Raw genomic sequence first — 72,089 nt, 5'->3', positions numbered from 1 at the left:
CTAAGCTTTCGGCCAAGGCTACACGATTGGCCTCGTCTCCATATGCCTGTACCCTGTGGGACTCAACTCGCACCTCAACCGGGAGCACGGCCTCGCACCCATAGGCCAAGGAGAATGGGGACTCCCCAGTAGTTGTGCGTGGGGTGGTTCTGTAAGCCCACAGCACATTTGGTAGCTCATCTACCCAGGCTCCCTTCATTTTCTCTAACTTTGTCTTCAAGTTCTTCTTAAGGACCCTGTTTATGGCCTCCACTTGTCCATTGGCCTGGGGGTGCACAACTGCGGAGAAACTCCTCCTTATGCCCCTTTCCCTACAATATTCATCGAAAGCTCCCCCCTCGAACTGGGTACCATTGTCAGAAATAATTTTGTAGGGAACTCCATATCTACAAACAATGGATTTGTTGATGAAAGAGGTGATGTGCTTGGCGGTTATCTTCACAAGGGGTTCTGCTTCTACCCACTTAGCGAAATAGTCCACTGCCACCACCGCGTATTTCGCTCCACCCCTGCCTGTAGGAAGAGCGCCGATCAAGTCTATCCCCCAGATAGCGAAGGGCCAGGGGCTGGTCATGCTGGTCAGTTCATTTGGGGGTCTCCGAGGGTAGTTGGCGTGCCTCTGGCATTTTTCACATTTCGTGGCAAAGTCATGCGCATCTCTCTCCATGGAGGGCTAGTAGTATCCTTGTCTCATGGCCTTCCTGGCTGTGGAGGGTCCGCTCTCGTGGTTGCCGCACTCTCCCTCATGTATCTCTTGTAACACTTTCAGCGCTTCCTCTTCTTCTACACACCGCAGGAGTGGCAATGAGAATCCTCTTTTGTAAAGGACCTCATCTACCAGGGTGTATCTTGTGGCTCTGTACACCAATCTCCGGGACTCGTTTTTGTCTGCAGGCAAGGTTCCTTCTTCCAGGTACCTCTTGATTGGCTCGGTCCATGACTCCCTTGGGACACTAATCATGTGCACGTCGGCACCTTCGATGCTGGGCTTGGGTAAGTACTCCACGGGTATTGACTCCAAGATATCACCATCCTTGGTAGACGCCAGCTTTGCGAGTGCATCGGCATGGGTATTATTTTCTCTGGGGATTTGCTCTATGTTATATGCCACCAACCGTCCCAGATAGCCCTTCACCTTCTCCAAGTAGGCTTCCATCTTGGGTCCCCTCGCCTGGTACTCCCCCTTTACTTGGCATACTACCAATTGAGAGTCACTGAAGATATGAAGGCGCGTCACTCTCAGTTCCTGGGCTAAACGCAGGCCAGCTAGGAGCACTTCGTACTCTGCCTCATTATTGGAGGCCTCAAACCCAAATCGGATTGCGCAATACATTCTGTGTCCCTCGGGCCCAGTCATCATGATGCCCGCTCCTGATCCTCCTTCATTCGACACCCCATCAACATGCAAACTCCACTCCTCTAAACCTCATAGCTCTTCCTCCATAATAGGTTGCTCCCTTTCTTCATTCCTTCCTTCATTCGGCTGATGGGTGAGCTCTACTATAAAATCTGCCAGCACCTGTCCATTGATGGAAGCCCTTGGGGTGTATACAATGTCAAATTGACTCAGCTCGATCGACCATTTCATCAACCTCCCTGACGTCTCAGGTTTATGCAAGACCTGCCTCAAAGGACTATCTGCCAGGACTTCAATTGTATGTGCATGAAAGTAAGGCCTCAACTTCCTCGAAGCCACTACTAATGCATAGGCCAATTTTTCGATCTCCGGATACCGGTTCTCTGCGTCTACCAAACGCTTGCTGATATAGTATATAGGTTGTTGCTGCTTCTTCTCTCCTTTAACCAAGGCTGCGCTGATGGCATGCTCAGACACTGCCAAGTACAGGTACAGCTTCTCGCCCTTCTCTGGATTTGCCAACAGGGGTGGCTTCCCCAGATGCTCTTTCAGCTTGACAAATGCTTCCTCACATTTTTCATCCCAAGGCGAACTTTTTGTTCCCTTTGAGGATGTCAAAGAATGGGAGGCACTTGTCGGTGGACCTTGAGATAAACCTATTAAGGGCCGCCACCCTTCCCGTTAGGCACTGCACCTCCTTCTTATTCTTTGGCGGGCTCATCTCTATTAGTGCATTTATCTTGTCAGGATTGGCCTTGATGCCTCTGGAATTGACCATGAACCCAAGAATTTTCCTGAGGATACCCCGAAGGTGCACTTGACTGGATTCAACTTCATTCGGTATTTCCTGAGTGTGTCAAACATCTCACCAAGGTCTTTGTTGAGCTCTGCTGCTTCTTTGGTCTTCACTAACATGTCATCCACATACACCTCCATATTCCTTCCTATCTGGTTGGCGAACATTTTATTCACCAACCTCTGATAGGTGGCTCCCGCGTTTTTGAGCCCGAAGGGCATCACCTTGTAACAGTAGAGCCCTTTGTCTGTGATGAATGACGTGTGCTCTTCATTTGCCAGGTTCATTGGGATTTGGTTGTATCCTGAGTAGGCGTCCATGAAACTCAGTAACTCATGTCCTGCCGTCGCATCTACTAGCTGATCTATCCTGGGAAGTGGGAAGCTGTCCTTAGGACAAGCTTTATTCAAGTTCATGAAATCGACGCAAGTTCTCCATTTCCCATTCGGCTTCGGCACGAGTACTGGGTTCGATACCCACACAGGGTAGAAAGACTCACGGATGAACCCGTTGGCCTTCAGCTTGTCAACCTCCTCCTTTAATGCTGCGTATCTTGTTGGGTCTAGCGCCCGCCTCTTTTGCCTGATGGACCTTGCTTCTGGGGAGATATTTAGGTGGTGGCACATCACACTGGGATCTATGCCCACCATGTCCTCATGACTCCATGCAAACACGTCTAGATTATCTTTCAAAAATTTCATCAACTCCTCATTCACGTCACCTTGCAGGCTTCTCCCTATCTTCAATTTCCTTAGGGGTTCCTCCATCACCGTAACCTCCTCTACTTCTTCTACTGGTTCTGCTCTTTACTCATCCACGACCCGAGGGTCCAGCTCCTGCGGACCCCCCGTGGGCATACATAGCGCCTCATGTATCACCATGGCCATTGGCTCCCGCGGTTTCGCAGGCGCGCAAAGTGAGGTGTTGTAGCACTCCCTCACCTCCTTCTGTTCCCCCTTCATACTAGCGACCCCTCCTAGAGTCGAGAACTTGACAACCAAGTGATATATTGAAGTTATGGCTTTCAATTCTCTTAGGGAGGGTCTACCCAATACCGCGTTGAAAGCTGATGCACAATCTACTACAACAAAGTTAGACATAACTGTGATCTGTCGGGGTTGCTCCCCCATGGTAAGTGTCAATTCGATCATTCCAAGGGGTTGCACTAAGTCCCATGTGAATCCGTATAGGGACGACTGGCAGGGCTTCAGATGACGAATGCCCAGTCCCATCTTTTCCAAAGCAGGGCGATATAGGATGTCTACCGAGCTCCCGTGACTTCCCTCTTCAACACGTTGTCCCACAACTTGCTTCCTGGGAGCACTCCGGCGGTAATGGCCATTTTTAACTCTCGGCGCGTTAGGCTCCCCACTTTTGCGGCCTCCATATTGAACCAGTGAATGTAGCTCTTCAGGCTCTCATTCTCCCCTTGCTTCACGTTGGCCAGGCTGGTACCTGGCATCGTGTAGTCCCGCACGGCATGGTGCTGTTGGAGGAATTCGTCAGAAAACTGTTGCCAGGACCTGATGGACCCCGGCCTTAGTCTTTTGAACCATTTGTAGGCGGGTCCTTTCTGAGTAACAACGAAGCAATGGCACCTGGCACCACTTACGATCCCCCTCAGTTTCATAAGATCATTAAACGCATCCAGGTGGTATTTCGGATCCGTGTTCCCTTCGTAAGGGGTCATATTGGGCTCCTTAAAATTGGCAGGGAGTCGGATTACCTAAATTTCTCTCACAGGCCTGGCCGCCTGACGCGGTGACGATCTTGCTCCGCAGGCTCCTCATCTCTGTGTCTAGGTCTTGCCTCCTCTTGCTGAGAGTGTCCCTCAAAGCGGACGGGCTAAGATCCGCCTTTCCCTTGCCTTCTCGAGGCGCCACAAGGGGCGTGGTCCCTTTTCCCGCCCTCTTATTATTGAGATCCTCCCGCAAGTCAGAGGGTGCTCTTTTAGAGGTGACCCCGTCCTCATTGCGAGGGGCAGCGTTGGTCCTCGGCGCTGGCTTCTGGGCCTGCTTAGGTGGTTCGGGGTGATCACGTTGCTTCGTTCGGGGGGTGTTACTGGTTGAATGTTGGGTTCTCCCATCATCTACCGGTACAGTGGTCTCCACCCCATCCTTGCCCTTCTCCTTCCTCTTAGGCAAGGTTACGCTTGACTTGCCCTGCAGCAGGCCGTTCAGGACCTCTTGCATGTTTTCCAAGGTGGTTTCCAACCTTTGGTTCTTACGGTGGAGCTCACGTATTTCCTCTTCGTAAAACTGAGATTTCAAACTCGAGCTCACGGAGTGGACCCGGGGGTGCTTATCATGCCTACGGGCAGAAGGGCCCGGGTTTTGCCGGCCGGAGTTCGGTGCCTGTGGTGGTTTTGGAGGAGGGAACTCGTCAGTGTTTACTGGTGGTGCTCTTGGAGGAATTCCTCCAGGTGGAGCGGCTGGTGACGAGGCCACCCTATCACCTCCGTGAACCTCAGGGTCTTTCGGGGGCTCCACGTCTCTGGGTGGAGGAGCGTCCTTCATGGAGGCCTTCAGCTGGACTCCGTTCAGGTGAACCTCTACCTCCTGTGGCTCCCTCAGTCGCTTTGAGTGTCTTGGAATCTTCGTCTTGCGGAAACAATGGTGGAACAGTAGCTTGAAACTAACGTTCCCACAAACGGCGCCAAACTGTTGACGGTGAGAACTCGTCAACTAAGTTGAGTTGGAAAAATTATCAAATCAAGATCACTAATTGGGAAGCTGTAAAAACCTAAACAATAACTCAAAAACACTGATAGAACAATAATGGAGAATTCAGTCTTTCATTCACACTCAAGCCTCTCCTACAGTAAAATTTCCAACCCCCTTTCAGGTGGTCTTAGAGTCCATTTTATAGTAGGCTCTAATGGCCTTAGGTACATAGTGGTCTAGGAGACCATAGGGTACATAAGTACTATGTCAGGGGAGTGGCTTCAGAGGTTATGGTCGTACATCCAGTACAGGAGCAGGTGTCAGGAGAATGCCTCCACTACTTGTTTGTACCCATGTCTGATGAGTGGTGGCAGGCGTAGTGGCGCAGGAGGTAGTGGTGTCGGCTCTGACCTATGGTCTTAGACGTACGAACCATGACTCTTACCCTAGCAGTCTCACTGGCACTGGTATCCGTACTCAGTACTAGGTGGTACAAGTATGTCCCATTCGACTCGTACTGGATCTCCTAAGCATAGGGGTCTCAAGGTGTAAGGAATGGGACACTTGGTGTGAGGTGGAGATCTTGGGTCCTTGGCATGAGATGCCTGAAGCCTCCCGAGGTCACTCACGAGTCTGGGCAATAGGCATATGGCCCTGGAAAACATCTAAGGATGCGTGACGAGATGCCCTCCTTGTGACCCCCTTAATGGCGTGGCTCCCTAGCTGTTCAGGAGGCCCTCCTCCTCTTGAGTGGCCATGTGATGGTGTGCGCAAGCCTCCTCGGAAGCTCTCACAAAGCATGCTTTCAATATAGTGCTCTGCCTCGTTATATGAGGCTCTCAATATGTCGCGTCCTCGGAGGAGCCCACCCCTCGCATGGCCCCTCGCCCGAGTGTTGGCCTCGCGAGATGGTGGCCTCGCCCCTGGTCTGATGCGCGCGGATGAAGGCCTCGCGAGAGGGGTGGCCTCGCGAGATGGGTGGCCTCGCCCATGTGTTGGCCTCGTGAGATGGTGGCCTCGCCCCTGGTCTGATGCGCGCGGATGAAGGCCTCGCGAGATGGGTGGCCTCGCCCATGTGTTGGCCTCGCGAGATGGTGGCCTCGCCCCTGGTCTGATGCGTGCGGATGGAGGCCTCGCGAGAGGGGCCTCGCGTATGGCCGAGGTGAGGTGCGGATGGAGGCCTCGCGAGACGAGGGCCTCGCGTATGGTCGAGGTGAGGTGCGGATGGAGGCCTCGCGAGACGAGGGCCTCGCGAGACGAGGGCCTCGCGAGATGGGCCTCGCGTATGGCCGAGGTGAGGTGCGTGGGCGAGATGGGCCTCGCGAGGCTACTAAGCCTTGGCACCTATGCCTTTCCAATGTGGGCCACCTGGAATCGACTCCACGAGGAACGAACCCAGACTCGTGTCGTGATGGTGCGATGGCTTCCCGAGACGACGGTGGCCCAAGGGTCTTGCCTCGGCCTCATATTTTCTCTTGATGAAATTATGAGCATCAACAATTATTTATTTAATTAAATCAATAAAAAATAATATAGGCCTTGATTTTAAGTCCAATGAGCTTATAATTAAATGAGAAATTTCACAGACCTAAAGCCGATGATAATTTTAACCTAGGGCTGATTATTGGCTATTATTTTATTGATTTTTTTAATTAAATAAATGACCTAATTGAGTCTATAAAAGGAATGTTAAGTGGGAGATGAAATCATAAGTTCAGAGAAGTCAAAACACAAGTTTCTGATAGGTTTTAGATTCTCTCTAAACATAAGTCATTTTCTAAGCCTCATTGTGCTTTTCTCTTCTTTTCTCTGTTTCTATCTCATGTGTTGAGAATTGTCCACTCTAGTCTAGGTGTTTCTTAGGATACTTTGGTAGACTGTGAAGAAAATTGAAGATCGATTCAGTTTCTTGGTAATACTCTGCGACAGAAAGGAAAAAAGGGTTAGAGAAATTGAAGGAATGACTCATTCATTCCACTGTGTATAATGTAAGTATTCTTATCATTATTTCTCTTTGAATTCAATTTTAGAAACATGTTCTAGGTTGTCTCATATTAACTTGTTTAATATTAGATCTACATGAAAATAAATAAAGATCTTGTATAAGTTTTCCCAACAACTGGCCTCAAAGCCTTTAGTAATCTTTATTTTCATGCAAGAGCATGTTAAAAATTGAATTATTTGATGTGTTTGAGTAATTGGATGGATTTTATGTTTATATGAAGCATATTGAATTCTATGTGATTATTAGCAATTTTTAGGTTATTTTGTTGTGTTTTCTATGCCATTAATTTTTACATATGCTTTATTTTGTGTAAAACATGGTAAAAATTAGTTAGAAAATGGATTTGGTTTGAAAAATTGCACAAAAAAATTTTCGGCCTGGCTGCCCATGCGTGCGCGCACCAACGCGCGCATTGCCCGACAGCTGCACGTGCACCCCTCGACAGCCACACCTCTCCATGCACACACCTCGGCCACGGTGAACAGTACCCGTCACGGGTACTGTTCACCCATATTTTTTTTAATTTAATTTTTTTTATATTAAAGAAAATAAAAATGTGGAAATTGATTATTTATAACAAAGTCAAAAATATCAGATTTATTTTTGCATTTAAAAATATTTTTTAAAATAAGATATTCTTGTTGTTTGATATTTAAATAATTAGATATTTTCTACAAAGATTCAAATTCAAATTTAAAAATAGACTAACAACTTAATTTTAACTCTTTTAATATATTAAAATATTATAATTAAGATATCAGATTTTTAAGATATTTTCTTTTAAATACTTGTTATTTTTATCTTTATTTAAAAATATAAATATCTGTTTATTCTATAGCTTTTAATATTTAAATTATTTGAAATTTGTTAATTAGATGTTATCCAAAAAAAAACAGGCACGAATGATGTGGCAAGTGATTTCTGGACACATGGCTGACACCTGGCGGAATTCCGCTAAGGTATCGACCAGTAGAGATATTGCAAGCAAAAGGAAGTCGAAGTTTACCTGTGACCAGTATGGTCGCAGGTTCCGCATGTCTCATGATAATTTTATAAAGATCTTAGTCAATCTCGAGATTGACTCCCATGATTTCCTGAGTATCCGATTATTTAGGAAAGAATATCTGTAACAAATTAATGTAATCCCCCTTGAGCCTATAAATAGAGAAAGATAGCTCAAGGAAGGGACTTTTGGCTTTCGAATTATCTGAGATTAGAGTTATTCTATTTGAGATATTGTCTTGTTCTTCAGAGGTTGGTGAAACTCATTGAACCCTAGTTCTTTGATCACTCCTTTGAATTATATATCAATAACAGTTCAAGTGGACGTAGGTTGTTACCAGATTCTGGGGCCGAACCACTATAAACTCTTGTGTTCTTTATTGTATTTGTCATCACATTCATTTCAACGTATTTTTCCACATTAAGCAAATTTGACTCCGTGTCAGTTAGCCAAAATCAGGGTCAACATTCTGGTGCTTTCATTGAGAGCTTGATACATTATCGTTGAAAGATCAATGGCGAAAACTACCAAGAAAACTGGACAGGCGGCCGGCGTTGCACCATCTCACCCGCCTCCTCCTCCTCCAAATGTGGCTGAGGATGAGCCACATTTGGAATTAGATGAGGAAGAGATGGACTCCAAGACGCTGAAGAATACCCTAGGGGTATTGCAAGATGAACTGGCCAATTTGAGGGCCAGCCAGGAAAGTGATGCCGAAATCATGGCGCAGTAGCAACAGGAAATTGAACGGCAGCGCCTAGAGCTGAGTGAAAGACAGGCGGAGATGGACCGTCGCCAAAGGGAGGCCATGGCAGCCCTCGAAGCAGCCCTACAACTGGCTAGGAACTAGGCTGCACCTGCCTCGCAGCCTGATCAACCTACAAATGGACCTCCACAGAGGGGTCCTAATCCTAGCCCGCCTATCCAACCCTCGAGCCCACAAAGGCCCGAGCAGCCACCGATTCCTCAGGACGATGTCCCACTAAGGGACCCTGAAGCACAACCTCTATCCCAAGCTGGTCGCGGAAATCCCCCGCAAAAGAGGCAGAATTGGGCAGGGCAGCCGCCTTGCAGTCCTAGACGCCAAGGGGCGACGAGCCAAACCCTCCAAGCAGAGGACAGCGTCCTCCTGGTAACAGGAGAAACTCAGAGTTAGGCTCTGCGGTCCGAGGCCCCCCACGGCATGATAATGCACGGGGACCTACCGACCAACACAGGCCACCCTCTAACGCTAAGGAGGTTCTAGCCTGGGAAGGCAACCGAGGGAACAGTCGATCCCACCATAGCCAATCAAGATTCAGAGATGGCCATAGTTATAACGAGGTCGACTCAGGCAGAGGAAACGCCGGTCGAAGGAATGAAGAAAGAGGTGGGGGCCGAAGCCTGCCACCTAGGGATGACCAACCCGAAAGACGGGACTCTGGGGGGCAACCCAGACAAAATAACGTCTTCAACCGACTCGGAGCTAGCGAGCAGCAGAGGAGAGACGAGGATTTGAGAGACGTACTCAACGATCGTGTGGAGCGGCACGACGAGTACGTCCCCCCAACACCAGAGGCCCCGGCGATTCCTGGCGCCGTGCAGGCCCAGATAGATGCCCTCAACCAGGCGGTACAGCAGCTAGTCTGGGGAAGAACATCTTATATTGACCACGATAGGAGAAAGGGCACTCCTTTCGTCCAAAGGATAGCTATGGCAGAAACTCCTAGCAACTTTAAGATGCCTACACTTCCAAACTTTGACGGGTATGATGACCCGGTATCTCACGTCAACAAGTTTGAGATACAAATGGACATTCAGAAAGTGTCCGAAGATGCTCGGTGCAGGATCTTCCCTGCAACACTTTCTAATGCCGCATAGGAGTGGTTTTTCAAATTCCCTCCTGCAAGTATAGTTTCCTGGGAAATGTTCGTGAAAGAATTTTACGGACAATTTTATGCGGGTCGTGTGCACCCGACTGAGGCAAATCAGCTGGTCAAAATACGCCAGCAAGATGGAGAGCCACTGAAGGACTACGTCCAGCGCTTTATGCGAGCAGCTGCTGGGGCGAAAACAATGGGAGACGAAGGCAAGATGATGGCCATAACCGCAGGAGTTAAGTGCCTCACGCCTCTCTGGGACAGCCTCAGAAAACATGGGGTCAGAACTACCCAGGAATTTTTGGATCGAGCTGATCTATATATCAAGCTCGAGGATGCCATCGCCAATGAAGGGAAGCCCCCATCTAAGGACAAGGGGACTGCCGAGCCCGCCAAAGCTGCCAATGGGTCCAAACCCAATGGCAACGGCAACGGCAATGGCAAGAATGGGGGGAAACGGCCGCACAATGAGCCTTCCACCTCTGACAAAAAATGAGCCAAGGGTAATCGTTATGAACCACGGTTCACTAACTACACTACCCTTATTGAGTCAAGGCGTACAATGTCGTCATTGGGAGGCCTATACTAGTTGATCTACGGGTCGTCACCTCTATATGGCACTTAGCCATGAAATTCCCGACAGACGCAAGGGTAGGACGCGTGTTGGGAAACCAGAGGGAGGCTAGGGAGTGCTACAACGCCTCATTCACGAAGGCGAAGAAGGGAACGTCAAAGAGCACTCCCCCAGATAGGTTGCAGATGGCAATTGATACACAAGCCCAATCCGGTGATGAAGACACCAAATAGGGTGTTGCCCAAAGGAGGATAGAGATTTAGATCCTCGCTTTGGGGATTTTGAGGAAAATGTTGGACCTGGAAGAGGTCCAACTTGACAAAAAAGACCTGACCAGAGTCGTGAAAGTCGGGAAAAACTTATAACCAACCACGAAGCATGCACTGGTGGAGTTTTTGCAGAAGAACCAGGAAGTCTTTGCCTGGTCGTACAAAGACATGGCTGGAATAGATCCCGCAATTATCAGCCATGTCTTGAACATAAACAAGAGTTTTCCACCCGTGCAACAGAAAAGAAGGCTGCTCGATAAGGATCGGTCGAGAGCCTTAAAAGAAGAAGTTGAAAGATTAAAGGAGAATGGGTTCATCAGGGTGGCGTTTTATCCATCGTGGGTCTCTAATCCAGTGCTGGTTCCCAAGCCTAACGGCAAATGGCGAACCTGTGTGGATTTCACAGACCTCAATAAAGCCTGCCCGAAGGATTGCTTCCCACTCCCAAGGATCGACCAGTTGGTCGATGCTACTGCAGGACATGAGATCCTCTCCTTCATGGATGCATACTCAGGCTACAATCAGATCAGCATGCATCCTCCTGACGAGGATCACACTAGCTTTCGGACCGATACGAGATTATACTATTATAAAGTAATGCCCTTCGGACTGAAAAACGCAGGTGTGACTTACCAGTGATTGGTTAACCACATGTTTAAAGAGTTGATTGGAGTAAACATGGCATATGTACGTGGATGACATGCTGGTAAAGTCGAAAAAAGCAGAAGGACATGTGAAGGATTTACAAGAGTGTTTCGATGTATTGAACAAGTACCAGATGAAACTAAACCCTCTCAAATGTTCCTTCGGAGTTGGATCAGGGAAATTTTTGGGGTTCATTGTTAATTCAAGAGGAATCGAGGCTAACCCCGACAACATAAAATCCCTGATCGACATGAAATCACCAGAGAAGATCAAGGATGTACAAAGTTTAACTGGGAGAATTGCCGCCCTAAGTAGATTCATTTCCAAATTAATAGATAAATGCGTCCCTTTCTTCAATCTACTTAGGGGCAACAAGAAGTTTGAATGGACAAGAGACTGCGAGCAGGGTTTTCAAGCCTTAAAATCCCATATGGCACATCCTCCTATTTTTTCAAAGCCTATCGAAGGAGAAACTTTGTTCATTTACCTAGCGATCACTGAAGTTGTTGCTAGTGCGGTACTAGTACGAGAGGAAGAAGGCGTACAAAAGGCGGTTTACTATGTAAGCAAGAGGCTAATCGGAGCAGAACTAAGGTATCCTCCCATCGAGAGGTTAGCTTATTGTTTAATCTTGGCCTCAAGGAAGCTACGTCCTTACTTCCAAGCCCATCCCATTACAGTTTTAACTTATCAGCCCCTTCGGCAAGTCCTCCAAAAACCGGAGACGGCTGGGCGTTTATTAAAATGGGCAGTCGAACTAGGGCAGTTCAATATTACATATTCACCGCAAGTAGCAGTAAGAGGACACGTCTTGGCTGATCTTATTGCAGAGTTCACCAAGCTCCCAAACAACGAGCAGTGCGAAAAGCCTAGTGCGCCTGAGCCCCAAGATGAAGCTCCTTCGTGGAAGTTATTCACGGATGGGTCGTCCAACGAATCTCACGCGAGAGCAAGAGTGATTTTGATAATGCCAGAGGGGCATCGATTTCACTGCGCCATCAGGTTCGACTTCACAACGTCGAATAATGAAGTCGAATACGAAGCACTCCTCGCTGGATTAAGAATGGCAAAAGACATGAGTATAAAGGTGCTGGATATTTACAGTGATTCACAACTGGTAGTGAATCAGGTTCTAGGGGAATATCAAGCACGAGGCCTCAAAATGGTGGCCTACTTGAACAAAACTAAAGATCTGTTGGCCCAATTCAAGAAGTATACCCTCCAGCAAATACCTCGGGATCAGAATTCGAACACAGATGCCTTAGCCAAACTCGCAAGCACAAAAGATGCTGACACTTTGAATATTGTGCCAGTAGAAAGATTGAGCAAGCCGAGCATACAAACAACTGAAACGAGTATGGAAATCTGGATGGGAAACACATGGATGGCGCCTTACTTGGAGTATCTTACAAATGGTGTACTACTGGCAAATAGGAACAAAGCCAGAACTCTTCAAAGGCAGGCTGCTAGGTATATACTGGTCGATGGTGTTCTGTACTAAAGGGGATATTCCATGCCACTGCTTAGATGTATTACACCAGAGAAAGCTAAGGAGCTGATGAGGGAAGTACATGAAGGCTTCTGCGGGGATCACGCTGGGGGGAAAAGTTTGGCAAAAAAGATTCTGAGGCAGGGCTATTTCTAGCTGACTATGAACGAAGACTCAATGGAGTTTGTGCGAAAATGCGACAAGTGTCAGAGATTTTCCAAGATCCCACGCGTAGCTCCCAACGAGTTAAAACAGATGCAGAGTCCTTGGCCTTTCGCAGTATGGGGTATAGACTTGATTGGATCCTGCCAACGAGAAAAGGAGGAGTAAAGTACGCAGTTGTAGTCGTTGACTACTTCACCAAATGGGCCGAAGCTGAGCCACTCGCTACCATAACGACCAAGAAAGTTCTTGACTTTGTCATCAAAAACATTGTTTGCCGATACGATTTGCCTCAAAAAATTGTCTCAGACAACGGCACCCAGTTTGACAGTGACTTATTCACAGACTTCTGCGAAAGACACGGGATCATTAAAAGTTTTTCTTCAGTTGCACATCCATAAGCAAATGGGCAAGTTGAAGCAGTGAATAAGACGCTTAAGGACACCCTAAACAAAAGGCTCGAAGATGCTAAAGAAGCATGGCCAGAACAGTTGCCCGAAGTCCTCTGGTCATATAGAACTTCTCATCGAACAGCGACAGGTCATACCCCGTTTTCATTAGCATACGGATATGAAGCTATGTTACCTGTCGAGTTAGATCCTGCCTCACATCGATGCATCACATACGACCAGAGCCAAAATAGCCAACTGATGATGGAGTCCCTAGACTCAATTGAGGAGATACGAGAAAAAGCCCAACTCCGAGTTGCTGCGTACCAGCAAAAGGTCGCTCGGTATTTTAACTCAAAGGTGAAAGAAAGGAAATCCAACGTCGGTGACCTAGTGCTACGATGAGTTTTCTTGAATACCCGCGACCCCACTACTGGAGTGCTCGGACCAAACTAGGAAGGACCTTACCAGATTGAAGAAGTCCTTCATCCGGGCACCTACAAACTTACACGCTTAAATAGAGAACTCGTTCCACGCTATTGGAACTGTGAACACCTGTGCAAGTACTACCAATAAACAGTCTTTTTTAAAGGACTGGCTTGTATTAATTTTTACTTTTTACAAGTTTCGAAAAAGGGTTAGCCACGTTGTATGGCTAATCGCTTATAAGTGTAAGATCTTTTTAAGATCACTCGTAAAGACATGTTTAGTCCATTATTAATACGAGATTATAAGGGACTGTGCGCAGCCAGTCATTCTTGCATACCTTTGTAAATTTATTTTTACAAGTATTTATTCATTACATGTGTTGTTTTGCTGTATTATAAATCCTACGTTTCCTATCGAGCAGTAATGTTCGCATAGGTCGTGGTCAAGGCAAGTGACCAAGGACCTAGAAGCTCCTCGATCACTTAGGGGGCATATAAGGTACATCGATAGCAAAGCATACCAATAAGTATGTAAACACATGAACAAAATAAGTGAAAGCATGCTACAGTACTTAGAGTATTTTTCAAAATTTATATTTTGTTAAGTCAAGCCAAAGTACTAGGCTAAGTTCGGTCATGCGAACAGATGTTATAATAAAAAGAAAAATATTATAATATCATAAAGCATTCCTTTACACCGCAAGCATCACTTCTTGGATGTAATTGTTTAAAGTGAAAGGAAAAGTTTGCTGCCCGAGCAACAAATTTAAAAGTAAAAATTGTCTTTACACCACGACCCGTGGGTCGTGTAATTGAAGAAAAATAAAAAAAGAGAGAAATAAGTTTAAGGAGCAGGAGGGTCTTGCTCAGCAGTCTGATTGGCCGCATTATCAACAACTCCTCCCTCCTCTACGTCAGCGGCCGGCTAGATGCTTAGGGAAGCAGGAACCCTTGCTCTTTCTTCTTCTTCTTCAGCCAATCGAGCAGTGCAGCGGGCCAACTCAGCGTTCCTGGCATCTTCTGGAAGGTAGTTAAAATTGGCACCCCGGTTGTGTTTCCAAAAGTCGTAGAAACACCGAAGTGTCGCATTCTTGTACCTCTCCAGATTATTAGCATTGGTAAGCTTCAGCTGCTCCACCTGGCTCTCAAGAACAACTATGGCCTTGTCCTTAGCTAGGAGCTCCTCCTTGAGCCTCTTGACTTCACGATATTGGGTTCGGCTGGAATCCTGGTATTCATCCCTCTACTTCTTCATAGCTTCCTGAGAAGCTTCAGCCTCCGCCAGCTTTGCCACCGTAGCATCCTTCTGATGAGTAACCACCTCCAACTCCCCAGCGTGCCTGGCTTCTGCAGCCTGAAGCTCCTCGATGGCTCTCACCTGGAACTCCTCGACGGCCTTTGCCCGAGCCTGGTCGATGGTAGCCAGGGCACGGGTGCGAGCGGCAGTTATTGTCAGCATGGCCTGCAGTCAGGGAAATAAAAGTTAGACTATACTACAAAAAGGAGAAGTAAAATTCAAGAGGAAAAATACTTACACTGGCCACTTCACTAAGAGCCCTGTTGAGGATCTGGTCAACCCCCATGCTCTCAGCTTCAACCATTGCCTCCTTGCAACGGTCGTGCTTCAAGATATGGGCAAGGCGATCTTTGGCTGATCGTAGGGAGCGGTTCGAGAGCTTGGTCCCAGGAAGCTCTGCTTGCAGGGTGTGCTCCCTTCGGGCCACAGGCGGAGGGTTGGCAGCAGAGGCAACCTCCTTCTCAGCAGGAGCAGAAGGCTGAGTAGAAGCTTGTCCAGTTGGCGCATCCTTGGAAGGATCTTCTGTTCGACCCTTCTTGGCTGGGGGTCCTTGGCTTGATTCGCCATTATGCCTCCTGGATGTCTTTCGACGAACCAGGGGGACTTCTGCCTCCTCTTGATCCTGGTACAGATCGAAAACGTTGGGAGTAGTCATCTCTACGTACAAAGAAAAATATGCAGATGATAAGACAAAGGCGGATGAAAATTCTTGGTAAAATGGAAAAGAGGTCACAAAGTTTAATACCCGAGCTACAACTACTGGTCGCTATACTACTGACTCTATTAGTCATACACTCACTATCTGGCACGAAGAAATTTGGCCCTAGATTTGGAGTATATGTAAAATTGTCGTCCCCGTCAAACAAGTGACAGGGAATTGGCAAGCTATTTAAAAGCAAGATAACAATACCATTTTCATCTGAGAATTCATCCTGGTCTATGACAGACTCTGTTGCCTTTTGTTTCCCCTTGCCTTGGGATGCAGAAAGCCTCTTTGCTGAAAGGACGCCAGTGGGTTCCCTGATCGTAACCCCCGTTGGCCTTCTTCGGGGAGGAGACGCCGGGGGTTGTTGCTCGGGATCCCCCTTGGCTGTGGCATCTGCTACCACAGGTCCTCTTGTTTCATGGAAAGGAGCCAGGAGACCAGATAGCCTCAGATTTTCATCGGTGACTAGGGACTTGACGCTTTTTTCTGCGTCTGCCATCCTGGCCAGAGCGTTGGACCTCAACACCATGTCTGGTGTTGGGCTCGGACGTAACCATGGTCCTGAAAGGCATAGTATACTTTAGGAAGGTTCAGGAGAATTTATTAAGGAAAAGTAGCAACCAATGGAAAAAGCATTTACCTCCGCGAGCGAAGGCCAGGTTGTTCGTAGTCATGTCCGGCGTGAGGAAGTACTCCCTACTGTACTGCCCCACGTTGGAAATGTGGGTAGTGTCACTCAGGAAAGTTCGGCTAGTCTCCTGGTGACAGAGATGGAAGAAGCCCATCCCGTATTTTTGGGGGTTGGACTTAAGGTCGAAGAGGAAATTGACCTCATGAGGAGTGGTTTCTGGCCATTTTTTAAGCTTACAGAGGATATAGAGTGCAGCCAGCAATCTATACCCGTTTAGAGTAATTTGAAAGGGGGCGACACCGAAATAGTTGGCCACCCCCTGATAGAAAGGATGTAGAGGGAGGATAGCCCCCGCCTCTATGTGATATCTGGACCAAGCACTATAGACACCCCCGGGAAGGTTAGCTCTTTGTTCAGCAGTTGGGATTGTGAGATTGACTCCTGTAAGAAGATACTTCCTGCGATAATTGGCAAGCATCTGAGGAGTCACTTGGCTGGTGGGGGAGAGATACCACTTGACATCAGGAAGGTTTTGATGCCAAGGGCGGGCCCTGACTTGGATACGAGGGTCTGGGGCGGCATTTTCTCGACCACTGGTCGAGGGAACCCTAGCCTGTGAATCAGGTTTGGACTGTTTTCAGAGTCAAGTCTTTTCTTGCCTAGAGATTTAGAGCGGGCCATTTGAGGTGGTGATGGATGAGGTCTAGAGGAAGGTCGTGAAAATGGAATCTCGTGAACTTGGTCGATCGATTGTTCTTCGCCTTCGAGCAGTTGGGCAAGAAGATTGTCGTCGATGGGCCGCTCACCTCCCCACAAATCTAGCATTAAAGTCTGCAAACAGAAGAATGGGGAGGTGAGGATGAAGAATTTTGAAAGTTTTTTAGAATAACGCTGGTCGAGTATAAAAGTTAAGCTTTTATAAAAAAGCATTCTAACAAAAAACTAAAAATTTTCACACGAACAGTTTGAGAAACAGATCAAAAGTGAAAGAAAAAAGTTTTTTTTTTTTTTTTTAAAAGCTTTTTCAACTCCTTTTATGGTGGGAAAAACCTAGTTTTTCAGCTAGCATAAAAATCGAATTTTTACTTCGGTTTTACGTCCTAAAGTCATGATCTTAACTATCAAACTAACTCGTAACTCCTTAGTAACAGAGAAATATCACACAACATTCTGTATCACTTATTAAACCCCCCTACTGACATGCATTTCAACCCAGAAACAAGTGAACCCAACAGTCGGTCTACAGAAGCATGCACGACAAAAATATAAAGCGTAAGAGTCCAGAAACTTACCAGGATGAAGATCGTGGAGAGTTGAGAAATTTTTCGGGCGTAAAAGGGCTCACGGACTGAATCTTGAAACGACGAAGGACGGTTTCTAGAGGAAGACAGGGGCTCTGGTGTTAGGGTTTCTTGAAAGAGTGATGGCTTGCGTAAAAAGAAGAGGCTATATATTTTTTTTTTTGTCCGTAAGCATTAAAAGGAAGTAATCATCAGCTTCCCTTTTTTCGAAGCATGGGGAAGGGTGATAGCCGTCGAAAGGTTACTTGTGAAGCAAAAAGCCATGATTAGACAAGGGTAGGTTTCTTTTTCCAATATTGCACGAAGTGTTCTAACAAGTATAGTGGGGTAACCGAAGGGTCGTTTCCTCAAAAGTTTATTTATTGCTCGTAATAAATAAACTTGGGGGGCAAATGTTATCCAAAAAAACAGGCACGAATGACGTGGCAAGTGATTTCTGGACACGTGGCTGACACTTGGCGGAATTCCGCTAAGGTATCGACCAGTAGAGATATTGCAAGCAAAAGGCAGTCGAAGTTTACCTACGACCAGTATGGTCGCAGGTTCCGCGTGTCTCATGATAATTTTATAAAGATCTTAGTCAATTCCGAGATTGACTCCCATGATTTCCTGAGTATCTGATTATTTAGGAAAGAATATCTGTAACAAATTAATGTAATCCCCCTTGAGCCTATAAATAGAGAAAGATAGCTCAAGGAAGGGACTTTTGGCTTTCGAATTATCTGAGATTAGAGTTATTCTATTTGAGATATTGTCTTGTTCTTCAGAGGTTGGTGAAACTCATTGAACCCTAGTTCTTTGATCACTCCTTTGAATTATATATCAATAACAGATCAAGTGGACGTAGGTTGTTACCAGATTCTGGGGCCGAACCACTATAAACTCTTGTGTTCTTTATTGTTTTTGTCATCACATTCATTTCAACGTATTTGTCCACATCAAGCAAATTTGACTCCGTGTCAGTTGGCCAAAATCAGGGTCAACATTAGATATTTTCATGAATATTTGAATTTGTTTAACTGTTTTGAGAGATTTTAGGGTTGTTATAACTGTTAATATTTTATTGTTTTTAAATGGTTAAAATATTAGCTTATTGTTGTAACAACACAAGATATTTTTTAAAAACAGTTAAGATATTGTTTTAAAATTTAAATTTGGTTAAATTTTGAAAAATATCATTTTTTCCAACCAATTAATAAAATATATATTTTAAATGAGATTTAAATTAACTTTGATTAATTTTTGATAAATCCTATTTAAATTAAATTAATTTTTTTTTTCAAATTAACCTAAACCAAGTTGATTGTTGATAAATCAAATTTAAATTAACTTTTGTTAATTCTTGATAAATTTCATTTAAATTGACTTATTTTTTTGTAAAAATTTAATTAATTCAAATTTTTGATAAATTCTTGATAATTAATGTTGGTATTTTTGCAAATAAAATAAATTGTGGTATTTTTGCATAAATTCATAGACTTGCTCATATAGTAACATGATTAGGCACATCCAATTATAACATGTCTATTTGCACTATATGTGATATTTTTGCAATTGGGCTTAGATGCATATAGTGTCTTATATGTTTGCTAGATATATGATTTTGCCAAATAAAATATTCATAAAAAGATAAGTTTTATTTGGGCCCATTAGAAAATGTAAAGTTTAAATTCATTTCTTGTGGGTGGTTCCACTTGTGAAGACCCATTTGTTTTGCATGACTATAGTGAGCCTAATCAATTAATAACAATTAATAAAATGAAAGTTTAAGTTCGTGTCTTTTGGATCTTGTATGAAAGTATGAGATCCATTATAGTGGAAACGACATACTAGACTCAACCCTCCTCCATACAAGCCCAATATTGATTTATTATATTAGTTAACTGAGTTTGACCTAATTGTATAGATTTATTATATTAGTTAAACCTAAATATTGATTAGCAACAAATTAATTCTAAATTAATTGAATTTGTTTAAATGTGACACTTTAGAATTAATAGGAAATTATAGGACTTTGGTTTAAAAATTTAATCTTTTTCAATTTTTTGGAGAACCATAGTCATTGATTTTCTAAAATTAAATAATAAAATGTTATTTTTAATTTTATAATGAGCTTATTTTAAGAATTATATTCGATTTCCATCGTTGGTTTAACAAAGTTAATAGCTTAATGAGGCCTCGAGTCACTTTGATTCGTCCCCGTACGGAAGGTATTCATTAGTTATTTTGACAAGGTTAAATTTCGAAAGATAGATAATTCTAGGTCAAATTCTACTAGACTCACCCCTACGGTGACTACTAGGACTAAATCTATAGATTATTGAATCTGTAGGTCTAGCTCATAAAATAAGAGATTTTGTTTTCTTATTTTGATCGAATAGTAGGTTGTTAATAATTTTGTCCATTATTAAATAAGTTTACAACTTTATTTAACTAGTGGTATTTTATACTCTCGCCAACCAGGAAAAGGATATCATAGATTAGTTAAAATCCTAAAGAAATAGAGTTATGATTGTTTTTGGTATTTTTTCTCATATCTTACATATTCTTGGTATATGTTGTGCTATTTCTTGAAATTTGTGTGAATAGGAGTTTTATTGAGAAAAAGTGATTGATTTATATTTTATTGATAATTAGTAGTTCTTAAGTATGGATGTGTCTACTCCCATCATTTCTCAACTTTCGATGGAGAAACTCACTAGAGAAAACTTCTTTTAGTGGAAGCATTACATCAACATAGTGTTGATTGGTGACAACTCCGAGTTTGTCATGATTGAGGAATCCCCAGAACGAGCACCCTCTTCGTACATTCTTGATGACACCGTAAATGCTTGGATAGCACCATCTCCGCACATTATTGATGGCACCGTATATGCTCGGATGGCACCGTGTCAGCACGTTCGTGATCAACTCAACTATGGCCTGATGCAGCTCATGAACGAGCTTCTGATTTTTGAGCCTATCATGGGTGGACCTAGTAAGGGAGGAGAAAATAAGACTACTATTGTTGCTGCTGATCCAGCTAAGGCTGAAGCTAACCAAGCTTCGTCTTCGAAAGATGGAAACAAGAGGAAAGGTGGACAAAACAACAACCCCAAGCCTACAAAGGCTGCAAAGACGAGTGCACAACCAAATGCACAGACGCCTAAGGGGAAGAACAAGAAAAGTAAAGATAAGCGCTTTCACTACAAAGAGAAGGGGCATTGGAAACGAGATTGCCCCAAGTTTCTAGCAAGGAAAAACAAAGGTAATGATTATAGTTTATTTATCTTAGAAACATGTGTTTTAGAGAATGATAAATCCATTTGGATTATTGATTCTGGATCTACCAACCATGTTTGCAACTCTTTACAGCTTCTTAAATCGTGGGAGGAAGTGGACGAAGGCAGCTTAAATCTTAGAGTTGGGAACGAAGCGTTCGTTGCGGTCCAAGCTAGAGGAAGAGCTCGTCTGAAGTTCAGAAATAAATTTTTAATTTTAAATGATGTATTTTTTATTATGAATTTTAGTATAAATTTAATTTCAGTTTCCATGTTGCAATTATAACAATTTGTTATGACTTTCACAAGTTCTAATATATCTATTTCTTTCAATGGATCACAATTGTGTATTGCATGTTTGGAAAATGGGCCTTATATTCAGCGACCTAACAAACCCCTCGCTCTTAATAATGATTTATTCAAAATAGTTAAACCTAGGACCAATAAACGTCAAAAGACCGATAACGATAATATGACATATTTATGGCACTTGAGACTAGGTCACATTGGATATGATAAGATTCAAAGACTTACAAAGGATGGGCCTTTGAGGGAACTCACCTTAGGTGAATTACCTGTCTGTGAATCTTGTCTAGAAGGAAAACTGACCAAGCATCCATTATCTGCAAAGAGTGATAGGGCCAAAGAACCACTTGGACTTGTGCATTCAGATGTTTGTGGACCTTTGAATGTACAAGTTGGGGGTGGTTTTCAGTATTTTGTCACTTCCATTGACTATTACTCTAGATACTCATGTCTTTACCTAATGCATAGGAAATCAATTTTTTTTTCAAAGTTTCAGGAATTCTTAGCTATGGCTCAGAACCAGTTAGGTAAAACATCAAAGATCTTGCGATTTGATAAGGGTGGAGAATATTTGGATATGCAGTTCCAAGATCATTTAACTGAACTTGGGATTTTATGTAATGACCCACTACTCTAGACTTTTGGACCATTAACGAAACTATACATACAAAACCTTAATAGAACTTACATTTGCAAAAATACCATAATTTTATTAAGTAACTTGTAAAAATAAGAGTTACTCACAAAATATCAAGGATATGGGATCCCATTGTCTTTAAAACAAAACATGATTTAAAATGAAAGGAATTACATAAGAAGTGCGGAAAATACATGTAAAACCATAAAAAAAGTAAAACAAGACTACATCCTCGAGAAACCGAACTCTCAACTCCTTGACTCCATTCACCATCGATACACATTCTCTAAGCGTCCACGAATCTTACCGCCTCTAAAGCTATTTTCTTGCACATAAAACAAAAAGGAATGAGCCTAATGCCCAGCAAGGAAAAATCTAACACATAGTCATAAACATAAATTTCATAATAAACATAAAGACATATTATAACACTTATTACATACACTTATTATAATGGCCATTATTACTTGGGGTCCCATAGACTAAACAAGTCATATGCACATGAGATTAGTGGGGTCCTACTAGCTAAGTAGGTCATATGCCCATAATCTATTTGGGGTCTTGCTATTCTTATGGGTCATATGCCCAAGCCTACAAACACACATATTCATAACATATTTTATAACATATTTCATAACATAACACATAAGATAACACAAGCATAAAACATATAGATTCTATCCTATTTTCCTTACCAAAGTTACCGGGATATGTGGACAGCGTTGGGACTTTGGAACACTCCTAATAACCATTATGAGAAAGAGTGAGTCTAATGAAGAAAAAGAGATGAAAAGGAATGGGAAGACTAAACCATTGAAAAACATGCTTACTGAAACTTATGTGCTCAAGAACTTAGATTTCCTAACCAAAATAAGAATGAGGTTAGGAGACTGAGTAGAAGGCTATGAGAAAGAAAATAACATAAAAAAAATGAACTAGAGTTTTGGTTTACCTCAAAGACTTGTAAGACCAATCTACACCACAACCGAAATACTATAGAACCTTACTTCCCAAATTGTTTGATAAGCTTATGATGTTTAAGCTTATGATTTCCCCAAACCAGGTGTTTACACTCTCACACTCACTTAGCACTTGCAGCCTCTGAACTTAGAGCAAAAGATGAATAATGGCTGGGTACTAGGTCCTATTTATAGAGTTTATGAATGAAAGGATCTTGATTTTACTTGAATAAAAATAATAGCTTTTTAGGTGAAAAATATTTGAATAATCGTTCAGCAGAGGCTGAAGACTCATTCAAAAAGATGCTGGACTTATCAAGAGGTTGAATGGCTGAATGGAAAATGAATTCAAAACATTTCAAAATACACTGAAGGAGGCGATATATCGCCCCCTGTAGGCGATATATCGCCTGGGCCAGTATGCCCGAGGCTATCGTGCATCGTCTCGTGTTTTCCGTATCTACGTACTGCGATATATCGCTCCCTATAGCTGCGATATATCGGCACACGCTGATTAATTAAACACGAATTTACACATTTTTAGCTAAGTTTGAATGGAGTAAACAGCCTTGACTAAGCCCTTAACGTATTCAAAGCTGCTGACTGACCTTATAGCATTCAAACTTTACTCCTTATTAAATTTAATCCTCAAAATACTTAATTCTTAATCATCCATTCATAACATGTGCTTAAAATCCTATTGGTCCTCATCTAAACCTTATAGTATAATAAATATTATCCTTAATATCAGTCAAATAATCAAACCTTAGGTTAACATTAATATTCTTAAACTATAGGTTAAACTTAGAAAATCTATAAGTACTACTATGAGTGTCCAAATAATTCCAAGTCTGAACCAAAAATCCACAGTTACAAAGATAATACTATGCATACTATAATACTACTAAATAATTAGCTAAGTAAAGTTCTTGGACTCTACATTTTCTCACAACTTACTGCCCAGGTACTCCGCAACAAAATGGTGTAGTGGAACGCCGGAACATAACTTTATTGGAAATTGTTAGATGCATGCTTAGTTACTCAACTCTACCAATTTCGTTCTGGGAACATGCAATTGAAACTGCGAACGACATTCTCAATGTCGTGCCGTCTAAATCAATCCCCAAACACCTTTAGAATGCTAGAATTGTCATGAACCTAGTTTACGCCATTATAGAATCTGGGGGTGTCCCGCCCACGTTCTGAGGAAAAAAGAAGGAAAGCTAGAACCCCGAACTGAAGTTTGCATGTTTGTTGGCTATCCTAAAGGTACTCGGGGTGGAATTTTCTATAGTCATTCAGAAAAAAAAAAGTGTTTACTTCTATGAATGCTATTTTTCTGGAAAATGACTATGTCCAAACTTCAAACCACACAGCAAAGTAGTTTTAGAGGAGATCAAGCTTGGGCGTGGTGGGGTGGGTGTGTCAAGGTCGGCAGGAGGGCAGCGGCAGGGTGCGACAATAGATTGAGAGAGAAGTGAGAGAGAAGATAGAAAGGAAGGGAAAGATGATTGGTATTTTAGGAAAACCCTAAAAAAATAAACATATGTTAGTGAAGTCTAAAGTAGTGGGTTTTTTTGTGGGCTTTTACTATATGCATGTTTTAGGTAGTTTTCATTATAATTTGGATAATTCTACTGTAGGGGCATTTTGGGTCATTTTCTATTTCTGGTATTTGAAAATTTTATAACTCATTCATTTTTTCACGACAGTGTATATTATAGTTATAGTAGATATCTCACCAATTTTCAAGAAATTCTGAATAATTTACAGTGCCCAAATCAGAATTCAAATAGTCTGTTTTCCACTTGTATAAAATACTTAGTCACACGTGCAATTGACATTTTAAACTCTGATCTGGGCATTGTAAATTATTCGAAATTTCCCGAAAATTAGTGGAATGTCTACTATAACTATAATATACACGGTCATGAAAAAAAATGTTATAATTTTTCTAAATGACAGTAAATAGAAAATGCCCCCTACCAAAGAATTATCTAATAATTTGAGATGTGCTACAGACAAACTATTGTTCGGACATTATTTCAGACATTCAATTTCTCATCGATTTCTCAGAAAAATTGAATGTGTGAAACAGTGCTGAACAATAGTCTACGTAGCCCATCTCTAATAATTTTTTTTTTTCGTTTTTTACCTCCCTCTTCATGGTTTTCATAACAAAATAAGTTTCCTCAAGAAACTTCTTTTAATGGGACCTTCACTACAATGTTAATGTTGGGCTTCTCATGTCTGATACCATTAATGGCCTCACCAATCAACAATGCTATATTATGGCAATGCCTTAGGTATGATGACAAAAAGTGTGTTCTTTGATAGGTAGTATGAATACAAGACTCGGAGAGACAATGATCTTTGGACTCAAGGAATCTATAAGCTCATTTCCATTAACTGTTGCCTAAAAAAATAATTTTGGAACTAATTGGATTACGACAAACAACATTTCATTTTTAGCAAAAGAAAAATGTTTTCAAGATAGATAAGAGTCTAAGTCCATGTTTTAATTGTTGAGTTCGTTCTAATTTTGGTGATAATTAGTACTTTTTTATATTTATTTAGTAAATTTTTAGTATATTTGTGTTATTTGGTTAAAAAAATAAATTGATTTTTAAATTTTTATAGTATATTTTTAGTATATATTGGGTATATTTTTAGTTTATATAGTGTATTTTTAAGATTAATTTTTAAGGTTTTTCCAGTTTAGTTTAGGTATATGTTTAATATATATATATATTTTATATTTTTGATATCTAGTTAAAAGATAATATATATTTTAAATATATATTTTTTAAAATCATATTTTCGTAAAATTAAATCTATATTTTTGAAAAAACAATTTAGGAACCATAAAAAATATATAAAAACAAAAAAGAAATTATTTATATAAAAGAAAACCCTTAAATATTTTGGTCAAAATAATAGAAAAAACCCTTGAATATTTGATTTGGGCTATCCCTATTGCTATCAACATAAAGACCCAACAACCCTAAAGGCCGAGAAAGAGAGTAGAGGAGTGATGGGAAGAACGACAAGGCAAAATGAGAGAATTACAGGGGTCTTTTTCATGGCTACTCTGATACTATGGTTCGTCTCCATTTTGTTCGAAATCATATTTGACAAGCGGTCTGAGCTAATCTGCGTCGTTGCTGGATGTTTCTTCTTCCAAATGGCCAACTGGGTCATCCGCTATTTCGCCTCTCGTGACCCGCTCTTCGTAAATACCTCCGTTTCTCTCCTCCACTCAACTATTGCTTCCTCTTCAGGTTCTTCTACCTCTTTTCTTACCTTAAAATTGGACCTTTTTTTACAAGTATTTTCTTTTTCTTTCTTTCGAATTTTCACTTTGTCTTATTTCATTATTATTCTGAACTTGGCATTAAATGTTTATTGCTTTCCACTTTCTGCTATTGGGTATTTTCACTTTACTTCTTCGAATTGTACCTAACAATTGCACTTGTTCTTTGTTAGTGTGAAACAATATTAGTAGTGTATGAGACATGAAAACTTAGTTGAAGTTGCACAGCTCAAATGTTAGAGGTTGCTGGCGAAGCTTAATTAGTGCATATGTCTTGGGAATATATGACTTAGTTTGAATCCTTCTACAAAATAAATGATCAAAATACATTTTATTAATTACTTTTCCAAGACAGTAGTTAAACTTAAAAGAAAGCAACCAAACTTGAGTTCGATCGGTATGGCCTTTATAACTTGGCTCCTCTCAATTACTGGAACATAATCTTGACAAGATTTCCGATGATTTTTGGGGCCTTCCTTTTTTCGATCAACCAAGATTATTTAAATGCAATTTTGTACAAAATACTCAATGTTGGCCTGCTATATGAAGTACAACATACCTTTTCATTTTCACCTCTATGCAGTGATTTTCATTGTGGTGAATCAATGGTTAACAAGTGGTTCAAATGGGATGTTTGAGCACTCTCAGCTATTTGGTGGTACTTGGCCTTGGGCATACGCTGCTTTGTGCTTCTCATGTGGTTACTTTGCGTATGACCAATTGGATATGCTGCAATACCGATTATATAGCGGTTGGATTCCGGCCATCTTGATGCATCATCTGATACTACTCATTTGCTTTACTCTTGCTTTGTATCGAAATGTCACCATCAACTATCTTATTCTTACACTCATTTGTGAGTTACATTCGGTCTTCCTGCACGTGAGGAAAGTCCGGCGGATGGCCGGACTTCGTGATGCCAAGAGCTTGTTTGTAAGGATAGAATGGGTTCTGAACTGGGTTACCTACATTACAGCAAGGTGTGCTGCTCATATTCTCATCACAGCCAAGCTTATTTGGGATGCTCCCAAATTTGAAAAGGGTGTGGAACTGCCACTAGCTCTGTTTGGGATGGCGGGAATGAACTTGCTTAATGTTTTTCTAGGAATTGATCTCTTCAGTGCTTACAGAAAAGAAAAGAGTTCCCACAACTCCAATCCCCATCAAGAATGACCAGACATACAGACCTCAGGTTCAGAAAGAATTACAATTTATATCATTGTTTTTAATAGTTTGCATAAATATATTTATATATATAAGTTGGCATCGTATAGAATGAAAATTTTCATTTAGGAATTAGTGATGTAGATAAGTGTGGAAACTTACCTCTCTCCTCTCCCACCTTTTATCGTCACTCTTATCATCATGTGTAAACCTAGCCTTATTATTACATGTGTATTAGAGCAACAAACCATAACATTATGTTTCTCATATATAACTAAAAGGACATTTGTTTTCGGGGAATTAGCAGTAATCAATGTTATGAAAAGTTTGTGAATTAGTACCAATTTTTTTGGTGTGAAAAGTAACCAATGTCCACTTTCGTTTGTTCTCATTGCTACCCACTCCAACAATTCTCTTAAAAGCTTATTGGGTGTACACGTGATGTATTATTGGCCCACTCTATATTTTTTTTTAAACCATAAGCAAACTATAAATACCCAATACACTGACCTAGTTGATCTCCATCACACAACCCTTTCCAGATCTGTCCAGTTCTTCCAAATACCCTGTCTAGCTCCTCCACCTATCTCCTACGTTCGTCATCAGCAACATTGTCTACCCAACATATCTGGTGCCTTTGACAAAAACAAGAAAGTGCTTTTCTGAGTAGCTCCCGATCCGCACCGAAATCTATGATCATTGTTGCCTGTAACTCCGACCCACACCCATGCTTGTCGGCTTATGAAGCTCCAACACATCCATGTTGAAGAAGAAGAATAAGAATAAGAGGAGGAAGAAGAAGAACAGGTGGAAGTAGAAGGGGAAGAACGATTAATGGTTTCATTTTAATATTTTAATAAAAAAATATTTTGTTTTAATTAATTTAGATATTTTTTTTAGTAATTTCATTTTAAAATACATTTTTAATTATTTTTTTAGTTACTAGTTCTTAATTTTTTTAGAAATTTGTTTTAAAAATTTCAAATAGAGTAAATGAGTTTAAATTTAGTTTTCTATAATTTAAAATATATTTTAGTTTAAATTGAAACCCTAATCCAATTTTTTTTTAAATTCTAGATAATTTTTTTTCCATTTTAAATTCAATTTAGATTAATTTTTAAAAAAAAATTTAATGAATTGGACAAATAATGGAGTCTCACGTGTACACCCAGTCAGTAGTTAACATAATCGTTAGAGTGGGTATCAACGAAAACAAATGAAATTAGATATTGGGTATTTTTTTCACAAAAAGAAAAAAAGATATTAATTCACAAAAACAATGAATACTTTTGCTACTAATTCTTTTTTCTTTATATGAGAAATAATCATCTATTTTTTAAAATTTTTTTTATAAAAAATACCCTAAAGGCCAACACAATAACTCACATTCGAACATGAGAAATAATACGGGAATATATATATATATATATATATATTTTAATGTGAAGTATACGCTATAGTTTTAGTATTTTCCTAATCATATTTTCAAAATATGATTACTTTATGTTTTATATGTTATTAGTTATTCATATTAATTAAAGGATATACTATTTTAGTCCTGTATATTTTATCACCTATATTATAAAATTGATCGAAACTAACTATCTACCTAATTTGTCAAACTCTTTTTAGTAAGACATTTTTACCTTTGCTTTATTATAACTAATAAAATTTTAGTTATTTTTAAACTATTGTTAATTTTTAAGAATCTTAAATGGATTTTTGATTTATATATATTAAAAAAATTAGTTTCAAAAAATAAAATACAATAAGGGTAGGTAACCATTTAGTACCATGTGTTTTTGCAAAGTATTATTTTGGTACCCTATGTTAACAATTATGCTCATTTGATACCTGTATTTGAAATCGTACATATTTAGTATCTTGCATTTTAAAATCGTACATATTTGATACCTTAAACTAAAATTTAATTAATAAAATTTTACAAATTTAATCAAACAGTTATCAATTATATGAGTTTCAAATTTATATTTAATTACTTAATTACATATAACTGATGACAGTTTGGTTATATTGACAAAATTTTATTATTCAAATCTTAGTCTAGGATACCAAATATGTATGATTTTAAAATACAAGATATCATATGAACATTATTGAAAACAAATGGTACTAAAATGACACTTTGCAAAAACACAGGGTACCAAATGAGTAAATTCTCATATAATAAATTGATTAAATTATATTAATGATAATAAAATGAAGGCAATAAAGCCTTTTTTTTTTATTAAATAAGATATTCTTATCTTTGTGTTATTATACTTCATAATAATTTAATTATTTTTGAACTAATATAAAAAAAAATGATGTTGACGGTGATAATTCGTCAATGAAACTAGATTGAAAAACACAAAGTATGACAAGAAAAAGATGAACTTAGAAGTAACTTATAGAACTTTGAAGAAAGAATTCTAGAATAACAATGAAAAAAATGTTGTATTGGTTAATAATTTTTGGTTACAATGAATTTTACCAAGTCTTATTTATAGGTGAGCTTTGATGGCCCTATGTACAAAGTGGTCCCAAGGGGACAAGTGGGTACATCTACAAGCTGTAGGTGGTTATAGCGCAGATGGTGGTGGTGGTGTTGGAGAAGTAGTGGTCGGCTCTAACCCATGCCAGAAGCGTGGCAGTAGTGCCACCATTATGTACTAGCTTCGTACATCCACCATTTGCTCGACGCAGATGTCAGGTGTGTACCTTGTACGTTCCTGACCGAAGGTACTCCATACGAGTGGCTTACCCCTGCCACGATAAGGTCGTTAAGTTTGCTTTCATTGAGGATTAGTAGCAAGTGGTGACTAGCATGACTTTATCGCAAGCTTTCCTGAGCGGTCCATTCATTCACCCATAAGGTGGGGCTCGATACGATGTTTGGACCGACTTATACTTGTAGCCCTAAAGGGTTGCAAGGTTAGGAGGCGATCACCTTTCTGGGACAATAGCCTCATGTAGCTTTCTGGCAAGATCGTGGTGCCTCCTGCGTGATAATAGCCTCACACAAGTAACCTTGCGACACACACGTGCCGTCGCAAGGTGAAGGGTCTCGCTTGCGCTTGGAGGGGTCACGACACGATGACCTCGCACGGGTGGCATCGCGAAATGAAGGCTCTTGTGTGCGCGTTGAGGGATCGCGACATGGAGGTCTTGCGCGGACCCTAGAACTAGCCTTCTGCAGGAAGTAAAACCCCCTCGATTTGGGGTCAACATTAGGTTGTACATAAAATGCACATTTTCCAGGGTAGGAGGACGACCCACACACTTCATAAAGGCAATTTACAAGCGCTAGTTGAAGTGGGGCAATGCCAAAATACCTAAGCACCACAACAAAAAATGGGTGAAGAGGAAGAGTCTCCCCCGTGTAACCGAGAGGTAGCTCGTGGGAACACCATCAGCTGGTCGACACATAACAAGTGAATCAACAATCGATCTAGTAATTGCCCACAAGCTCCACCAATTTCCTTTCCAATACATGAAAAATGATTGAAACTGCAAGTGAAGGATCATTACCCTGCTTCTCAGGTGCCGGAATTCGTCAGTGTGTTTTCACCATATCTGCATATCAAAAGAAAAAAGACCTCAATACGGAGCGTTTTACCTTCCTTCTACCCATAAGAATCTTCCACCTAGTTAATTGAGGTGGAAGCAAAAAACACGGATGCACAATGGATAGCAGTTGGGGAGGAAAAGAGTCAGCATGAAAATCACAGGAGGTCTCCCCGCCATGGTGATAGCCAAGAGACGAGGGATCATGAGGAAGGTTTTCCTCCATATATGAGAGCTCCACTTGCAAATCTAGAAGAGTTACCCTAAGTCGAGCCACGTAACCGTTGAAATCGGGGGATGGAGATGCTCCCTCACCCTTTAAATTAGAGTCTATCTCGCTCTTGAGAATCCAAACCTTCTGCCTAAGATCAGCTAGTTGCTCCAAGTGGTACCTACAAGCAATCTTTATAGTCTCATACATATGATGGTTTCGAATTAGACGAAGACAACTTTATGGGTTCGACACCATGAGGTATTCTAGATGACCTGTTGAAAGCCATGAAATGATGTCTCGTGACAGGCAAAGGTGCAGACATGTGTGGGAGATGCAGTGTGCTACAAGATGCAAAAGAATATGTTTAGACCTTTATACGTACTCATATGTAGGGGTGCAAAGCTTAATAATGATACCCCTAGTAACACCTTGAGTCCACTTAATGTAGAGCACAAAAGGAGTGGATAAAGGCTTACTTCAAATGGAGAGGAAACCGCTATTTGGAGACGCGTATGTTAGGAAACTCATATAGGATCTTTGTTTATTTTCATGTAGTTCTAATATTAAATAAATTAATATGAGATAACATAGACATGTTTCTAAAATTGAATTCAAAGAGTCCTTACAATATACACAACAGAATGAATGAGTCATTCCTTCAGTTTCTCTAACCCTTGTATCCTTTCTGTCACAGAGTATTACCAAGAAACTAAACCGATCTTCTATAATCTTCACAGTCTTCCAAAGTATCCTTATAATCACCAAGACTAGAGTGAGCAATTCTCAACACATGAGATAGATACAGAGAGAAGAAGAGAAAATAACAAAGAGGCTTAGAAAATGACTTGTGTTTAGAGAGAATCTAAAAACTATCAGAAAACCAGTGTGTCGTCTTGTGATTTATGTTTTCTTCTCTCACTTAGCACTCATTTTATAGACTCAATTAGGCCATTTAATTTAATTAAAAAAATCAATAAAATAATAGCCAATTAACAGCCCTAGGTCGAAATTATCATGGGCTTTATGCTCGTGAAATTTCTCATTTGATTATAAGCCCATTGGACTTAAAATCAAGACCTGTATTATTTTCTATTGATTTAATTAATTAAATCATTTATCAAATTAATTATTTATAATTTGAACATTGATTTAAACTTATTTATTAATTTGGATACCAATTTATCTTAATAAATCTGCCTTAATTTCTCTTTTATTATCTAAATTACAAAACTCTGTGAAACTATCCAAAATTGACCTAGTCAACTTTGATAATTCTAATTGATAATTAAATCAATTAATTGAGACTATCTAGATGATTTTATTCAAGGTACAGTGAAGACCATGGGCCTATGAAATCAAGCTCCAATAAGTTATCATAAATCTAACAAATAAATTTACTAACTTATTAATTCCTTGTGACTCCACTATAGACTCGGAATTGCACTCTTGAATTCATAGAATGCTCTATAACAAATATAGATACGCTATTAATTATCCATTATTACAATCATAATTGTCACTCAATCCTCTATAGACGGTCTACAATGAGATGAGACTAAAATACTGTTTTACCCCTCATTGTATTTTATCCTTAAAACACTTAATTCATTGTAAATGATATTTCAGTAAACTAATATTAATTACGGAAATGAGATCTCTATCATTTAGCACCTTGAACCAAACTAAAAGGAAACCATCATTTCACTTCTTCATCAAAAGCTATAATGTTCATATCTATGATTAACACTCCTACTCAATTATACTAACAAGTTCCCAAGATGCCAGTAGGAGCTAGTCCGTAGGGTAAGCTGGTAATGAACAAGTTAAAGAACTCAAATAATACAATCAATTAGAATAATAACCAATTAGAATTGATATTGAATTGACCTATGATCAACTATATCATATGACTAGAATAGATAGTAACGGTATGTTTACTTATCCTATCAACTGTCAATATCGATCCAGTCCAATGTAACAAATACATCCGATCTTATCTACTTTGCTAATGTTCTAAAAAGAACAAAAAACCACAATGTGTAAGTAGATCATATCGTAGATTAGCAAGTTAGTGTAAATCCTGTGCACTGACTAATCTTAGGACTAACTTATTTTGAACATATAATCATATTTATATTCCACTGTGATTGCATCACTATAAATATGATTAACTATGTGCTTGAGATTTAATAGAAGTTTATATTAAACAAATAATCATGAAAATAAAACATGTGAGCAAAGTGATTGACCAAGTCAAAAAATGATTTCTATTGTTTTATTGACAATAAAATGAGATTACAAAGAAAATGAGTTTTAACTAAGGCATAAAACCCTAACAAACTCCCACTTGCACTAATTGAAACTAATGCATTAATTCTACTAATCCCATTTCCTTGATATGCTTATCAAATGTAGCTTCTGGTAGTGTCTTTGTAAACGGATCCGCAAGATTGTCTTTGTAATGTCCTGAAATCCCTAATGTGGTTTAATGGCTGAATTAGTAGGCCGGGAGGGTCATAACTGTTTAATTATGCCATTAAGTTAATATATACATGTTTATATGAATAATATTATAATATGATGTTATATGCATGCATGTGGGTCCACATTTGATTATTAGGGTGTTTTGGTAATTTGGCCGTTGAGGGCATATTGGTGTATTTTGGGTGCATATTGTGATTTGTGAATGAGATCTCATTATTTTGGAGATATATTCGAGCTATTCGGCATGAGATGGTCTTATATTATAAATTAGCGGTTTTGTCATAACGGGGGTCTTTCATTGGGATATTGAGTAATGAGAATGTTATTTGATGATAAATTGGGAGTTATTGAGATCATGAGGAAATTTTGGGAGTTTTGACTATAATGTCCCCGGGGGTGTTTTCGGGACCCCGAGCACTAGGTTTTATTTGAGGTTACTTAAGCTTGAAGTAGCTTGTCAGATAGAACCGTACGTTAGAAAATCTCTCGTTCTCTTTCGAAGAAATCTCGAGTTCTAGGAGTCAAAATCAAGCGAGGATCGAGGCATTGCAATCCTAGGAAAGATTAGAAGCTTCTTGACCGTAGGATTTGATGAGAAACAACCAAATCAAAGGTAATCTAAGTTTTAAGTTTTGAGTTTTTAGCGTTTATAAGCTTCGAATTGGATTTTGTGAACCGTTGAGTTTTTGGTTCGTTTGAGCCTTGGGATTTGATGGTTTTGGATCATTGGGAAGCTTAGGAACTTTGATTTGTTGATTTGGAAGTGTTTAGGTATGTTTTTGGAGGGTTTGGGATGATGGAAACCGAGTTTGGGGATGGTTCTGGGTTGGGGGCCGCGGCCCTGTTCTTGGGCACTGCGGCCCTAGCTCGAAGAAGCTGGTGGAGCGATTTGGCCTTGCTGGGCGCCGCGGCCCTTGCTCCTGGAGTGGTTGGGGGCCGTGGCTTAAGGTGTTAAGGCTGCCGCCCTTGGGTAGGTTTGTACCCGTTTGAGTGTTTTGGACCCGGGAACTTGCTTTTAGGCCTCAGGATGGTTCCTACTACCCGGATTAGTGAGGATTGATGTCCCGGAGGCTAGATCTTGGTTTGGGAACCTTTGTTAATCATTTTATTGATGGTGTCCCATATTTGGTTATGACTAGGTGACCGCTAAAGGACTAAAAGTCAGATCGTTCTCAAAGGTCGTTCTTTTATTCATTCTCGCTTGAATCAGAGGTAAGAAAACTGTACCCTGTGTATATGACATGCATGATTGTTGTTGAGGCATGTTGGTTGATAAATGTGGACATTGATTGCATATTAAATGCTAGTGAATGTTGTTTAGTTGTGTATGGCAGTGATTAGTCAGGGACGTCACTGGTCACGTATCACTGACCTAAGAGTCAGAAACGACATAAGCGTCCGCAGGGCCGAATGAAGATTAGATCTAATCGATATCAGCGTTGAATGACTCTAAGGAATTAATGCTGGACCGACCCTATGGTCGATGAAACTTATAAGCGCTTGGCTAGTCTAGGACTAGTTACTCAGAGCCAAGGCCTAAGGCCTAGGTGACTGTTTGTCACATGGCTAGGGAACGATGTTCCATGGTTATGACTCTATGGTGATGAGGTAGGTTATGTTGATGACTAGTCATCATGCACCTAACATGTTTAAGCTAGTGAAAGGTTCACTTATCTGCTAAGCCCCGGTGACCCTATCGTCACATGGTTAAAGGGAGCTGTACCCACTTTAGTGACTTTTCCAATTGTCACTCCTCTATTTTGGACTGAAAGTCCTGAATGATTATTATGATCATTGTTGATATTATATCATGCTATATTGTGTTTTATTGCTGGGCCTTGGCTCATGGGTGCTATGTGGTGCAGGTAAAGGGAAAGAGAAGCTCACCTAGCATTATGTGGAGAGCTTAGGTGGTGTTGTGTACATATGCGGTCGCTTGACCACCACGGCCAAGGAGTTTTCAGAGGAACTAAGGGGTTTACCCAATTTTCGCCGCTTAGGTCGGCGAGTTTATAAATTTGAAATAGTAATGACCAGTTTGAGTTGTAAATAACTTGTAAACGTTTTGATGGGCCCATGAATAGTTTTATGTACTTAATAAAAATATATTCTTTCATTTTTATTGGTTTTCCACCTTAGCCTGTTAATAACACTATAAGCACGTTTTTAACCAAATGACTCGGGTAGCGAGTCAAAATTCTGGTTCACCATTTACCGTAACTCTTCTGGGGTAATCAGGGCGTTACAACTTAGTATCAGAGCGTGCCAAGGTTAGGGTTTTTGTAGACTGGCTGGGCATGTACACACATCACTGAAGTCAAGCTCGACTCATGGTTTGGTAACTATTTATGTAGTTATATGTATAACTGCTTAAATATAGTATATATGCTTTACCTGTGTGCATGAGACACCATGTTAAACCTGTGCCTTGAAATATTATATCCTCAGCAAATGTGTGCTAATTAGTACTGAGATTGCTAGAACATACTTATTAGTATTGTTGTTTGTGAACTATTATGTGATACATGCTAAGTGCTAAATGTTATAAACATATATCTGCTTATATAATTGTATGACTATGGAATGTGATAATTGGCTGCTTGTTCTTGGAGCGTAAGGCGGCAAGAGGTTTAGTTATTACTACCTGACTGGCCGTATTGATCGTTGCTTCAGCAAGGTATAACAGATAAGAATGAATCCAGGGCAGATAGATACTTCAGTTGGCCAGAGTGATCAAGGCCAGAATAATAACAGTCAAGGTCAGGAAAATGACCAGTCACAGATTCCACAGCCAACTCTTGTATACTGGCAGCAGATAATTAGTGATTTACAGGCAACAATGTTGAGACAAGGAGAAGAGCTTCGTCTCCTGAGACAACAACAAGCGCCTAAAGTGGCTAGTGTATCAGAGGCACCTCCTGTGTTGGTGCCAGCAGCTGATCATCAACCTAAGGTTGGAAATAAATGGGAGCCTCTTTATGAAAGGTTTAGGAAGCAACAACCTCCAGTTTTTTAGGGCAGTGCAGATCCTGCCAAGGCGGAGCAATGGATGAGTATGATTACCACTATCCTTGATTTTATGAGGGTAACTGGTAATGAGAGGGCCTGTGCCACTTATATGTTTTGGGAGGATGCCCGAATCTGGTGGGAGGTTATTACCCAGACCAGAAATGTTAATGCCCTGAGTTGGGAAGAGTTTCAAACTCTGTTTAATGAGAAATACTATAATGATGCTATCAGGGCAGCAAAGGCCGATGAGTTCATTAGGCTACTTTAGGGAAATTTTTCAGTCACTGAGTATGCCTTAAAGTTTGATCGTTTGACAAAAATTTCCATGGAGTTGGTGCCCACTGATGGGACCAGAAGAGAGAGATTTCTTCAGGGGCTACATCCCAGATTAGCCCGTGATGTATGTATCACTACTGTGGCTGGGGTTACTACCTATGCACAGGTGGTTGAGAAGGCACTCACAGTTGAGAGTGCAGAGAACAAGATCTAGCAAGATAATGCCGCCATGAAGGATTTCAGGAGAATAGGTCCTCCATTTGTGGGTTCTAGTAGAGGTGGAGGCCCCAGTAAGTAGAAGAGGAAGGTTCCTGACACCTTCCCAGTTCCAGGTCCTGATAGGCGACCCTGTGGTGTTTCAATGGGTCGTCTAGATTGTAGTGAAGCCTAGAAGTCTTATCCTATATCCCCTAGCTGCAAGAGGCATCATTTGGGAGAGTGTAGGGAAATGGCCTGCTTCTCATGTGGAGCAGTGGGTCATCTAAAAAAGGATTGCCCTAAGGCAAGAAAAGAAGAACCCAGGAAGGCGGACAACTCGGCCCCAGCTCGAGTGTTCGCATTGACACAAGCAGAAGCCGAGGCTTGTCCCTCAGTAGTTACAGGTCAGCTTCTTAGTGCTGGAACCCCTTATAATGTATTGATTGATTTTGGTGCTACACACTCTTTTGTTGCTAGTAGTATTATTGATAGACTGTGTAGACCCTGTGATTCTTCTGCTGTGGGGTTTGGAACTTTGTTACCCACTGGAGAGTTAGTGGTATCCAGGAGATGGGTCAGATCTTTGCCAGTGACAGTGGAGGGCAGAGAATTGTCAGTGGATTTAATAGAGTTGGTTATGACTGACTTCGATGTGATTTTGGGTATGGATTGGTTGGCAAAGTATGGAGCAACTATTGATTGCAGAAGGAAGATGATCACCTTTGAGCCTGAAGGTGATGATCCTTTTGTGTTTGTTGGTACTATGCATGGACCTCGTGTACCTATGATTGTTGTATTGAGGGCTAGGGATTTATTGCAAGGAGGTTGTATTGGATTCTTAGCCAGTGTGGTTGATACCACTCAGGTCGTGCCAGTGAGACCAGAAGAGACCAGACTTGTTTGCGAATTCCTGGATGTGTTTCTAGAAGATTTGCCAGGGTTGCCACCGCATAGAGAAATTGAGTTCGTTATAGAACTGGCACCACGGACGGAGCTAGTGTCTAGAGCACCTTACAGAATGGCCCCAGCTGAGTTGAAAGAATTAAAAGTATAGCTGCAGGAACTGTTGGATTTGGGTTATATCAGACCTAGCTTCTCACCTTGGTGTGCGCCAGTTCTGTTTGTGAAGAAGAAGGATGGTTCTCTGAGGATGTGTATTGATTACAGAGAACTGAATAAGTTGACAATTAAGAACAAGTATCCTTTGCCAAAGATAGATGATCTGTTTGATAAGTTGCAAGGTAAGAAGGTATTCTCAAAGATCGACCTTTGTTCTGGTTATCATCAGTTGAGGGTCAAGGAAGGAGATATACCAAAGAATGCTTTTCATACCAGGTATGAGCATTATGAGTTCTTAGTTATGTCATTTGGATTGACTAATGCCCCTGCTGCTTTTATGGATATGATTAACAGAGTGTTCAAGGATTATCTGGACCAGTTTGTGTTAGTCTTCATCGTTGATATTCTTGTATATTCTCAGACTGAGTCGGAGCATGAGCAGCATCTGAGGTTGGTTCTACAAAGACTGAGGGAACATAGATTGTTTGCGAAATTCAAGAAATGTGAGTTCTGGTTATCTCAGGTATCCTTTCTTTGGCACATTGTCAGTAAGGAGGGGATTAAGGTAGATCCAGCGAAGATTGAAGCGGTCAAAGATTGGCCAAGGCCAAGAAATGCTTCTGAGGTTAGAAGTTTCCTTGGATTGGCAGGTTATTATAGGTGTTTCGTGGAAGGCTTCTCAAAGATTGCTACTGCATTGACTGAGCTGACACGCAAGAGCCAGAAATTTGTGTGGTCAGATAAATGTGAGAACAGCTTCCAGGAACTGAAGTAGAGATTGATTACAACTCCGATTTTGAGTCTTCCAACAGATCGGGAGAAGTTTGTGATTTATTGTGATGATTCTCATCAGGGTTTGGGCTGTGTTCTGATGCAATCAGAGAAAGTAGTTGCTTATGCGTCTCGTCAGTTGAAGGAGTATAAAAAGAGATATTACACTCATGATTTAGAGTTGGCGGCTGTGGTCTTTGCTTTAAAGATATGGATGCATTATCTTTATGGAGAGAAGAGTGAGATCTATACAGACCACAAGAGCCTGAAATACTTCTTCACACAGAAAGACTTGAATATGAGACAAAGGCATTGGCTGGAGTTAGTAAAAGATTATGATTGTGAGATTTTGTATCATCTAGGAAAGGCCAACGTGGTAGCTGATGCTTTAAGCCAGAAGGGTCCGGGACAAATTTATGGTATGAGGCTGATAGCCAGAGAGTTAGCAGATGATATGACCAGAGCTGGTATAGAGTTGCTGGTGGGCTAGTTGGCTAATATTTCACTATAGTCTACGCTGTTGGAGAGAATTATGGAGGGTCAGCTGAGTGATCTACAGCTAATCAAGATCAGCGAGGATGTTTTGGCTGGAGCATCCAGAGATTATACAGTGTCTGAGTTAGGCTTGTTGAAATATAAGGGGCGGATATGTGTTCCGTTAGACACTGCTTTGAGGCGAGAGATTCTGGATGAATCTCATACTACACCTTATTCTTTGCATCCAGTCACCACGAAGATGTATCAGGATGTGAGATTGTTGTATTGGTGGCCAGTGATGAAGAGAGATGTAGTAGAGTATGTGGCTAAGTGCTTGACAAGTCAACAAGTCAAGACTAAGCATCAGAGGTCGACAGGGTTATTGCAGCCTCTGGATACCCTAGAGTGGAAGTGGGAGGACATCACGATGGATTTCGTCGTGGGCTTACCCAGGACTGTTGGTCAGCATGATTCTATTTGGGTGATAGTGGATCCCTACACCAAGTCAGCTCATTTCTTGCCAGTGAGGACTACATATACAGTTGATCAGTATGCAGATCTCTATGTGAGAGAGATCGTGCACCTCCATGGAGAGCCTAGGTCGATCGTGTCAGATCGGGACCCTACTTTTACTTCCAAGTTTTGGGGAAGTTTGCAGAAGGCCATGGGGACACAGTTGAAGTTCAGTACTGCTTATCATCCTCAGACAAATGGGCAATCTCAAAGGATGATCCAGATATTAGAAGACATGATTCGAGCATGTGTGCTGGACTTTGGTGGATCTTGGAGTAAGTATCTACCTTTGATAGAGTTCTCCTACAACAGCAGTTATTAGTCTACCATTGGAGTTGCACCTTATGAGATGTCGTATGGTAGGAAGTGCAAATCTCCCATTTATTGGGATGAGACAGGTGAAATGAGATACTTGGGTCCTGAGGCAGTTCAGAGGACTAGTGAGGCCATTGAGAAGATTAGAGCCCGGATGCTCGCTTCTTAGAGTAGGCAAAAGAGCCATGCAGATCCCAAGCGCAGGAATGTGGAGTTCCAAGTGAGAGACTATGTCTTCCTTAGAGTCTCGCCATGGAAAGGGGTGAGAAGGTTTTGGAAGAAGGGCAAGCTAAGTCCTAGGTTTGTAGGTCCATTTGAGATCCTGGAGAGGGTTGGTCAAGTGGCTTACAGATTGGCTTTGCCTTCGGCGTTGTCGGCCGTGCATAATGTGTTTCATGTTTCAACTCTTCAGAGGTATGTATCTGATGTGAATCATATTTTGAGTTATGAAGATCTGGAGCTTGAGCCAGATCTCTCCTTTGAGGAGCAGCCAGTCTAGATACTTGACAGAAAGGATAAGGTCCTCAGGAATAAGACGATACCTTTGGTTAAGGTGTTCTGGAGGAACAACAAGGTCAAGGAAGCGACCTGGGAGCTGGAATCAGATATGCAAAGTCAGTATCCCGAGCTGTTTAGGTAAATTTCGAGGACGAAATTTCTGTAAGGAGGGGATAGTTGTAATGCCCCGAAATCCCTAATGCGGTTTAATGGCTGGATTAGTAGGCTGGGAGGGCCATAACTGTTTAATTATGCCATTAAATGAATATATGCATGTTTATGTGAATTATATTATGATGTTATATGCATGCATGTGGGTCCATATTTGATTATTAGGGTGTTCTGGTAATTTGGCTGTTGATGACATATTTGTGTATTTTGGGTGCATATTGTGATTTTTGAATGAGATCCAATTATTATGGAGATATATTCAAGCTATTCGCCATGAGACAGTCTTATATTATAAATTAGCGGTTTTGTCATAACGGGGGTCTTTTATTGGGATATTGAGTAATGAGAATGTTATTTGATGATAAATTGAGAGTTAATGAGATTAGGAGGAAATTCTGGGAGTTTTGATTATAATGTCCCCGGGGGTGTTTTCGGGACCCCAAGCACTAGGTTTTATTTGAGGTTACTTAAGCTTGAAGTAGCTTGTTAGATAGAACCGTACGTTAGAAAATCTCTCGTTCTCTTCCCATTAGTTCGTTTTACCGTTCGAGGCATTTTCGAAGAAATCTCGAGTTCTAGGAGTTGGAATCAAGCGAGGATCGAGACATAGCAATCCTAGGAAAGATTAGAAGCTTCTTGACCGAAGGATTTGAAGAGAAACAACCTAATCAAAGGTAATCTAAGTTTTAAGTTTTGAGCTTTTAGCGTTTATAAGCTTCGAATTGGATTTTGTGAACCGTTGAGTTTTTGGTTCGTTTGAGCCTCGGGATTTGATGGTTTTGGATCATTGGGAAGCTTCGGAACTTTGATTTGTTGATTTGGAAGTGTTTAGGTATGTTTTTGGAGGGTTTGGGATGATGGAAACCGAGTTTGGGGATGGTTCTGGGTTGGGGGCCGCGGCCCTGTTCTTGGGCACTGCGACCTTAGCTTGAAGAAGCTGGTGGTGTGATTTGGCCATGCTGGGCGCCGCGGCCCTGGGTGTAGGGCGTGGCGGCCCTTGCTCCTGGAGTGGATGGGGGCCACAACTCAAGGTGTTAGGGCCGCAGCCCTTGGGCAGGTTTGAGCCCGTTTGAGTGTTTTGGACCCGGGAACTTGGTTTTAGACCTCGGGATGGTTCTTACTACCCAGATTAGTGAGGATTGATGTCCCGGAGGCTAGATCTTGGTTTGGGAACCTTTGTTAATCATTTTATTGACGGTGTCTCATATTTGGTTATGACTAGGTGACCGCTAAAGGACTAAAAGTTAGATCGTTCTTTTATTCATTCTCGCTCGAATCAGAGGTAAGAAAACTGCACCCTGTGTATATGACATGCATGATTTTTGTTGAGGCATGTTGGTTGATAAATGTGGACATTGATTGCATATTAAATGCTACTGAATGTTGTTTAGTTGTGTATGGCACTGATTAGTCAGGGACGTCACTGGTCACGTATCACTGACCTAAGAGTCAGAAATGACATAAGCGTCCTGAACGCAGAGCCGAATATAGATTAGATATAATCGATATCAGCGTTGAATGACTCTAAGACATTAATGCTGGGCCGACCCTAAGGTAGATGAAACTTATAAGCGCTTGGCTAGTCTAGGACTAGTTACTCAGAGCCAGGGCCTAAGGCCTAGGTGACTGTTTGTCACATGGCTAGGGAACAATGTTCCATGGTTATGACTCTATGGTGATGAGGTAGGTTATGTTGATGAGTAGTCATCATGCACCTAACCTGTTTAAGCTAGTGAAATGTTCACTTATCTGCTAAGCCCCGGTGACCCTATCGTCACATGGCTAAAGGGAGCTGTACCCACTTTAGTGACTTTTCCAATTGTCACTCCTCTATTTTGGACTGAAAGTCCTGAATGATTATTATGATCATTGTTGATATTATATCATGCTATATTGTGTTTTCTTGCTGGGCCTTGGCTCATGGGTGCTATGTGGTGTAGGTAAAGGGAGTGAGAAGCTCACCCTGCCTTGAGTGGGGAGCTTAGGTGGTGTTGTGTACATATGCGATTGCTTGACCACCACGGCCAAGGAGTTTTCAGAGGAACTAGGGGGTTTACCCAATTTTCGCCGCTTAGGTCGGCGAGTTTATAAATTTGAAATAGTAATGACCAGTTTGAGTTGTAAATAACTTGTAAACGTTTTGATGGGCCCATGAACAGTTTTATGTACTTAATAAAAATATATCCTTTCATTTTTATTGGTTTTCCACCTTAGCCTGTTAATAACACTAGAAGCATGTTTTTAACCATAGGACTCGAGTAGCGAGTCAAATTTTCGGTTCACCGTAACTGTTCTGGGATAACCAGGGCGTTACAGTCTTCAAATGCAATCTTCATAACCTTCACATCTCCCCTGGCCACATATTCTCGTATAATGTGATACTTCCTTTCTATATGCTTACTCTTTTTGTGACTTCGAGGTTCTTTCGAGTTAGCTATTGCTCCTGTATTGTCACAAAACAACACAAGTGGTTTATCCATGTCTGGAATAGCACCAAGATCCGAATAGAACTTCTTTAGCCAGACTATTTCCTTAGTTGCTTCTGATGCGGCTATGTACTCAGCCTCCATGGTGGAATCTGAGATTGCAGACTGCTTTACGCTTCTCCATATCACAGCTCCACCCCCAAGAGTAACACCATTCCAGAAGTAGACATCTTGTCATCGACATCAGTTTGAAAATCTGAATCAGTGTAGCCTACAGGGTCCAGAACACCACCCTTGTAGACTAACTTAATCCATAGTCCATCTTAAATACTTCAGGATATGCTTAACTGCTACCAATGTTCCGGTCTTGGGTTTGATTGATACCTGCTCACTACTCCCATTGCATAGCAGATATCTGATCTAGTACACAGCATGGCATATATCAGACTTCCAACTGCAGATGCGTAAGGAAATTTTCTCATTGCATCTTCCTCTTCAGGAGTCTGGGGAGACTGCTTCTTTGAAAGATGAATTCCATGGCAGGACGGTAAACGTCATTTCTTGGAAATTTTCATTAAGAAACGTTCAGGCACTTTATATATGTAAGCTGCTTGAGATAAAGCTAAGAGTCCGTTCTTTCTATCCCTACTGATCTGGATACCTTGAACATAGCTTGCTTTGCCCAAATCCTTCATCTGGAATTGAGTGCTCAACCAATTCTTCACATCTGATAATTTCTTAACATTGTTTCCAATGAGTAAGATATATTCTACATGAAGAACCAAGAATACCACTATTTGGTTTGCCTTTAGTTGGGAAACACAAGGCTCGTCAATATTTTGTTCAAAGCCATAGGTTTTGATTATTTCATCAAACCTAAGATTCCAAGAACGAGAAGCTTGCTTAAGTCCATAAATAGACCTATTGAACTTGTAAAAATTTTCTTCTTGTCCAGCTACTTTAAATCCTTTTGGTTGATCCATATAAATGATTTCATCAAACTTTCCATTAAGAAAAGCTGTCTTGACGTCCATTTTCCAGATCTCATAGTCGAGAGCGGCTGATATGGATAGGATGATGCGAATGGACTTGAGCATGGCTACCAGACTAAGAGTTTCCTCATAGTCCACGCCTTCTCTTTAGGTGTAACCCTTTGCCACTAATCGAGCTTTATAAGTCTCAATATTTCCATCAACACCTCATTTCTTCTTGTAGATCCACTTGCACCCAATGGCCCTAAAGTCACTAGGTGCTTCCACAAGATTCTAGATAGAATTTGAGTACATGGACTCCATTTCCTTTTTTCATGGCTTCAAGCTATATTTCCTTTTCAGGGCTAGCCATTGCCTGTTTGTAAGACAACGGATCATCGTCACCAATGTCACCAACAACCATATTGGTTTCACCATCCAAACCATAGTGAACTGGGTTCCTAGAAACCCTCCCACTACGACGAGGCGCCGTGGCTGTTTGCTCATGAACAATGGTACTTTCTTCATTGAAATTGACTTGCGTTGGTTGGACATGAAGAGTGGGAATTTCATCATCAACTCGCGTTGATGACGATGGAACATTGGTTGGAGTTAATTCTTTAACCATCTCCTCTAAAACTACTTTGACGCGTGGTTTGAAGTTTTGGACATAATCATTTTCCAGAAAAGTAACATTCGTAGAAGTAAACACTTTCTTTTCTGAATAACTATAGAAAAGTCCACCCCGAGTACCCTTAGGATAGCCAACAAACATGCAAACTTCAGTTCGCGGTTCTAGCTTTCCTTCCTTTTTCCTCAGGATGTGGGCGGACACCCCTAGATTCTATAATGGCGTAAACTATGTTCATGTCCATTCCAACGTTCTAAAGGTGTTTTGGGGATTGATTTAGATGACACGACATTGAGAATGTCATTCACGGTTTCAATTGCATGTCCCCAAAGCGAAGTTGGTAGAGTTGAGTAACTACGCATGCATTTAACCATTTCCAATAAAGTTTTGTTTCGGCGTTCTGCCACACCATTTTTTTGAGGAGTACTTGGGGCAGTAAGTTGTGATAAAATCCCAAGTTCAATTAAATGATCTTGGCACTGCATATCCAAATATTCTCCACCCCTATCAGATCGCAAGATTTTTAATGTTTTACTTGATTGGTTCTGAGCCATTGCTAGGAATTCCTAAAACTTTGAAAATGTTTCTGATTTCCGATGCATTAGGTAAAAACATGAGTATCCAGAGTAATCATCAATGAAAGTGACGAAATACTCAAAACCATCCCTAGCTTGTACATTCTGTAGAGTCCCAGAATGTTTACTTAGTTAGCTTATTAGTAGTAGTAGTAGTATTCTAGATTTCGTGGATTTTGATTCAAACCGGGACTTAGTTGGAAACTCCTAGTAATAGTTATGGATTTTATAATTTTAACCTATAGTTTAAGAATATTAATTATAACATAAGGTTTGATTAATATTGCTAGTCCTAAATATATTTCTTATTATAACCTAAGGTTTAGATGGAGCCAATAAGAATATGACACTTCTCATAAGCATGATTATTAAGGAATTAGTATTTTAATGATAAAATAAGGAAATATAAGCTTTAGTCTTCACCAGAAACTATTAGGGTCGTAGTTTGACTCAGTCAAAGTAGTTATCCAACCTTAATTATGCTGAAAAAGTACAATTACGTGTTTAAAATATTCACATATGCCGATATATCGCAGCATTGGAGCCGATATCGCCTGAAGAAGGATACGGAAAACATGTTGACGTTGCACGAACGTACGAATGGAGGCTCGGCTCCCTAAGTTATTTTTTAAAAATTTTGTTTTAATTTTAAAATCAAGCCTTGACTACTTAGACCTACCTCTGAATGTTTTGACCGAGTCTTAAGCCTTTGACTGACGAATATTCATATATTTTCAATTTTATTCATTATTTTTATTCAAATCAAAATGGGGTTAGTTTCACCTCTTACCTCTATAAATAGGACCTAGTACCCAGCCCTTCCACTCACTCTTCAGCTGTGATCAGACTCCAAGGTGCTAGTACTACCATAGAGTGATAAACACTTCAGTTAGGAAAAAGCTTTGCCATTCTTAAGCTTTATAAAATACTTGGAAAGTGAGGTTTAATGTATTTCGGTATTGGAGTTAGACCAATCCATAAGGTCAACTAAGGTACTCTTTTTCTTTAAGTTCAATCCTTTAAGACTCTTTAGTTTTCTTTAGTCCTTTTATTCAGATCCTAACTTTTGATATTGGTTTTTGATTAGGCTCTTGAAACTTAAAGATCTTTCTTGGTAAGTTTCTTCTTGAAGGTTTAGTTTCCACATTTATTCTTTACTCTTTAGAAATACTCACCATTTTTATTGTTGGTTTTAGGAGTGTTCCAAGTCCCGCATTTGTTCTCAATTATCCCGATTTTGGTAAGGAAAATAGGATAGTTATTATATGCTTATATGTTATGATTATGCTAAAATATGTTATGTTATGATATATATGTTTTTGGGGCTTATAGTTGCTTAAATAGAAAACCCCAATATTTTTATGTTTTTTGGGGCTTATAGTTGCTTAGCTAGCAAACCTCAATGTATTTTGAGGCTTATAGTTGCTTAGCTAGTAAACCCCAATGTTTACCATGTACATGGATTAGAATTGTGATATATGTTTTATAGTATATGTTTTGTTATAGTCTTATGTTTACGTTTTATGTTATATATATATATATATATGTTAGTAGATTTTCCTTGCTGGGCATTAGGCTCACTCCTTTATTTTTTACTTTGATGCAAGAAAATAGATACAAAGGCGAAAGGATTCTTGGAAGCTTGGCATGTGTGTTGAGGTGAATGGAGTGGATGGGCTGCGTGTCGATTCGAGGACAACATTATTTTTTTTTAGTCTCTTTAAATTACATTTTTTTTATGTATTTTTCCGCATTTAGCTTGTAAATAGTTTCATTTAAAGATATGTTTTATTTAAAAACAATGAGCTCATTTTTGTATTACAAATATTATTTTAAATTTTCAATAAAGTTATGAATATTTCTCATGTATGTTCTCTTCAAAGTAGTAGTTATGTCTAGTATTTTTAATGGTCTAAGTCTTAGAAATAGTTGGGTCATTACAGTTGGTATCAGAGCATACGGTCCATTTACATGAAATTCTCCTTGATACACACGCTCAAGCTCCGAATCTAACCGCCAATGTAAGTATTTATGTTTTAGTTATTATGTTTATGTGTTTTAGCTAACATTTTAGTCCTATATTTTCAATTAAGATATGGATGGAGCTTTAACATATAAAAATATCCGAGCCATTAAGACCTTAAAAATAATTAGAGAACCAAGAAATACAATAGGAATATTGGAGAGAATCACTCGTAGATTTCTTTTATTCCATAATCAAATAGTTCATCTCCAAACAACTAAGCAAATAATGATGAGAGCTACAGAGCAATATATTTTAGTAATTAGGCTTTTTAGAGATTTTCCTTTTGTAATTGCTGCTTTGGAAGAAATATGGGAGATAATAGATGTTGAAGATGAAATACCACCGGCTATGAGATATTATTTTCTCATAATTAGGTTTACCTCTAAGATGGAATTCCAATTCACACAAGAACAAAATAATATAATCTTTACGAATCTTCCCCGAGGAATTTTTGAGGCTCACGAAAATGATGATTATGAAGAGATAGATGATGACATGTTAGATGAAGGATCTGATGTAGAAGATCCCGATTTTTAGAATAGATTAGTTTCTTTATTTATTTTATTTATTATTTGCCTTTATGATTGTACTTAGTGAAAACTATTTTTCCAAATTAATATTATTGTTATTTTGATGACATGTATGAGTTTGATTTTTATCTTGCAATCATAATAAATAATAAATTTAATAAATAATGATTAAGTTCGGTGAGAGTGGATACAAATCAATGAACCAGGGTTCTATATTGAGAGTTAGGGGGCCATAGTAGTGGGAACAATTTTACTGATCCTAGCCCTCCCTCGGTATGGTTAACTTTGGAATAACGATGAGTTTTGAGCCTGAGAATTAAGTCATATAGGATAATTAGAAACACACTTAGAAAATAATAAAGATGGCTTATTTTTCCAAGTTTAGAAACACACCCTAATCATAAAGAAGGCTTACAAAATTTTCATAAGAAATCATAATTAATAGGCCCGAGTTATATTTGCTTAGATTAAGTTTTTGTTTTAGAGCCTATTAAGGTAAGTTCTAACATGTTTTTCTCAATTGTTAGAACTCTGCTGAAGATGTCGCTCAGAAGATCTGCTCGCAACAATGTCAATGTCCCTAACGTCGCTCCTGAGAGCAATGAAGCCCTTCAGTTCGCAGAAGGGGAAGGCGTGCTAATGCCAACCAAAATGCACCACCGCCATGGCCGGTTGACAACGCTATAGAAATTGCCAGGCTACGACAGCAAGTTGAGGATTTACTGCAACAACAACGACAACAGGCTCAGCCTCAGCCTCAGCCTCAATCGCAACAATAGCCTCAACATATGGCTCAATCACCCCACCAAGTAGGTCCTTATGGGGGATGGCCAATGGCGAACTATGCACCATACCCAGCTTGCACATGGAGCCAATTTACGAGTGGTTTCATAAGCAGCACGCTCCAAACTTTTAAGGGACAACCGACCCCTTCGAGGCAGAAGAATGACTCAGGAGTGTAGAGCCGATCCTATCACACATGAACCTCGGCAACGCGGACCGCATATCCTGCGTTTCGTCTCTGCTCAAGAAGGATGCAAGAATATGGTGGGACCTAGTACAACAGACTCACGATGTCGCCACCATGACTTGGACCATATTTGTGGAGCTGTTCCACAAAAAGTACTCTAACTCAGCTGTCATCGCTTCAAGGGTCGAGGAGTTCGCTAGTTTAAAGTAGGACAACTTGACGATAGCAGAGTATGCTCGGCAGATCGACTGATTAGCCAAGTTTGCACCAAAGATGGTTCCAACTGATTTTCTGAGGGTGACCAAGTTCATTAGAGGACTTAGACCAAAGATTGAACTAGGGGTTAAGCTAGCAAACCCGGGAAATACTACTTATGCCGATGTTATAGAAACGACAATAGAAGTGGAAAGGCTTCAGGCGAATGTTAGTAAAGAGGAGGCCAGTAAGCCTGAGCCTAAACAGTCAAATCAACCTCAGAATGGTCGGAACAACCACAACAACAACAACCAGCAGTCCAACAATAGTAATGGTCAGAAAAGAAGGCATCTCGACAACAATCAGTCCGACAACGATAAAAGGGCACAGACAAACAATGGAGGCAATAGGCCGGGTTATGTAGAATACCCACAATGTGCTAAATGCCAAAAGAAACATCCGGGTGAGTGTCGTGCAAACACTAAGGGATGCTACAACTGTGGTCAGGAAGGTCACCGGAAGAAAGAGTGTCCCCAGCTCAAGTCAGAGGGAAAAAGAGACGACAAGATGGTTCCTGCCAGAGTTTTTGCCTTAACCCAAGGAGGAGCTGATGCTAGCAATAAAGTGGTTGCAGGTCAGGTTTCTATCCTCAATAATAGATGTTCTATATTATTTGATTCGGGAGCCACTCATTCGTATATCTCGTTAGGAATGATAGGAAGATTAGACAAACCTTGTGAAATATTTAGAACTAGGTTCGAAACAGAATTACCTTCGGGTGAAATAATCCTATCATCACGGGTAGTACGAGGCGTACCAATCAAGATTGAGGAAGCAGAATTAGAAGGAGTCCTGATAGAATTGGAGATTAAAGACTTCGACGTGATACTGGGAATGGATTGGCTAGCAAAGCATGGCGCAACCATCGACTGCAAACGCAAGAAAGTAACGTTTGAGACTCCTGACGGCCAGAGACTATGTTTTATGGGAAAGGTTTCAGGTCTACGCACACCACGTATTTCGTCACTTAAAGCTCAGAAGATGATAAAAAAAGGATGTCAAGCATTCTTAGCCAGCATTACGGATGTGGTAAAAGAAACATCGCTAAAATTTGGAGACGTTCATATCGTAAAGGAATTTCCAGAAGTATTTCCTGACGACTTACCAGGGTTGCCGCCGACTCGGGAAATTGACTTCACAATCGAACTATCACCGAGCACTGAGCCTATCTCCAAGGCACCATATCGGATGGCACCTACCGAACTCAAGGAGTTAAAGACGCAGCTACAAGAACTCCTAGACTTGGGTTTCATTAGACAGAGTCGTTCGCCAAGGGGAGCACCGGTTCTGTTTATGAAGAAGAAGGATGGGAGAATGCGGATGTGCATAGATTATCGCGAGCTGAATAAGGTGACGATTAAGAAAAAGTACCCGCTACCCCGGATTGATGACTTGTTTGATCAATTCCAAGGAGCGACCGTGTTCTCAAAGATTGATTTACAATTCAGGTATCATCAGCTCAAGGTACAAGAAGAGGATATTCCCAAGACAGCTTTTAGAACTCGTTATGGGCATTACGAGTTTTTTGTTATGTCTTTCGGTCTTACCAACGCTCCAACCGCGTTTATGGATTTAATGAATAGGGTCTTTAAGGACTACTTGGATAAATTTGTTGTAGTATTCATCGACGATATCTTGGTGTACTCTAAGGATAAAGTCGAGCATGAAAAATATTTAAGGTTAATCTTGTTGCGACTAAAGGAGCATCAATTATACGCCAAATTCAAGAAGTGCAAATTTATGCTTTCACAGGTAGAATTTCTTGGCCACATAGTATCCAAGGACGGAATTGCTGTAGACCCATCTAAAGTAGAGGCTGTGAAGGATTGGCCAAGACCAAAGAATGCGTTTGAAGTAAGAAGTTTTTTGGGATTAGCAGGTTATTATCGGAGGTTTGTAGAGAGTTTTTCTAAGATAGACACTCCGCTTACCAACCTGACCTAGAAACAACAAAGGTTCAACTGGACTGATAAATGTGAAGAGAGCTTCCAGTTGCTTAAGGATAAACTATGCTCAGCACTAGTACTTTGTGTACCGGCACGCAATGACAAGTTTGTAGTCTACTGTGATGCGTTGATGCAGAATGACAAAGTGATAGCCTACGCCTCAAGGCAGTTGAAGGATTATGAGTAACACTATCCAACACACGATATGGAGTTGGCATCGGTGGTCTTTGCATTAAAAATCTGGCGCCATTATCTTTATGGAGAACGGTGTGAGATTTATACGGACCATAAAAGCCTAGAGTTTTTCTTCACGCAAAAGGAGCTTAACATGAGACAACGCAGGTGGTAAGAACTAGTAAAAGATTATGACTGTGAAATTTTATACCACCCAGGAAAGGCAAACATAGTTGCTGATGCGCTAAGTAGAAAGAATTATGGAAGTATAGCAGCGTTAGCTGGAATAGAAAAGCCGCTACAGAAGGAGCTGATCAATGCTGGAATAGAAGTAGTCATTGGTAAACTGGCTAATTTGTCCATTCAGTCAAGTCTGTTTGAAGTTATACGAATTGGGCAAGTGCATGATGAAACGTTAGTAACACATATGGATGCAATAAGAGAAAGGAATGCCACATATTCCTCAACATCAAGTCAAGGGTTATTAAGATATATGGATCGGGTATGCGTGCCAAACGATCAAGGGATTAAGGTGAAGATTTTAGAATAAGCGCATAATACCCCATACTCAGTTCACACAGGGTCGGCCAAGATGACTCACGACATCAAGACAATGTATTGGTGGCTAGGAATGAAGAAAGATATAGCGGAGTACGTGTCTAAATGTCTTGTATGCTAGCAAGTGAAAGCAGAACATCAGCGGCCTGCAGGTTTATTGCAACCACTTAGCATTCCAGAATGGAAATGGGACGATATAGCCATGGATTTCGTGACAAGACTTCCACGAACAAATAAGCAGCACGACTTGGCTTGGGTAGTAATAGATAGATTAACCAAGTCAGCTCATTTTCTACCTGTCAAGACTTCATATATAATAGAACAATACACATATATTTATGTTCAAGAGATAGTAAGACTGCATGGAATCCCTAAGACAATAGTGTCCGATAGAGGATCGGTGTTTACATCAAGATTTTGGAGAAGCTTGCAACAAGCTATGGGTACCAAGTTAAGTATTAGTACAACATTTTATCCACAGAACGATGGTCAGTCCGAGCATACCATATAGATTTTAGAAGATATGTTGCGCGCTTGTGTACTTGATTTCGGAGGATCCTGGAGTAAGTATTTGCCACTGATAGAATTCTCCTACAACAATAGCTACCAGTCAATGATCGAGATGGCACCCTATGAATTTCTTTATGGAAGGAGGTGTCGATCGCCGTTACATTGGGATGAGGTAGGAGAAAGGCAACTACTTGGACTCGAAGCTGTTGGAGAAGCTCGGATGCAGTAGCGCTGATTAGAAAGCATATGCTCGCTGCTCAGAGTCGTCAGAAAAGTTATGAGGATTCCAAGCAGCGTGATGTGGAATTCAAAGTCGGAGATCAAGTCTTCTTAAGAATATCTCCTATGAAAGGTGTGAAGTGGTTCGGGAAGAAAGGCAAGCTTAGTCCCAGGTTTATAGGTCCTTTTGAGATATTGGATAAAGTGGGAGCACTTGTATATAGATTATCCCTACCGCCAGCTCTAGCAGATAGTCACAATGTGTTCCACATTTCAATGTTGCGTAGATATGTGTCAGACCCATCTCACGCCCTCAAGTATGATATGATATCACTCCAGAAAGACTTGAGTTACGAGGAACAGCCGGTTAGCATCCTAGATAGAGGGATGAAAGAATTACGATCTAAGAGTATTCCGATAGTCAAAGTCCTATGGAGAAATAGTTCTGAACGGGAGGCAACGTGGGAGTTGGAGGAGGACATGCAGGCTCGGTATCCGGAATTGTTTGGTAAGTAAATTTCGGGGATGAATTTCTTTATAGTAAGGGAGAATTGTAGAGTCTCAGAATGTTTACTTAGTTAGCTAGTTAGTATTAGTTGTAGTATTCTAGATTTCGTGGATTTTGGTTCAAACTGGGACTTAGTTGGAAACTCCTAGCAATAGTTATGGATTTTATAAGTTTAACCTATAGTTTAAGAATATTAATTATAACATAAGGTTTAATTAATATTGCTGGTCCTAAATATATTTCTTGTTATAACCTAAGGTTTAGATGGAGCCAATAAGAATATGACACTTCTCATAAGCATGATTATTAAGGAATTAGTATTTTAATGATAAAATAAGGAAATATAAGCTTTAGTCTTCACCAGAAACTGTTAGGGTCGCAGTTTAACTCAGTCAAAGCAGTTATCCAACCTTAATTATGCTGAAAAAGTGCAATTACGTGTTTAAAATATTCACGTATGCAGATATATCGTAGCATTGGAGCCGATATATCGCCTGAAGAAGGATACGGAAAACACGTTGACGTTGCACGAACGTACAAACGGAGGCTCGGGACTAGGGCAGAGCCGATATATCGCCACATAGGGGCGATATATCGCCCTAAGTTATATATATATTAATTTTGTTTTAATATTAAAATCAAGCCTTGACTACTTAGACCTACCTCTGAATGTTTTGACCGAGTCTTAAGCCTTTGATTGACGAATATGCAAATATTTTCAATTTTATTCATTATTTTTATTCAAATCAAAATGGGGTTAGTTCACTCCTTACCTCTATAAATATGACCTAGTACCCAGCCCTTCCACTCACTCTTCAACTGTGATCAGACTCTAAGGTGCTAGTACTACCATAGAATGATAAACAATTGGGTTGGGAAAAAGCTTTGCCATATAAAATACTTGGGAAGTGAGGTTTAGTGTATTTCGGTATTGGAGTTAGATCAATCCATCAGGTCAACTAAGGTACTCTTATTCTTTAAGTTCATTCCTTTAAAACTCTTTAATTTTCTTTAGTCCTTTTATTCAGATCCTAACTTTTGATATTGGTTTTTGATTAGGCTCTTGAAACATAAAGATCTTTCTCGGTAAGTTTCGTCTTGAAGGTTTAGTTTCCACATTTATTCTTTACTCTTTATAAATACTCACCATTCTTATTGTTGGTTTTAGGAGTGTTCCAAGTCCTACATTTGTTCTCAATTATCCCGGTTTTGGTAAGGAAAATAGGATAGCTATTATATGCTTATATGATATGATTATGCTAAAATATGTTATGTTATGATATATATGTTTTTGGGGCATATAGTTGCTTAAATAGCAAACCCCAATACTTTTATGTTTCTTGGGCTTATAGTTGCTTAGCTAGCAAACCTCAATGTATTTTGAGGCTTATAGTTGCTTAGCTAGTAAACCCCAATGTTTACCATGTACGTGGGTTAGAATTGTGATATATGTTTTATAGTATATGTTTTGTTATAGTCTTATGTTTACGTTTTATGTTATATATATATATATATGTTAGTAGATTTTCCTTGCTGGGCATTAGGCTCACTCCTTTATTTTTTACTTTGATGCAGGAAAATAGATACAAAGGCGAAAGGATTCTTGGAAGCTTGGCATGTGTGTTAGGGTGAATGGAGTGGATGGGCTGCGTGTCGATTCGAGGACAACGTTATTTTTTTTAGTCTCTTTAAATTACATTTTTTAATGTATTTTTCCGCATTTAGCTTGTAAACAGTTTCATTTAAAGATATGTTTTATTTAAAAACAATGAACTCATTTATGTATTACAAATATTATTTTAAAGTTTCAATAAAGTTATGAATATTTCTCATGTATGTTCTCTTCAAAGTAGTATTTATGTCTAGTATTTTTAATGGTCTAAGTCTTAGAAATAGTTGGGTCATTACACATTCAAAGGCCCACAAACATCTGAATGAACAAGTCCAAGTGGTTCTTTGGCCCTATCACCATTTGCAGAGAATGGACGCTTGGTTAGTTTTCCTTCTTTGCAAGATTCACAGACAGGTAATTTACCTAAGGCGAGTTCCCTCAAAGGTCCGTCCTTTGTAAGTCTTTGAATCCTATCATAGCCAATGTGACCTAGTCTCAAGTGCCATAAATACGTCATATTATCGTCATCGGTCTTTCGACGTTTATTGGTCCTAGGTTTAGCTACTTTGAATAAATCATTGCAAAGAGCAAGGGGTTCGTCAGGTCGCATAATATAAAGCCCGTTTTCCAAACATGCAATATACAATTGTGATCCATTGAAAGAAATAGATATATTAGAACTTGTGAAAGTCATAATAAACTGTTCTAATTGCAACATAGAAACTGAAATTAAATTTCAACTAAAATTTGGAATAAAAAATAATTCATTTAAAATCAAAAATTTATTTCCGAACTTCAGACGAGCTCTTCCTCTAGCTTGGACCGCAACGAACTCTTCATTCCCAACTCTAAGATTTAAGTCGCCTTCGTCAACTTTCTCCCACGATTCAAGAAGCTGTAAAGAGTTACAAACATGGTTACTGGATCTAGAATCAATAATCCAAATGAATTTATCATTATCTAAAACAGATGTTTTCAAGATAAATGAACTATAATCATTACCTTTGTTTTTAGCTGCTAGAAACTTGGGGCAACCATGTTTCCAATGCCCCTTCTCTTTGCAGTGAAAACATTTACCTTTACCTTTCTTGTTCTTCCCCTTAGGTGTCTGTGCATTTGGTTGTGCACTCGTCTTTGCAGCCTTTGCAGGCTTGGGGTTGTTGTTTTTTCCACCTTTCCTCCTGTTTCCAGCTTTCGAAGATGAAGCTTGGTTAGCTTCAGCCTTAGCTGGATCAACATCAATAGTAGTAGTCTTATTTTCTCATCCCTTACTAGGATCACCCATGATAGGCTAAAAAATTTGAAGCTCGTACATGAGCTGTGTCAGACCATAGTTGAGTTGATCACGAATGTGCAGACACGGTGTCATCTGAGCATTCACGGTGTCATCACGTATGTGTGGAGACGGTGCTATCCAAGCATTTATGGTACCATCACGAGCATTGATGGTGCCATCACGAACGTGCGGACACGGTGCTCGTTTTTTGGATTCCTAAATCATGACGAACTCGGAGTTGTCACCAATCAACTCTATGTTGATATTCTGCTTCCAATTAAGGAAGTTTTCTCGAGTAAGTTTCTTCATCGAAAGTTGAGAAAGGATGGGAGTAGACATAGACACTACTTAACTTAAAACTACAAATTATTAATAAAATAGAAATCAATCACATTTGCTCAATAAAACTCCTATTCACACAAATTTCAAGAAATAGCACAACATATATAAACAAAATATGTAAGATATGAGAAAAAAAATACCAAAAACAATCATATCTCTATTTCTTTAGGTTTTTAACTAATCTATGATAACCTTGTCCCGGTTGGCGAGAGTAAAAATTACCACTAGTTAAATAAAGTTGTAAACTTATTTAATAATGAACACCATTATTAACAACCTACTATTCGATCAAAATAAGAAAACAAAATCTCTTATTTTATGAGCTAGACCCACAGTTTTGATAATCTATAGATTTAGTCCTAGTAGTCACTGTAGGGGTGAGTCTAGTAGAATTTGACCTATAATTATCTATCTTTCAAAATCTAACATTGTCAAAATAACTAATGAACACTTTCCGTAGAGGGTCAAATCAAAGCGTCTCTAGGCCCCATTAAGTTATAGACTATGTTAAACCAACGGTGGAGATCGAATATAATTATTAAAATAAGCTCATTATTAATATTAAAAAATAGTATTTTTATTCTTTATGTTTAGAAAATTAATGACTATGGTTCTTAAAAAAAATATTAAGATTAAAATTTTTAAAACCAAAGTCCTATAATTTCCTATTAATTATAAAGTGTCACATTGAAGCAAATTCAATTAATTTAGAATTAATTTGTTGCTAATCAATATTTGGGTTTAACTAATATAATGAACCTATACAATTAAGTCCAACTCAGGTAAATGGGCCTTAACAATTGGGCTTGTATGAAGGAGGGTTGGGTCCAGTATGTCGTTCCCACTATAAAGGCCCCCAATCTTCCATACAATGTCCAAAAGACAGGAATTTAAACATTCGTTTTATTAATTGTTAAAAATCGATTAGGCCCACTATAGTCATGCAAAGCAAATGAGCATTCACAAGTAGAATCACCCATAAGAGATAAATTTAAACTTTACATTTTCTAATGGGCACAAATAAAACTTATCATTTTATGAATATTTTATTTGGAAAAATCCATATATCTAATAAACATATGGGTCACCATATGCATCTAAGCCTAATTGCAAAAATACCACATATAGTGCAAACACACATGTTATAATTGGATGAGCCTAATCATGTTACTAGAGCTGTAAATACGGGCCGGGCTTTCTAGCATGGCACGAAACCAGAATGAGCCCGGGAGGCACGAGCATGACATGGCACGAAAAAATATGGGCTTGGCCAGGCACGACACGAATTGAAAATGGGCACGACACGACAAGCCCGAAGACACGACACGAAAGCACGACACGATAAAAAGCCCAATATTTTGACATTAATAATGATAATAAATTTTTATTTGTCAATTATCTATAAATTAAAATGATAATAAAAGTCTATTATTTTTTCTCAATTTTATATTTTTATAATTATTTTAAGATTTGTGAGTTAAATTTTTAGTATTTATTATTAGGTATTCAAATTCTAATAATTATCTTTGATATAATTTTCTGCAAAGTATTGTTAAAAAGTATATAAAAATATCTAAAACTATAATTTAAACAAAGAAATGTATTTGGATTGGTGGTGAGTTCATTGATTGTTAAAGAAGAGGTGGAGGGTTCAATTCCCCATCCTTACATTTTTTGGCAATAATAAAATGAGCCTAAAAGTGGGCCCAAATAAGGAAACTGGGCCGGCCCAACACGGCATGAGCAGCACGACATGGGCCTGGCCCTGCCCGAATTATTTGGAGGCACAAAAAATGTGGGCCAGGTCGGGTCGGGCTGCCCACATTTATAGCTCCACATGTTATTATATAAGCAATTCTATGAATTTCTGCAAAAATACCACAATTTATTTCATTTGCAAAAACACCACAATTAATTATCTAGAATTTATCGAAAAAAAAATTCAAATTTATTAGATTTTTACAAAAATAAGTCAATCTAAATGAAATTTATCAATAATTAACAATAGTTAATTTAAATTTCGTTTATCAACAATCAACTTGGTTTAGGTTAATTTGTAAAAAAATATTAATTTAATTTAAATAGGATTTATCAATAATTAACCAAAGTTAATTCAAATCCCATTTATTAAAAAAAATATTTTATTAATTCGTTGAAAAAAATGATATTTTTCAAAATTTAACAAATTTTAAATTTTAAAATCAATAGCATAACTTTTTTTCAAAAAATATCTTGTGTTGTTACAACAATAAGCTAATATTTTAATCATTTTAAAAAATAAAATATTAATAGTTATAACAACCCTAAAATATCTTAAAACAATTAAACAAATTCAAATATCCATGAAAATATCTAATTAATAAATTTCAAATAATTTAAATATTAAAAAATTATAGAATAAACATATATTTATATTTTCAAATAAAGATTTAATAAAAATATCAATTATTTAAAAGAAAATATCTTAAATATCTGATATCTTAATTATAATATTTTAATATATTAAAAGATTTAAAATTAAGTTGTTAGTCTATTTTTAATTTTGAATTTGAATTTTTTTCGAAAATATCTAATTATTTAAATCTCAACCAACAAAAACATCTTATTTTAAAAATAAATTAAATAAAAAAACAAATACGATATTTTTGGTTTTGATTATAAATAATTAACTTTCACAATTTTTAATTTTCTTTAATTTAAAAAGAAAATAATAAAAAAAAAATGGGATGAACAGAACAGTACCCGTTCGGGTACTATTCATCGTGGCCTGGTGGCTGGTGACGCACGCGCGCGCAAAAGGGGCAGCGGACGGGTGCACACACACAGAGGTACAGGTAGGCGCGCGGTGTGTTCGCGCTGTGGCATGCGGATGCGTGCAGGTGCACGCGGTGTGCGCGAGCATATGTGCACGCAATGGCAGTCAGGCCAATTTTTTCTGAAATTTTTTTGTGTGCAATTTTTCAAACCAAAACCAATTTTCTAATTAATTTTTAACATGTTTTACACAAAATAAATCATATATAAAAATTAATGGCATAGAAAACACTACAAAATAACCTAAAAATTGCTAATAATCACATAAAATCAATATGCTACATAAAAACATGAAAATCCATCCAATTATTCAAACACATCAAATAATCCAATTTTTAACATGTTCATGCATGAAAATAAAGATTACCTAAGGCTCTGGGGCCAGTTGTTAGGAAACTCATTCATGATCTTTGTTTATTTTCATGTAGATCTAATATTAAACAAATTAATATGAGATAACCTAGAACATGTTTCTAAAATTTACAGTATACGCAGCAGAATGAATGAGTCATTCCTCCAGTTTCTCTAACCCTTGTATCCTTTCTGTCGCAGAGTATTACCAAGAAACTGAACCGATCCTCTATAATCTTCATAGTCTTCCAAAGTATCCTTAGAATCACCTAGACTAGAGTGGGCAATTGTCAACACAAGAGATAGATACATAGAGAAGACGAGAAAATAATAAAGATGCTTAGAAAAAGACTTGTGTTTAAGAGAATCTAAAAACTATCAAAAAACCAGTGTCTGTCGTCTTGTGACTTATGTTTTCTTCTCACACTTAACACTCCTTTTATAGACTCAATTAGGCCATTTAAATTAATTAAAACATCAATAAAATAATAGCCAATTAACATCCTTAGGTCGAAATTATCATGGACTTTATGCCCGTGAAATTTCTCATTTGATTATAAGCCCATTGGACTTAAAATCAAGGTTTGTATTATTTTATATTGATTTAATTAATTATTTATTTAAATCATTTATCAAATTAATTATTTCTAATTTGAACCTTGATTTAAACTTATTTATTAATTTGGATACCAATTTATCTTAATTAATAAATCTGCTCTAATTTTTCTTTTCTTCTCTAAATTACATAACTCTGTGAAACTATCCAAAATTGACCTAGTCAACTTTGATAATTCTAATTGATAATTAAATCAATTAATTGAGACTATCTAGATGATTTTATCCAAGGTACAATGGGGACCATGGGCCTATGAAATCAAGCTCCAATAATTTATCAAAAATCTAAAAAATAAATTTAATAACTTATTAATTCCTCGTGACTCCATTAAAACTCGGAATTGCACTCATGAATTCATAGAACGCTCTATAACAAATATAGATACACTATTAAATATCCTCTATAGACGGTCTACAATGAGATGGGACTAAAATACTGTTTTACCCCTCATTGTATTTTATCCTTAAAACACTTAGTTCCTTGTAAATGATATTTCAGTAAACTAATATTAATTACTGAAATGAGATCTCTATCATTTAGCACCTTGAACCAAACTAAAAGGAAACCATCATTTCACTTCTTCATCAGAAGCTATAGATGTACATATCTATGATTAACACTCCCACTCAATTATACTACCGAGTTCCCAAGATGTAAGTATGGGCTAGTCCGTAGGGTAAGTTGGTAACGAACAATTCAAAGAACTCAAATAATACAGTCAGTTAGAATACTAACCACTCAGAATCTAGATTGAATTGACTTATGGTCAACTATATGGTATGACTAGAATAGGTAATAACATTATGTTTACTTATCCTATCAAATGTCAATATCGATCCAGTCCAATGTAACAAATACATTCGATCTTATCTACTTTGCTAATGTTCTGGAAAGAACATAACACCACAATGTGTAAGTAGATCATATTGTAGATTAGCAAGTCAGTGTAAATCCTGTGCACTGACTAATTTTAGGACTAACTTATTTTGAACATATAATCATATTTATATTCCACCGTGATTACGTCACTATAAATATGATTAGCTATATGTTCAGGATTTAATAGAAGTTTATATTAAACAAATAATCGTGCAAATAAAACATGTGAGCAAAGTGATTGACCAAGTCAAAAAATGATTTCTATTATTTTATTGAAAATAAAATGAGATTACAAAGAAGTTGGGTTTTAATTAGGGCATAATACCCTAACAGCATAATCGTTGGAAGCACCACCGCTTATAGAGCACGCACCACCACAACTTAAGGAGCTTGCACCACACGCACCCACACACACACATACATATAAAAATTTGCTTTAGCATGAATATAGGCCACGACCATACCCACCAAATATATATATATATATATAAAGGAACAACGAAAGGAGAAATAGTTCTTGTGGAGGATAGAACCATTCACTTCTTAGAATTATAAGGGCAAGCCTACCGACAAAGTACAGAAGCCCGATGGAGATCAATGCGGTTTTATTTTATTTATTTTAATTTTATAAAGTGGTTATAAAATTAGAAATACCCAAAAGCACCCGATTCAACATTTATTGTTTATTTATTTAAATAATTATTTTCATGTGATTAATGTGATTGATAACATGTTCATGAATTGTATGCCATACATAAAAACCCACACAGTCATAACCATGCATCTCATTAGTAGAAACATGATTATTAGGATTGTCCTATATGTTTATATGAATTGTTTTGTGAAATCAATTGCATGTAAATTACTTAGTTTTATTTTGAAAACTTGGTAAAATATCACACCAAATTTTAAGTCTTTATGACTTAATTTCTTTAAACCAACTTTATTTTAAAAGTGTTTTTTTTAGTAAAGTTTAGATGAACATGATTGGTAATTTAAAATTGGATATGGACCTAGAAACTCGCTTTCTTTCCAATTTTAATTATGTTCATAAGGTTTAAAGATGTTATAATTAATTTGGAATTAATTAGGTTTAAAAACACTTATTTTAAAATAGTGAGTGGGAGTGGGTTGATATCTCAAACATAACCCATGGTCTCCATTATTAATACAACACCGTGAGATATGAATAGCACCTCGTGACAGCTTTATTTTCGTCCCCCTAAGGAAGGTGTCTAGACATATCAATATCAAGGTGGTATTTCTTACATAGATAGGAACTAATGATGTATTTTAGGCTTGACCGACCCTAAGGCGGCATGTCCTAAGTTAAGTCATGAACTCCGAAATAATGGGTTACACTCACAAAGTTATGATTAAGCTTTTGCAGTGGATAATCATAACTTGACCAAACTAAGCAGTACTTTAATGTTTAAAAGAGAAAATAAAGAGTTATTATAAGTATTAAACAATAAAGATAAGAATGTCTTATAAATTCTCTAAAATTAATTTGACCGACCCTAAGGCGGCACTTTAATTGTTAGAAAATTTTATCGTGGAAATTATTCTTTATTTTATGTGTTTTAATTGTGCTCAAAAAAAAATTGTGCTCATGCATCACGTTTAATTTCCGAAACTTTGATATTTATTTTTCTAAATATAATAACATTATTTGTATTTATTGCCAGCAAAAATGTCTATTGGTGAATTACACACCGATGCCTTTCTCAAATCCTTGGTTTTTGAACCTGAAAATATGCAACACTGGTTTCAAGGCATGTTGACTATTTTTTCTTATAAGAAGATGATGTCAAATGTCTGTGAAAAACCTCCAACAGAACCACCTCTGGCTACTAGCTATGAAGCAGAAGAAAAATATGCAAATTGGATGAAATCTGATCGGTTGGCACGTTATTGCATGCTTTCAACCATGCTTGACGAAACAAAGGAAAAATATATACACTATGACTCAGCACATGAGATGTGGCGAGCAATGACAGAGGAAGTCTATGCTGAGTGTCATCGTTTATATCAAACAAAAAAGGTAAATAAGATTTACATATATTTTTTCAACTATGAATAGTAGATTAAAAAACAATGAATATAGGATTCAAATTTTTGGATAATAGATTAAAAAATATATGCCACTAATCTATTTTTCTTTTGTCTTTCCTTTTGCAGAATCAGAACCCTGAAAAGGAGGAAGAAACTGATGAGGATTTTGGTAGCAAGTAAGGAGCTCGAGAAGTTGGAGAGTAGTTTTATTTAGTAATTTTTATTGTTAGTTGAACAATTTAAATTTCTTTATTTTGTTTTAGAAATTTTAGTTTTCTTTAAACAAAGAGAACTACAGTCTAGAAATTTAGTTTATGATTAGTAATTTTGATTATTAAAGTTTGGAAACTTATTTCTAATTTTTGCATAACATTTATTTCTTTTATTAATAAAGTGGTTATTATTATTTAAAGAAATTATCTATTTACTTGTTATGCAAATGCTTTGGGATAAACAAAGTTTACATACTTCTGATGAATGACAATTTTTTTTTTATAATTCTGAATTATTTAAATTAACTAATCCTATATCTATTAAACTGATTCTGATAGTGAAACATATCTGTGACACTTGAGATTGGACCATATTGGTCTAGACAGAGTAAATAGGCTTGTAAAGGATAGTCCTTTAAGGGAACCATTTATTGGATCTCTCCCTGTTTGTAAGTCTGTCTAGAAAAAAAAATGAAAATGACCAAGAGACCTTTCTTTGCTAAAGGTTCAAGAGCCACAGAACCACTTCAGCTAGTACACATGGATGTTAGCGATCCACTTAATGTACAAACAAGAGGAGGTTGTGAATATTTCGTCACTTTAATTGACGATTATTCAAGATATGGTTACCTATACTTAATGCAAAGAAAATCTAAAACTTTTGGAAAGTTCAAAGAATTTCAAGCAGAGGCTGAAAAGCAATTAGGTAAATCACTAAAAAGCACTTTGATCTGATCGAGGAAGAGAGTACTTGGATTGTGAATTCAAGAACCATCAAAGTGAGCATGGCATTCAATTCCAACTCACTGCATCTGAAAAGCCACAATGAAATGGTGTTTCAGAAAGACGGAATAGAACGTTATTAGATATGGTTAGATGAATGATGAGTTTCTCATCATTACCACTATCATTCAGGGGCTATTCAATTCAATGTGTTCTATATACATTGAATGATGTTCCACCTAACTCTATCCAAAAGACATCCATAGAATTATGGAATGGTTGTAAACTTAGTTTAAACCATTTTAGAATTTGGGGGTGCATACATGCTTAAAAGGAAGACTGGGAAGTTGGAAACGCGCTCTGAAGTGTGTATGTTTGTGGGATATTCCAAAGAGACTAGAGGTGGAATTTTTGATAGTCCAAAAGAAAATAAAACATTTGTATTGACAAATGCAACTTTTCTTGAATATGAATATGTTAATAACCACAAACCTTGCAGTAAGGTTGTACTGGAGGAGATGGTCTCAGATGAAGTCGCAAAGTCACCAGCAACAATTAATGATAAAACAACAAAAGAAACCACAATTCCTGAAAAGGAAAAACCAGTGCAACGTCGTAGTGGAAGGATTGTGAGACAACCTATTCGCTACATACATGAGGCATACGTTCTTCTATCAGATACTGAAAAAGATGATCCATTGACTTTTAAAGAAGCAATGGAAGACCCTGATGTTGATAAGTGGCAAGATGCCATGAATCAAGAAATGAAATCAATGTATTCCAATTCAGTCTGGGAACTTGTAGATTTGCCTGACAATGTTAATGCCATTGGATGCAAATGGATCTACAAGAAGAAAAAGGGTGCATATGGAAAGGTAGAGACTTATAAAGCAAGTCTTGTGGCCAAAGGCTACACACAGAGAGAGGGTGTGGACTATGAAGAAACATTTTCTCCTGTGGCCATGCTTAAGTCCATTCGCATACTCTTATCCATAGCTGCCATCTATAATTATGAGATATTGCAAATGGACGTCAAGACAACTTTTCTGAATGGCCACCTTGATGAAACCATTTATATGGAACAACCAGAAGGGTTTATAAAGAAGGATCAAGATCAAAAGGTATGCAAATTGTTGAAATCCATATATGGATTGAAACAAGCATCAAGATCTTGGAACTTAACATTTGATGAAACTATTAAAACATATGGTTTCGAACAAAATGTTGATGAAGCATGTGTTTATAAATACATCAAAGGAAAAATTATGGTTTTCTTAGTTCTTTATGTTGATGATATCCTATTCATTGGGAATAATGTAGAGACATTATCAAATGTAAAGAAATGGTTGGCTGACAAATTCCAAATGAAAGATTTGGGAGAAGCGAGCTATGTTCTAGGCATTAAAATTCTAAGAGATAGAAAGATCAAGCTCCTAGCACTTTCACAAGCAAATTATATTGATAAAGTGCTTGAAATATTCTCTATGGAGAATTCCAAAAAGGGTCAATTGCCGACCAGACATGGAATTACTCTTTGCAAAGGTCAGTGTCCAAAGACACCACAAGAGCAAGAGGAAATTAGAAAGTATCCCTATGCATCAGCAGTAGGGAGCCTAATGTATGCAATGTTATGTACTAGACTTGATATATGTTATGCAGTAGGGATTGTCAGTCGTTATCAATCAAATCCAGGTTTGGAACACTGGATTGTGGTGAAACATATTCTTAAGTATCTCAGGAGAACGAGAGACTATATGCTAGTATATTCGGGTAGTGACCTCGAACCTACTGGATACACTGACTCAGATTTTCAATCTGACAAGGATAGTAGAAAGTCTATGTCTGGGTCAGTATTCACTCTTGGTGGTGGAGCAGTTGTTTGGAGAAGCATTAAGCAATCCAGAATAGTTGATTCAACCATGGAAGCTGAATACATAGCAGCTTGTGAAGCAGCTAAGGAGGCAGTTTGGCTGAAAAAGTTCTACACAGATTTGGAAGCAGTTCCAGAAGTGGAGAAACCACTTGTTCTTTACTGTGACAACAGTGGAGCAGTGGCTAATTCTAAAGAACCAAGAAGCCACAAGAGGGGAAAGCATAGAGAGAACAAATACCACTTAGTCAGAGAAATTGTACATAGAGGAGATGTGTCCATTCTGAAAATCGCATCAGAACACAACCTGGCAGACCCGTTCACGAAGATGCTTCCGGCAAAGTAATTCGAGGGTCATGTATGCAATATGGGATTGAGAGAAATGCCTCACTTGCTTTAAGTACAAGTGGGAGATTGTTAGGAGTGTGTCCTAAAAGCATGTAAAGACATTTGTTTTTCTGTGAATAAATAAATACAATGGTTTATTATTATTGTTATATTTAGATTGTTAAATTATTGTTTGAATAATTTTGTAAATATCAGAAAAATTCCATATTCATTATTGAGGATGTGATCTTGTATTAGTACGAGAGAATTAAGATCACATGAATGAATAAAAATAGTCAACAACAACAAATTAAAGTTATGGAATTCTTTAATTGGAGTTGTAAGTACGGTTTACTGAGTATCATAATGATACAAATAATCTAGATTTGGATTATTGATGTGGTAAGACATCTCGGTAAATGTGCTCTATATAATATGATTATATATGACATGGACTGATATGAATTAAAGTCTTTATCCAAAAACCATTTAACAATAAAGACTTGTAATTCGTATCATAACTGATGATCATTTATAGATCAACCTAAATCCTGAGTGTTCATGAACTCCTGTTCATGTTTATTAAATCTTTTGATTCATTCGTTAAGGTCTCTTCAAAGAATGAGGCTAATGAATTTTGTTTTGGAGATTTAATATCATGGATGGCTGGGAACATGTATCAACAATACGGAATCTAATCTTTCCTAACAGATCGTATATTAGTTCCCTTAAGGGTTAATTCTGGAATTGAATGATTTTGAGCTCAAATCTATAATTAGATTATAGATTAATTATTCACTAGTGAATTAATGGTACTTAAGGAATAAGAAGTAAATTAGAAAGGTAAAATGGTAATTCTTCCATTCTAATTTATGAACTAATTAATTAGAGGGTTGAACTATTGTAAGATGGTTATATCAATGGACGACTTAAGAAAAGATTTATGTAAAAGTATATCTATAACATAAAGAGTGCAATTCTGAATTTATAGTGGAGTAATATCATAATTAATAAATTAACTATTATAATTAAAGAGTTTAATTATTTAGTTTATTTATTGGAGCTTAATGTTATAGGTATATGGTCCCCGAAATGGCTCAAATAATCACTGACAAAGGTAAATACAAAAATGGGCAAAAATGACTTATGTGATAAGTAAAATATTTTTTATGTATCAAACATAATTATTGTTTAATTATGTGTAATTAATTAATTATTTGATTTAAAAAAATATAATTAATTTTGAATTAATTAATTTTTTTGGGATTTTTGGTATTTAAATAATAATAAAAATTGGGAAAAATCACATGCCATCACTGGCATGTGGTACACGTGTAGCACAATGCACAATCACTGTGCTATACGCATAAGAGACTGTTATCAGTTTCTAGGTTCCACAATTTTAATTATTTAAATATTAAATAAATAATGAGATATTGTAATTTGATTAAAATATTATTATTTAAACAAAAATCTGATAACTGATTAGTTATTTTCAAATTGTTTAAAATAAGTAAGATTTTATTTTAATATATTGGATATATTAAATATAGGGTATCAGTTTTACAGAACGTAACTTTTCAAGAATAGAAAAATATCTAGAAATCTCTCTCAGAGAAAGAGAACAGTGACACAAACAAAAGTCATTGTTCTTCACAAAACCTAGGTCCAAATTTATCAGATCTCATGTGTTGAGAACATCTGATAAATAGTTTTTTGCCTATTGTTTGTATAGCGAGCCCACACTCGTTCTTTGTGTGCTGAGAATATTTTGGAAGATCTTGGTGTGAGATCTCAAGGATTTAGCCATACAAAAAGATAGCAGCAAGGAAGGACCTGAGGTAATTTTTCTATTCATGTCTTTGATTCAATATATATATGCATGTGAAGAAGTAGATTTAGAAATATTATGGGATTAAACTACCAATTTGATTGTTGTTCCGCTGCGTATAATCTCTGATTTGATCAATAAAAACCAACAAGTTGATTGTCCAGGGAGTTGTGTTTGGGAATAAGTCTTAACATCCTTTCGCCAACGAGTTGAAATTAGAGATTTAGGTATAGCTCCTATGTCAAGACTTTTCATTGTACACCATATATGACGGAATACTATCAGTCTCAAACAAAACACTTGAAGTCATTGGTCTCTTTGACGTAATGCACAATGTGACTTATCTCACCGTTTTGGACTCTTACGAAAGAAAAAAGATAGTACTCTCCACAATCCTCCCTGTGAGAAATAGAATATGGATGCTCCTCTTCAATCTGTTCTTTTACTTTATAATATATATTTCTTGTGAATATTTCAGAGGCCTGTGTGTAATATGGTAGCAAATAATTTGTCTTGGAAGGTAGCAGATGAGCAGTGTGGGTGCTTATGTAGTCATTGGAGGCCTCCATGTGGCGCAACATGGTGACAACTAGGTCAATCTGTGATACAAAGTCTTGCATGTCTAAGTAGCAAGTAGAAATCTCTTTAGTGAAAAATTCGTAGATTCACACATTTGAGTTGTTCGCATGCCACCAGAGAACGCCCCCTTAAGAAAGTCTCTAACCAGTGATCACGTGTGTTGTACTTTTCACGACATCAATCACTGCCTTGGAGGTCAAACTCTTCCAACAATGCAGCCCATTTTTTTTCAAATTCTTCCTCTGTGTAGTATTGGTATATTAATTTAACAAACCCAATGGTGAAAGCAGAAACTTAATTTTCTTTGTTGCATTGTTCCCAAAGTGCAACACACAAAGTCGACGAGTTGATGACAATAAGAAATAGTGAATGATGAGAACCATTCTTTCATCACCATCAGTGAGTACTACTTTCAGTTTTTTGTTGCCCATGCAGTCTAGGAACACCCTCAACAACCCAACAAAATGCATCTCTGTCTCATCAAAAAGTAATACTAATCCAAAAACACAAGTCTCAAAGTGTTGATTGACGCCGACAATAATTACCATCGACTTATTATACTTGTTAGTCCTGTACGTTGAAACATAAACAATTGACTCACCAAATAGCATGTAGTCCCTTCTACTATTTTTGTCTCCCCATAAAATGTGGGCCAATCGAGTTTGGTCATCTATCTTGTACTCTACATAAATATTGAGATCCTTGGTCGATAGGCAATCCGAGGAACCTAGTGCTCCCTCTAAGTCACTTTCCCACTTTTGTTCATTTCTTATTTTTGCAACTTTGTTGTACATGTCCCTTAATTGAAAAGGGAAATTATCGTACCTGCCTAATTGTAGGGCAAGATGTACAGAAGCAGAGGAATTTTTGATCCCGACTTTGTTCATAGTCATTACTTAGGCAGCTACTGAGTCTGAAACATTGCAGTATAAAGGTAAGAATTGTATTTCAGAGAAAGTTGCAATTTCATGATTATGAATAGGTACAAATTATGTAACCCTCCAAATGTTCATCTCTTTCATTCAGAGGAATTAGATTCCAACTTGACATCCAGTTCGAGTTACTTCTTTTGCATCCTTCTTTCGGTTTCGTAAGTTGAGAAATTTGTCTCTTTGAAAACCTTCTTTGGAACAAACCCACGACGCATGCTAATAACCTCATCCCTCTTTTTTCCATCATCAATCCTTATGCTAAATCCTCTTCATTTGGAATAAGTCCGGTAGAAAACCTCCAATTTCTTTAGAGAATCCATCTCATTCCCTAAAATATCAATAGTATTTATTTTAGCTATTGTTTTGGTTAGTTGAAGGTTGTTTAGTATTCTTTCCCACTCCGGGTTGGAGGCAATATCAACATCTGTCATCCCTAGTTGCATGAAAATGGTAGAATTAATTATTCACAGTTAGGAAGATACTTTTCACACATATGATGAGTGGTTTGAGGGTGAAATGTGGTATTTTTCACATAATGTTAGAAAATATGTAAGCAATACGTGAATGAGGTTGTGAATGAGAACTTATATATGTCTAGTGTCTTTTTCGTAGATTATAGGCATTGATTTAGATAATACTACTTTGCCTAACTCTTTGGTGAAATATTGGAAAGAGGAATAATAGTGTATCAAAACATAGGAGGTCCACACCACATAAATTAGCTCATGGCAATTCATGGCAAGCTCAAAGGATGGAATACGTACCTTTACAAGTGTGGTGAGAAAGCCTCAGCAATGCTAGCAACGCCGCAAAATAAGGTAGTGTGCAGTCACGCTAAAGACCTAAATCTGACTCTCATGCATTGTTCTTCACCATGTCCGTTTGTTTGAGCTTTGTCTTAGAAAGGTGGTAGAAGTTGATGTTTTTTATTCAATATATAGTTAGGTACTGAGCATTGATGATGTCAACTACCATCATTTTTCTTAGCATTAGTGGACATAAATCAAATTTACATGCATTTTGAATAAATAACAAATTTATTTATTTAATGTGGTAGTCAAATTATAAATGCCCAATCGTACAAATTTTTTGATATTGTTTGTGCCAAGTCTAGGTGAGGCCAGGCAAGGGTCTACCTATTTGACCCATGGGCAAAAATTTTGAGCTGATCAATTAATGTCGAGTGAGTAAAGAACATTAAAACATTTATGTGTACTAAAGACTAATTTTCCAAGGGAAAATTTTGTATTTGTAGCATTAGAAAATTTCACTAGATCATATACTGCCTCTTAGAACACAATAGTTTTCAAACATATTAAAACTAACCAAATAAAAAGTTTTTTTGTACAAAATTATGAGCTTTTGGAGGATTGAATTTCATCAAAATAATTAGTGATTTGAATAAAAATACTCAGTATTATAGAAGATTAGTTCATTAAGGTTTAAAGTTCATGCATGGAAATTTCAAAATTGAAAAAGCCAGTGTTCATTAAATTTACTTAACATTGAAGCCACAAAAGGGATACATTAAAATAATGTAATGACCCAACTACTCTAGACTTTGGACCATTATGACTACTATATATAGACACTAATCTTTAATAAAACTCACTAGTGAAATAATCATAACTTCATTAAAACTTGTAAGACAAATGTTAAACTACATAAAATTTAAAGTAGGATATGGGAACCCATTGTTTTTAAAATAAAAACATAACATAACTTTAAATAAATGGATTACAAAATAAAGTGCGGAAAATACATATAAAGCATAATTTTTAAAAGACTAAGAAGCGACTTCATCCTCGAATCGAACGCTCAATCCACCGATTCCATCCTGCCTCAATACACAACCCCCAAGCTGCCAAGAACCTTTCCGCCACCATAGTTATTTTCCTGCACATATAAACATAAAGGAATGAGCCTAATGCCCAACAAGGAAAATCTAACAACATAAATCATATACATAAAATTCATATCATATGCTAAAAACATGTCATAAACATATACCATAAGCGTATCATAAACATATGTCATATATACTAAAATGGCCATTATACTACTTAGGGCTTGTTAACTAATCAAGTCATATGGGCTTGCTAGCTAAGCAAGTAATATGCCCATAAATTTATTGGGGCTTGTTAGCTATACAAGTCATATGCCCAAGTCTACCAACATACATAATATAACATTTCATAACACATAAATCATGAGATAACATATAACATATAAAATACTATCCTATTTTCCTTACCAAAAATACCGGGATATGAGAACAGGATTGAGACTTTGGAACACTCCTAAAAATCATCAAAGAAAGGTGAATATACTAAAGAAAAAGGGATGAAAAGAATGAAAGAACTATACCATCGAAAAGATACTTACCAAGAACCTTATGTTCAAGATCTTAGATTTCCTAAGCAAGAATAAAGAATAGAGTTAGGATTTTGAGTAACTATAAGAACTTAAGGAAACAATATAGAAATAAACTAGAATTTGGAATACCTTTAATGCTTCTATGACCAAACTACTCCTCGAACCCGATATATACTATAAACCTTACTTCCTGAGTGTTTATTAAGCTTATAAGGATAAAGCTTATAACC

General features: G+C 38.4%; 1 protein-coding gene across 1 annotated transcript; it reads left to right on the top strand.

Annotated features, from left to right (window-relative positions):
- The first annotated feature begins 25,716 nt into the window (after positions 1-25,716).
- Positions 25,717-27,550, top strand: LOC133782790 (uncharacterized). Its single transcript, XM_062222174.1, has 2 exons — positions 25,717-26,017; positions 26,633-27,550. The coding sequence occupies exons 1-2, from the start codon at positions 25,771-25,773 to the stop codon at positions 27,220-27,222; spliced, it is 837 nt and encodes a 278-aa protein (XP_062078158.1). The 5' UTR covers positions 25,717-25,770; the 3' UTR covers positions 27,223-27,550.
- The last annotated feature ends 44,539 nt before the right edge of the window (positions 27,551-72,089 follow it).

The sequence above is a fragment of the Humulus lupulus genome, chromosome 6, assembly GCF_963169125.1.
Source record: "Humulus lupulus chromosome 6, drHumLupu1.1, whole genome shotgun sequence".
Classification (NCBI taxonomy): Eukaryota; Viridiplantae; Streptophyta; class Magnoliopsida; order Rosales; family Cannabaceae; genus Humulus; species Humulus lupulus.
This window is presented reverse-complemented; position numbering and strand designations above follow the sequence as displayed.

Coding starts and splice junctions, on each gene's coding strand:
- LOC133782790 (XM_062222174.1), top strand. CDS start 25,771: ATGGGAAGAACGACAAGGCAAAATGAGAGAATTACAGGGGTCTTTTTC. Junction 26,018..26,632: donor AACTATTGCTTCCTCTTCAG/GTTCTTCTACCT, acceptor ACCTCTATGCAG/TGATTTTCATTGTGGTGAAT.